Here is a 72089-nt window from a genome sequence, read left to right as displayed (position 1 = left end):
CTTTTAATCCAGTCCAGAGTTTCTCAACCTTGGCGACTTGAAGAGGTATGAACTTCAAGTCCCAGAAGTCCAGCCATGCTGGTCTGGTGAGTTCTGGGAATTGAAGTCCACACCGCTTCAAGTTACCAAGGTTGAGAAATACTGCAGTAAACAAATATTTTATCAAGCTTCATGCTTTGAAAACTTAAATTTCTGCTGATTAGTAATATTAGTAATAAGGAATGTGTGAATAAGGTTTGAGGCAAGTAGTCTTCCTGTGTAGAAAGAAGGAATAAAAATAAGGGATCAGACTGGCATTTTGTTAGTAGGTAGATGTATATTGCAACTTCTACAAGTGGGCTTGCAATGTGTTCAATAACTACAGAAGTACAGTCTGGTATCACCTGGTGGGAGGGATGAAGTAATTTGTGCTGAATTTGTGTATTTTACCAAGACTTTAGAAAAGCTTTGATAGCAGTTTATTTCAACTGGAATTATTCTGCTTTACTTATCATGTCTCTGGCAATTTGGTTTTCATTTATTTTTTCCTTTAAAAATTGCACTTGAATATGTGGGGATATGGTTTGTGTTTATATTAATCTTTTTCATTTATTTTTCACATTTTTCAACCACCCATTTCCCTCAGAGAGAATCTTTTATTATACTCTATTATTCCTTGGCTGTTTGGGATGGTGGGTTGTGTGTACTGTATATTATATCTTATCTGGCTTAGAACACTGTTCCAGGCAAGACTTACCATTTTATTATTTTACTGTCCTGTTTTAATCAGTTTCTTGTGCTTCTCCAAGCAAAATTGCTCAGCATTAATCTCTTATTTGTAACATACCTTTGTATCAGAGACAAAAATTTAAATTCACACAATTATAAAAGTTTTCCATAAGATTTTATAACAAAAAAAGGATAAAGATACAGGCTTAAAGAAGAAAAACATTGAGCACTGTCTTTTATTTCATTCCTGTTATGTCATACACACACACACACACACACACACACACACGTATGTATGTATGTGTGTATGTATGTATGTATGTTGTAAAAAGGTTGTTTAGAGGATATGTGCCATGGAATACTCATTACTGATGAGCATTAGCATTGACTAGCAGTGATAAGGTTGCCTAGTTTGGGTAATAAAACCTCTGCAAAAAAATAACCAAGCTCAGAGAGCATCAACGACCTCTCAATACTCCTTACTAGGAAATATTTGATTTTATCACTTTGGAGAATAACTGGTTAGTCAGTATAAATGGTGGCTCCCCAAAGATGGAGAAAGAAATTTAAAACCGTGCAAAATTCTTATTCTTATATGGCTGTTCCTTTTTAAAAAATGCAATAGTTTACAAAGTAGTAAGAACAGAATGTAGAAGAAAAAGAATAAAAAGCAAGATTATAAATCTCCACATTTATGGCTAGCAATTGTCTTGTTACAAAGTTCCTTATTTTAAGACAGTTGTGAGAATGCAGCTGATGATGTTTTGGCTCTGTAGTAGTTACTATACAATTTACCTCCCACATTTGATGGAACTTTCAGTAGTAAAGTAAGTAGGATCATTACAGGAGGGGAAGCCTGCAATCTGTAGCACCTGTGACATGTACCAGGCCCCTGAGCTCACTCCCAGCCTCTGGAGAGCATACCCTTGGAGGCCCTGGGGTACAACTGTTGCTGGTGAATATGAGTTCAATAACAAAACTCCCCTATTCCAAGACCTTATCAACGAGAATTGAGTTGCCCTGGCCTGCATCACTGAGTTCTGGATGACTTTGAAAGGGGGAGGTTCCCTTCTCAGAAATGTGCCCAGCCAGGTTTAGGGTTGAGGGAAGAGAGGTAGGGCTTCAGTGAGCATATGAGATTCTCTTCTGGCTTTCAGGGGCTTTGCTCCACTAGTGTCTGGTCGTGAGACCCTGTTTCTGAAGCTAGGCTCATGGTGGAACTGTACCAGACTCCCTGCTGCATGGCAACCATCTTGCTTGAACTCCTGGAGGCCCTCTCAGCATTGCAGTGGAGTTCCCCAGGCAGGCTTATGGTCCTGGGGGACTTCAATCTTCCATACCTGGATGGAAGAGGCCCTGAAGTTCAGGGTCACCATGGCAGCCCTGGGCTTATCCCACGTTATCAGGGCTGCAGTGCTAGAATTGAGGCCCGACTCAAGACAGTGGTAACATGCTGAATATGATCTTCTTGTCACAGCAAATGTCAGCATGATCTGTTCAGGAATCGGTTCAGGGGTGGGCTTCAAAAATTTTAGCAAAGGATTCTCTGCCCAGTTGCTTGGTGGGTGTGGCCTAGTCGGCCTCTTGTACCATGGGGGAGCGTTTTTGCCCTCCTCAGGCTCCGAAGGTTTTCCTCGAGCCTCCGGGAGGATGAAAATGGCCTCCCTGGGCTCTGGACCCTCTCTGGAAGTCAGAAACGGGGCTATTTCTGGCCTTCCCAAATTTCCAGGAGGTCTGTTTTCACCCTTCCTGAGCCTCTGCACTTACCTGCAACCAAAATGGGGTCCGTGGGGACTTCTAGGAGGGGTGGGGTAGGGTGGGGCAGGACCAGCCAGGAATGGGATTTGGGGGTTCTCCAAACTGCACAGAATCTTAACTAGAGGTTCTCCCGAACCCCTGCGAACCCCCAGCAGCCCATCCCTGGATCTGTTGTTATTCCCCACTGTCACTGTCAGGGTCAGATCACGCCCCAGTGTCCTTGAGATTCTATTACTGTATGCCTACCTTCTCTGCAGAGAGTCCAAACCACTTGATGGACCTGAATGAGTTGCAGTGGGAATTGGAAGATATCCCAAGCGTTTTGCTGCATAGTCCTACCAAAACTATAATTACATTCCAGGATCAAAGGGAAGCTGGGGCTCTGGACAAGGTTTCACCTGTGCTGCCTCTCTTGACCCTTTGCTCCTGATACATATCTTGGTTCACAGAGGAGCTGTAGGTTCTGAATAGGGGTTAGAGATGCCTAGAGTGCAATGGGAGGAAAATGAGGGACGAAATCTGACCAGAGATGACTTACTGCTATTAAGGTCTGTCTCTTCATTTCCAGATTTTGCTGGAATCTCTGGACTGGGCTTCAGAAATGAATAAATCCCATGGTAATCTTAGGAAACAGAAGGTAGGTTAGAAATAAAACAAAATGGAGATTAGCAGGCAAAGGAAGCAGAAAAAGACTGATCTTATTGTTAGTATAAGCAGAGCACAACCCTAAATTCTATCATTTCATCAGATTGGTGCCTTGACATTGTCATAGGGCAAGTTCTGAAACCTACCATTTAGTAGGTTGGATTATATGAGAAGCAGCACAAATGGAAATAAAGGTTGTAGTTTTACTACAGCTCCCAGTTTACTACAGCTCCCTGTTTATCCCTGTAGTTTTCAATTCTCTGGTATCTCCAGAACGTGGAGAGACAGACTCCTATCAGAAATTCTGGAGACTCTCTATGAGTCATTTAATATATAGTCAGAAAGTCCAGTGGTGGTGATTCATCCCCTTCTTGGTTAGAGATAGGAATTCACCAAACTAGGAAGTGCAAAAAAATATTCAGGAAAATTGTTAATTGTAAATCTTCCCCACACCTTTGCTTCATTGCAGACTGCCAGAAAACAACTTCATATTTTAACATTTTCTCTATACTTTATGTTTCTAAGCAACTGTGGAGAACCATCCACTTTGCCTACTAAGGGTCTGGTTGAATATGATTAATGAAACACAGTAAATATTACATACAAGAACAGAAATTCATTTTTCGGTTAAAGACACTTATGATGAACTCATGCAACGTTGCAACTAAAGTCAAAATAGCTTTAAATGCCTTCTATTTTGGGGCGTCATAGTATTTATAGCACTGTAGCCCAATAATCACACAAATGTTTAAAGCTTCAAAAGAAGGGAAGGAAGGAAAATAAGGATTTCCTGTGATGAAACAGAGCAGCGACTGGTGCTCTATTTGGCCCAACCGGTGGGCCACGGCCTGCAAGAAAATTCTTGTTGGCCACAGAGAAATCTCACCCTCAGAGTACCCCCCCAAAGCAATTAATCCTGGCTGCCCAGAAATACAAGGCTGCACCACCCACATGGCCCATGGGAACCCTCCCTGCTTACTCACTTCTTACCTGGCAAACTTGCCTGCTAAATTGCTATTTTTCCGACTATCAGCTTTTCTGCTGTGCCGGGATTTCGATTAGCTAGGAAGCAGGAAATGGTAGGATTTCTTGCTTTCTAGCTAGTCTTTCGATCTTCGGCTCTGCTTTTAGGCACAGCCAAACTTCCCTTAGGACTGAAGGTTCTATTATTCAGTGCAGACTCACAGCAAGCAAATTTTATGTGACAGACTGAGCTAGCCAATGGCAGATAGATAGATCACTGAATGATTCTGTGAGCAACTCAATCTGCCTGCCTGCTTTGCCTGATTTTGGGAAAAAGTTGCTCTTTTTTAATAAAAAAATATATATCAATATTTACATACATGGTGTGTTGTGAGTTAATTTTGTGAGTTTGCTTGCTAGCAAATTTTATGTGACAGACTGAGCTAGCCGATGGCAGATAGATAGATCTCTGAGTGAATTTGTGATTCTGTGAGCAACTCAATTTGCCTGCCTGCTTTGCCTGATTTTGGGTAAAAATTGCTCTTTTTTATAAAAAATTCAAAATTATATATTTATATTTATATATATTTATATTTATATAAATATTTATAATATTTACATACAAGCCATGCCCAGCCAGTCACATGCCCACCAAGCCACACCCACAAATTAGGCCATGCCCACAGAACCGGTTAGTGGTCCCTGGGTTTTAAAATTATGAGTTTGGTGGTCCCTGAGGTCCAAAAGGTTGGCAATCCCTGAAATAGAGTCAAGTTCCAAATGATACTTTCTTTTCCATATAAATCTGGTAATTATTTTCAAACTAGAATCAATGAATGCATATGTTTTTTTTTTAACCAAGGGAACAAAAATAATAATCACTTTGCTAAAGTGGTAGGAGGCAAAATTTAAGCAGGAAGCCAACTGTTTTGTATTTTTTTCAGGCCATTTGATATAAATAATAGTCCCTTTAGACTTCTAGAAGAAGTGATTTTGGAATTTAGTCTAAAATTCTTAATTATTTCACAGACCTGAATTGCTGAAGCACAGTCCTCATGTTACAAAATGGCCTAAGCAGCAATACCTCAGATAGTTGCCACTGCATTACTGTGTGAAGCAAAACTAAATCCATAAGCTGTAATTTGCTCAAATAAGTTGAAACTGCGAGACATAAATGTAAACTTTGTATGAATTTCCACTTAATAAAGAGTGCAAGAATCCCTTGCAGCAAAAAAGTCTTGTGACATCTTAACATCTGACAAATTTATTATCACATAGACTTTCATGGATCACAGACCGTTTTATCACAAATCTTTCCATTTCCAGAGTGCTCAAAAACTTGGGACGAGGGATGGCATGATAGCAGTGTTCCAATATCTAAGGGGCTGCCACAAAAAAATAGGGGTCAACCTATTCTTCAAAGCATCTGAAAGCAGAATAAGAAGCAATGGATGGAAATTAATCAAGGAGAGAACCAACTTAGAAATAAGGAGAAGTTTCCCGATAGTTAGAACAATTAATCAGAGAAACAACTTGCCTCTAGAAGTTGTAGGTGCTCCAACACTGGGTATTTTTAATAAGACAGTGGACAACCATTTGTCCGAAATGATATAGGGTTTCCTACTCAAGTAGTAAGTTGGACTAGAAGATCTCCAAGAGCCTTTCCAATTCTGTTGTTCTATTATACTTTCTCAACTGAGGTGAATTGCTGGAAGTAGTGTTCCTTCCCCAAACTGGTGCCTGCCTTCTTTGTGATCTCACTTGTGGAGATGGGAATTGTAGAAGTTGGGGCTATCCTTGAAGACCTCCAAGAAGCTTCAACTGTTTCAGAAGGCAATGGCCTCAGTATGTGTCTGCTTTGCAAGCTAAACTGGTAGCTGGTTTGCCTCCAGATGTCATTCAAAGTGCTCTAAAGCTCTACATGTCATAGGGGTTGGTTTCTTGAGAGACCATCTATCTTCCATAACATCTACCAAACTAATTCGATTCTGAAGGGTAGATACACCCCAAGTTCCTTAAACATTGACAATTCTCAGGCAGGGGTGGGATTCAATTTTTTTAACAACCGATTCTGTGGGCGTGGCTTAGTTGGTGGGCATGGCTTGGTAGTCATCTGACTGGGTGGACATGGCTTGGTGGTCATGTGACAGGCTGGGTGTGGCCAACTCAATATCACTCACTTCGAGGCACGCATCTCCTCACCTTTCATGACTGTGGGGATGCTGCAACAGTCGTAAGTGTGAAAAATGGTCATGTCACTTTTTTCAGTGCCATTGTAACTTTGGTCACTCCACACAAGCAAAGTACCAGCAAAGGAGGGAAAAAAACTCCAGAAATGTTCCTGAGAGAGGAAGCCTAGTCCTGCCAAGAATGTAATAAGGGTTAACAGAGAGGCAGTTTCTGTAAGCAACACCAGCATGTTTCCTTCCTGCCTTCCTTACAGGATTAGGCCAGTAATTTCTTCTAACAATCGGTTCTCTGAACTGCTTAGAATGTTAACAACCGGTTCTAGCGAATAGGTGCGAACTGGTAGAATCCCACCCCTGCTCTCAGGTTCCTGAAAGTGCATTTTCTCTCAGCAGCATTTGCCCTTTGGAATGAGGTTACTCCTATGATCCAGATTGTCTCCACTCTGCTGTTGTTTAGAAGAGCTTCAAAGACCTGACTTTTCACCTAGGTTTTTGGTGAGGGAATGTGAGACTCACCACTTCATTGAGCTTGCCAGTTTTTACCTTTGTCTTTTATTATTGTAATTTGTTTGGTTGTCATTAGCTAGCTAGAATCATTAAGAGTCAGATGGTATACAAGTTCAAGAATTATGGTCTCACAGCAGTCAGATGTTTAGGCTGGATTTTGCACTTTTATCCATTTATCAAGTCCTTCCCAATGACCTGGGATAGATAGATGTTGCTGTTGGATGTTGTTAAAGGTATCAATGCAGAAGGTAAGTTGCCTTTCATAATTGTCTGGTAGTGGTTTTGTGAATGTCTTTAGTATTCAAGTGATGCTCCAATGTTTTGGGATTGCACCCAAGGAGCCAATTAACTATTGGTACTACCTGTGCTTTCTTTTTCCACAGTTGTTCTACTTCCACAATATTTGCAGGTCTTTTATTTTGCAATTTTCTCCAGTTCTTTCTCATATATCCTGCTATTTTTAGGTACTGCAACATTTACAATTTAGACATTTTTATCTTTCTTATCACCAATAGTTATGTGTGGGGTGTTGTGTGCCAGATGCTTATCTGTTTGAATTCCCAGAGCATTTTAACTTCTTCATTTTCTACTGATTTGTTTATTTTGTGGTCCCACCAGTTTTTGTTTGTAGGCAAGTGCAAGCAAAAATTCTTACAGATATTCCAATGCATCCTTGTTGCTACTTTGTCATGCTGTTGTGTTGGTCAGTCTGTGCGATCATTCAGCAGGTAACCAGGTGGTCCACTATTTCTTCATTTTCTTTGCAAAGAAGGCATTTGCTGTTTGTTGTTGTCTTCTCAATTCTGGCTTTATATGGATTTGTTCTCAAGGTTTGGTCTTGTGCAGCCCTTGGTATCTTTCTTCAATTTTCCCATTCTTAGCTTTTGCCAGGTCTTGTTATTACTAGAAAGAATCTGAATTTTAAAAGAAAGCAATCTACTCACTCGTTGCAAGGATGGCTTACTTGAGTTCTTCAGTTTTAATATCCAAACTGGCTTCCACTAACTTTTCCCCCTTTCCCAAGGTATTTCAATGTGTTGATTTTGACTTGTAAAGCAACTTGAAGCCCAGATACCTTATAATTTGAGACAAAGATTAATTTGAAGTTCTTTTTTCCTCCTACAGTTGCAAGCAATGTGATTAGAAGCACCTTTATGCACAACAGCTGTTACACAGCAGGACATAAAAAACATTTTGTTCAATGGAAAAAGGCCACAGTATTTCAGAGTTTTGAAAGGGATGTGATAAATATACTCCTTTCTTCAATCTTGACATCTGCTCTAACCATATGAAATTTGAAGGTGGTCGCAGTGATTCCAAAACTAGAGGAAACATTGTACCTGATATTTTAAAAAGATCAAAGAAACTAATCTATATCTAAGGGTGTCACATCACCTTCAAACTCTTAAAAATGGTTGCTTGTGATAGAAGATAATCTTTCCCATTTGTCTACAGGTAGTCCACAGCTTAGCCTGGAGATTCCAATGCATCCTTGTTGCTACTTGTTGTAAGTCATAATTGTCATAAAGCTACCATGCTCCCGGATCTGTTTTGATAACCATTTTTTGTGGTGGCTGTTAAGCAAATGCCATAGCTCAGTGTTTCTCAGCCTTGGCCACTTTAAGCTGTGTGGACTTCAGCTCCCAGAATTCTCCAGCCACTTTGTCTATAGGTAGGGGAATTCTGGGAGTTAAAGTCCACACAGCTTAAAGCAGTCATGGTTGAGAAAACACTACCATAACTGTTAAGCGAGCCCAGTGTTCACTGTGGGCCAGTTTTTGCCAGAAACTGGAAGTAAATGCCAGTTTCTATGGTAGCAAAAACATCATGACTTATGGTCATTTGACAGTGCGGCTATTACAAATGACTGAAAAATGTGATCTGGCTGCCAAAATGCAATCATATGAACACGGGGACATCAGTACTTCAAAACTGGGTTCTCTTTTGATGCAGATCCATCATAACTTGAACAGCAACCTGTACATTTGTCTGATAAGTTGCAGTCACGCTGTACACTGCAATAGTCAAGAGAATTAATCCAAAGCAAAATCAAAAGACCTTAGATTATAAAAGTTGAATTCTGCTGCAGTAGTCTCTATCTCCCTTGGATTCCTGAGAAATCTGGATTTTATTTTAATGTTTGATTTGCAAATCATTATAATTCTTGTCCCTTGAAAATGGAAAGGGAGTGAAGGAGAATGCGTAGCATGATGGAGAAGGCAATAATTGGAAAGTCTTTTTTGTCTCAGACTGGACTCCCATAAGGTTACTTGGATATGTTGAGAAGTAGTTTGTCATTGGCTCCTTGTGGGTTTATTTATTTATTTAGCATATGGCAAATACATGGACTTATAGTGGTTCAGATGTTAATGTCCAGGTTGGGTGAATTCAGAATGTGATGGAGCCAACTGCTGAGAGCGTTTTCTTGATGGTAATTGAGTGCCCTTTCACCCTTGGGGCTTTAGAAGGCCCATTTTGTTCATTTTTAAAATTTATTTATTTGTCAAGTATGTATTAAATAACAGGTACAAGTATAAACATGATTATTAATACATGAAATGGATACGAATAAAAGGGAATATTAGGACAGGGATGGCAGGCACATTGGTGCGCTTATGCACACACCTTAAAGACCTCTTAGGAATGGGGTGCGGTCAACAGTAGATAATCTAAGGTTGAAGTTTTGGGGGTTTAGTGAAGAAACCACAGAGTCAGGTAGTGCATTCTAGGCATTGACCACTCTGTTGCTGAAGTCATATTTCCTGCAATCGAATTTGGTGCAGTTTTCCTTGAGTTTGTATCTATTATGTGCTCATGTGTTGTTGTGGTTGAAGCTGAAGTAGACATTGATGGGTAGGACACTGCAATAGATAATTTTATGTACTACGCTTAGGTCGGACTGAAGGCAGCATAGTTCTAAGTTGTCTAAGCCTAAAATTTCAATTCTGGTAGCATAAGATATTCTGTTACAAGTAGAGGAGTGGAGGATTTTTCTCGTTATCCATTGCCATGTGTTTAGAGAGCCTGGAGTTCTACAAAGATGTCTGACTGCCAACTGTCGTTAACTGCCAATTCTTCAATGTAGCCTGGCTGCAGATTGTTTCTAGTCATTTGGTTTACACTACCATGCTATCCAAGGTGCACTATGTGGATGCGAACTAGCATCACACCCCGCTCCTTATGGAACATTCCAAATACAGGTATTAAGAGAGGCGCAGTGGTTAGGATGCAGTATTGCAGGCTAATTCTGCTGAATGCCAGCAATTTGATTCTCACAGGCTCAAGGCTGAATCAGCCTTCCATTCTTCTGAAGTCAGTAAAATGTGGACCCAGATTGCTGGGGGCAATATGCTGACTCTGTAAAATGCTTAGAGAAGGCTGTAAAGCACTGTGAAGTGGTATATAAGTCTAAATTCTATTGCTGTTAAATAGGTCCAATTCTGCTTAGGAATTTTGAGACCAGTCGAGGTCAGATAGGTTCAACCGTCTAAAAGAAGGTCTCATTGTTGTTGTTGTTTTCCCTAATCATTTTTCCCATAAAGCTCCATTTCTGCATTTCAGCTGAGCATGTTCTACCTGTATGGAAGACAGAGCTAAGGGCAAGTCTGGAATCCTGAGGGAAAGACAATGTGTATTTTGGATCAAGGGAGGCTGCGTCGAAAGGGACAGGGCAGCATAGGAATACAGTAATTTGGGATTAGGCCTGACCTTTTTGGTGGGGGCTTTTTTTGTGTGCTTCAGGGAAGTTTGTAAATACTAAAATAAAATCAGTTCTCAGAAGCAAGGTAGTGGAGATACGTTCATTCACAATTCTGTTTTTTTTTAAATGAAAATATATGTTAGCAAATTTCTGTGTTAAGCTTTGCGAAGGATAAAGAGGCATTGCAGCTGTTTCAGCCGAAGGTGTTTGCTTCTTGGAACAAGGCTTAAGAGAATAAAGAAAACACCAGCTAGTGACACAATCCTCACAGGACATACTGGCTGAGGATTACAATATGTGAGTCAGGAAGCCTGATGATCCTGCAAAGGTCATCAAGAAAGCATCAGGTTAGTATAGTCCAGAGGTGGTGTTCAGCAGGTTCTGACCAGTTCTGGATAACCAGTAGCGGAAATTTTGAGTATTTTGGAGAACTGGCAAATACCACCTCTGACTGGAGGTTTTACAGTATCCTTCCCCTGCCACGCCCACCAAGCCACGCCCACAGAACCGGTAGTAAAAAAAAAATTGAATCCCACCACTGATGTAGTCCTTTCAATAATATTTGAAGACTCCAATTTCTTATTTGCTATTTGAATGAAGATTCATTTTATCCTAATTTATGGCCCTGTTTTGACAGTGGTCTTGATATAACCAATCTCTAATTCAGTCAGAGTCCTTTACTAATAATTCTAGAAGGCAGAAATCAGATCAGAAGCTACTATTTTGTGAATCAGAGTCACTGTAATGGAAGAGCTTGATTTTTCATCAATCTTTTCTGTACAGATTTTTTTTTTCTGAATTATATAGGTTAAAAGTCAATAACAGAACAGAATAAAACAGAACAGAACAACAGAGCTGGAAGGGACCTTGGAGATCTTCTAGTCCAACCCCCTGCCCAGGCAGGAAACCCTACACCACTTCAGACAAATGGTTATCCAACATCTTTTAAAAAACTTCCAGTGTTGGAGCATTTCCAACTCCTGGAGGCAAATTGTTCCACTGATTAATTGTTCTAACTGTCAGGAAATTTCTCCTTAGTTCTAAAGTTGTTTCTCTCCTTGATTATTTCCACCCATTGCTTCTTGTCATGCCCTCAGGTGCTTTGAAGAATAGCTTGACTCTCCAAAGCACACAAGAGTAATACAATATAAACAACTGGTATAGGTGTTTTCAGGATACAACCAAATTGGTAAGATTAGCTTAACCCCATGATTAGGTCTGTTTAGGGTTAATTTTAACCACTTAATCACAGCCTAACTAAGTCAAGTAAGGTGGGGTTTGTTTGTTTTTTGTATTTCCACAAGGCACAATTACTCTATTAATCCTTTACAAATGTTGTAGAATAGATTCTATCTATATAAACTAGTCATATCAGATTGGCTTTCTATTTCTACTGCAATAATGCAATTATCCTAAACCAAACTGAGCCGCTGTGGACTTACAATTAAATAAATACAAGCAGGACAGGATGAGCATTGCTACTTTTGAACTTTAGTGTTGGAGATGAGTCCAGAGAATACTGCGGATAGCAAACAAAATAAAGAAATGGATCATTGAGCAAATCAACCCAGAGCGCTCAATAGAAACACAAATGACCAGGCTCTAATTATCCTTTCTTTCGGCAAATTATGTAAAGACATAGTTCACTGGAGAAAGCTCAGATGCTGGGAAAGGTAGAAGGGAAGAGAAGAGAAATAAAACCAGTAGAACTGGATGGATTCAATTTACAGTGGTGATGAGTCTATCATTAGAAAACCTGAAAGACCAGGCTAGGAATAGATACCCATGGAGAAAATCTATCTGTGTAGTCACTGAAAGTAAACACTGACTTAGTGGTGCATAATCATATTCTAACCAGAATGAACTGTGGCTTGTATTTTGTCTGGTGTAACTCTCGTGCATGCTCCAACCCGTAGAAAGTCTTCTATGCTTCTGCTTTCCACCAGCTTCATTTCAGCACTATAATTTTCAGCAAGAGGGGAATAATGTTATTGCTAAACAATGAAAGGTATGGAAACATTGCAAATCTATGGGAATGTCCCCATATGTCTATCAGTAAAAATGCTGGGAAAGGTAGAAGGAAAGAGAAGAGGAAGAAAAGAAGATTGTTTCTCTGATACAAAGGGTTTGTTGCTATGGCAAAATGGTAGTTATGGGGCATCCAAATAATACAGTTCCACTGTGTCCTGGTGTCATATTTGGATTTTGGTTTTAACGATTTGACCTATACACAGTAAACCTCTCTAGAATGTCAGTAGATAAAGATGGACAGAATGTTGGAAAAGCAAAGAAAAAATTAATCCTAAGGTGGAAGACAATGACAAATTTGGACAGGATTGTGAAGGATAAGGATATTTCAATGACAGCAGAGATCAGACTAGCTAAAGCAATGGTCTTTCCAGAGGTAATGTATAGCCTTGAAAGTTGGGCACTTAAAAAAAAAGTGAGAGAAAGAAGATAGATGCCTTTGAATTATGGATTTAGAGATGTTTACTAAGAGTACCATGACTCCAAGAAGAGCCTATCAATCACTTTTGGAGCAAATAAAGACTGACTGCTCCCTTGAGGTGATACCAGCAAATAGAAACTCACATATTCTGGATGTGTAATGCAGGTGGACAAAGGAGTGGAAAAAACAATTATGCTTAATAAGCTTGAGGGAAATAGAAAAAGAAGACAGGTAATTAGACAAAGCATCATTGAGCTGTCCTTAACTTTACTCTAAGTTTTATTTTAATTTTATTCTACAAAGTATTGATTGTTGAATTTATACCTGCCTGCTACTGGCCTGCCAGCCCAAAGCAATGTATAATATTAAAGAACACTAAACATCAACAATTAATCAGTTAATTGCAGCACCGTAAAGAAAACACAACAATAGTAAAATCACAAAAATAAAAAAACCAATCATACACAACATAAAACCAGCAAAACAAAAAGATGCACAGGAAATGTTTCATCATAAAAATAGAGATTCATGTTTCTTTTCCAATCAGACAGTGAATAAAATGTGGAATAGAGAATATTTATTAGAAATCTGGCTTCTATGTTCCAAAGGCATTACAATAATTTATTTAGGAGGTATAACTAAAGCAGGGATCACAAAATCCAAAACAGCCCTCTTTGAGGGCAAAAAGTTGGTTAAACAGGTGAAAGAAGGGCCCTTATCATCTTGCTCACCTGAGTACTCAAGACAGTGGAATCAAAAGCACCCCAGCCTGAAAAATCTTGCCTTTCAAGGGAATGCAACCCCATCAAGATCTGTTCCCTCCAATCAGAATTATTTCTGACTACCAAACCAGTGGTACGATTCAAATTTTTTTACTACCGGTTCTGTGGGCGTGCCTTGGTGGGTGTGTCTTGGTGGGCGTGGCAGGGAAAGGATACTGTAAAATCTCCATTCCCTCCCCACCCCACTAACCTGCTTTCCAACTCCGTTCTCCTGTGCAAGGCAACAAAAGAAGACCCAGCCGATCAGCAGAGAATAGATGAGGCAGAGAATAGATGGGGGTGGGGCCAGTCAGAGGTGGTATTTGTCAGTTTTCCGAACTACTCAAAGTTTCTGCTACCAGTTCTCCAGAACTGGTCAGAACCTGCTGAATGCCACCTCTGTACCAAACCATTATATTTGTTTGTACTAGGCTTTGGTTAGTTATGCCTTACCTATATCCCAGTCCAGTCCAGTCAGGAGAAGACAGAAGAAGGCAGAAAGGAGAATTCTATTTGGGTGTCATCCTTGTAAATGTGGCACCCAGCTCCACCTTCTCTGAAAAATAGCTTTTATCCATGGGCTGTCAGACTTCTAAATACAACATAAATACCACAATTAGGTTTAATATGATAGACTTGCAGGGCCAGCACCAAGGAGGCTCATTTCAATTTCATTGTACACATGTTGGGCATTGACAATAAATGTTTGATTTGATTGATGATTCTCCTGAGGCTTCAAATAAGATACAGGTAGTCCTTGACTTAAAACAGTTTATTTAGTGACCTTTTGAAGTAACAACGGCACTAGAGAAAAGTGGCTTATGACCATTTTTCACACTTATGACCATTGCATCATCCCTACGGTCACGCGATTTACATTCGGATGCTTGACAACTGACTCACTTTTATGACGGTGGCAGTGTCCCAGAATCATGTGGTCCCCTTTCGCGATCTTCTAACAAGCAAAGTTGATGGGCAAACCAGATTCAACTAACAACTGTGTTACTAATTTAAGAACTGCAGGGATTCATTTAACAAACATGACGGTTGAAAAGTCGTAAAATGGGGCAAGACTCATTTAACATATTTTTCACTTAGCAACACAAATTTTGGGCTTGATTGGGATTGTAAGTTGAGGACTATCTGTGTTGAACAAACCTGGCAACTTTAAGACTTGTGGACTTCAATTCCTAGAATTCTTGGACTTGAAGTCCACAAGTCTTAAAGTTGCCAAGTTTGGAGAGCTCTGGTATTGAAGAACGCAGGAAAACATTCTAGGGGTAGGAATAGAAGAAATATCTCAGTACTAACATTTGGAATCTGTCCTCAAGATATGATTGGGACCAAGCTGTGACTTTTAACCCACAACTCCATCAAGTGTTTATGATTGATGGTATCAAAAGGGATTGAGAAATCCATGAGCATGAAGAGGTGCACGTTCTATGGTCGTGCCTCCTTAAGAGATCATTCATCTGAGTGACCAAAACTATCTCAATGACATACTCCAGCCAGAAGCTGGACTAAACTGGATCTCGGTAATCAGTATCATACAGGAATTCCAAGAATGGCTCAGCCACCACCTGATCAACTTCCTTGGTGAAGAATAGTAACATAGAAACTGTTCTTGTAGCTGTTGAAAACAGGAGAATCTAAGTAAGTTATTTTAATTGGGAAAACACTCTTATCTGTTTCAAGGAAAATGGCAACAACCCCAGAAGAGAAAGGCGCTAGTAATAGAATTGCACCCTAAGTAGATTCATCCCAGTAAGAACCAACCAAGATAAGAAGAAAGCAGAAAGGCAGGAAGAGACCTGAGCTTCGTAAGCACCCTGCCCATATCTTCAAGGGAAACTGGTGAGAATTGAAGTCAGACAAGCTAATGTGTTGCTCTCCTCCCTGCTGTCTTCATTAATAGTATATTCAGTCTGCTTCCAGACAGAAGTAACTTCAAGTACAATCTTGCAAAGCCATCATAGTTGATCTTTGTAGGTGTAAGAAAGTCTCCCACCACTATACGTCAGCCTCTGCCCAGGAAAACAGTTTTCTGGAGTGATTTTCAGCAGATGTCATGATGGACGAGAAAAACAGACTTATTACTAAAGACAGGTGAAAATGCCAAGCATTCATCTATAGAGTCATCTGGAGCTTGACTTTTTAACATCTTTTTTTTTTAAGTTTCCCCTTTAAACTATTTCAGTACTCTCTGATATTAGACTGCCATCTACAGGAAATTCCAATAATTTCATCTAAACAACATAGCCCCAGTAGTTTATTTTAGAAGCATAAAGTCAATTTTCCATTGTGAAAATTTGCTTGCCAAAATTCTAAGTTAAATTATCTTCAGGGTATGGTTTAGTTTGTTTTTTTGATGGCCTTACTCCTAAGAAGTTTGAAAATTTTAACACATTTGATAAACTAACATAAATATCTTCTCTGATATGAGGGGAACAACTCTTCAAGTTGCGAACTGCATTCCTTCCTCCTCCCCTTCACCCCTTTAACAAAACCTGATGGAAGCCGCACCAATTAGCTTTCTCCCTACAAACCTAAGCATCTGGGGAGGCATAGAGAAAATGGAAGGAGCATCCTTTCAATTCTTCCTCAGACATTCAGAATAGAAGTAGCATGAATTGAAACCTTAGAGAAAAGCAATGGTAGCATGCATACCTTTCATGGCTTAAGACCAGATTATCTGAGGGACCGTCTCTTGCTGGTCACATCCTCCCAAACCACCAGAGCAGGGAGGCAAGGAATGTAGCAGGTCCTGTCCCATTAGGAGGTACATCTGGCGGGACTTCTCCATGGTGACTCCCTCCCTTTGGAACATCATCCCTGCAGAAATTAGGCTGCCCCCTATTTTAACATTCTTTTGTGAGGCCCTGAAGACTCTATTTTGTCAGCGGGCCTGGGGAACCTCAAGTATGATGGGTTATTGGACTGTGTGTTGTTACTGGGGATGGGTAGTTGGTTCTTTTTTTAATTATAAAAATTTTATTTGGGTTTTCACACACACACACAAAAGACACAATACAAGTAAAACATCTTTTTTGAAAATAGCATGGTCCCTGGTTGTACTTCTTCATACACACAAACTCAATTTCATGCTCATTTTTGTGTTCTATTCCATATCTTATTACTATTTTACATTTTCTAGATAGCTTTTCCCCCTCTTTTAATTTTCTCGACTTTATTTTGATCATCTCATCTCAATTCAAATCATTATATTTATACTTTTGTCTGTCCTGCTTCAATTTCATATTATCTTTTCTCATTAAACAAATTTTCTCCTGTAGTTACTAATTGGAGTATGACACCTTTATATCTTTTAATTTTATCCATTCAACTCTTATTTAAACTTCAATGTATACCTTAAGGTTATAACATTCAATATAGTACATAACTTCCAATTGAATTCTGCTTGGTACATTCTTAAAATAGACACTATATTCTTTTAAAAAGGATTATAAATATATGTAATTAAAACACTCATTCCATTCCAATTCAATTGTATCATTGATATTCATTAAAGTCTTAACATCTTTAACATTTCTTTTCAATTAAATATCATACTTCCTTGGGGACACGTTTTATCTTTCCATAATTTAATTTCCCCCTATTTCTCTTCACTTATCTTTTATAAATCATTAAATATTCATTTTATTACATTTATTTATTAACAAACATTCCATTAAATTATGATAACTATTTTATCCATCATTTTAATCATACACTGTTTCATATTTTCTGAAATTATTTCTATTTCTAGTATAACAATACTATCTTATGTACCTTTGCAGAATCCCTTTTTCAATTTGATTTTCACCCATTATCTCTAAATGGGCCCTGTTTCTCTATATCTTGTTTCTGTCCCTTATAACTTCTTTTCCTTTCCTTCTTCCCTTTCTCCTTCTCCCTCCCCTTTTTAATTCTCTCTTCTGTATTTCCCTCTTCTGTTGCTTTCTAATTTTATACTTATTTTTCAAACTATTCTTTTTGGGGTTGTTTTTCCAAATCTTAAACTTTTCATTCTCTTTCCCCTCTTTCCTTTTTTTCCCCACATAAAATCACTTGTTCATTAAAGATGGCTTCTTTGTCCCAATCTTCTTGTTCTCCATTTCTAAGAATTGAAATACGAAGCGAAAAGAACCCCTCCCTTCTTGCGCATCTTCTTTGTACTTTTTAAGTTCCATTTTCAGTTCTTCTAAAAGTGGTGTCATTTTAAACACTTTTAAACAACCACCCAATTTTAGTCATTCAAATGCAGTAACCAAAAATCCAGAAATCATCAAGAATCCAAATACTCCTGAACTGTTTCTTCTTACTTCTTTTTTCACTTTCTCTTCCTGGGGTTTTGCTATTTTGTTGCCATGTTTCAGTTAAAATGTATCTTTTAGAAGTCTTGTTGAGAATTTACTGTAAGTTCTTTTTAATTCCAGGCAGTCTCCTCCCTTCCAGATCCTGCCTTTTTATTCTTTTTCTCTCCTTTCCTGTTTTCAAACGCTTTTAAGTATCCAGAAATCTTTATTATCCCTTTGACATTTTATTTTCAGCTTAAATGCCTATTGATGTCAAAGTGGACTTTTTTTCCAATTTCTTGCTTAAGTCTGTCAGTATAGGGAAAGGAAGAGAACAAAAAAACCAAATCCTTTCCCTTTTCTCTCTCCAGGGTACCTTAGTTGTTGTTTTTGCTGTTTGACGCGGTCAACCAAAACTTTCTCTTCTTATCTTCCTCCTGCACATTCTTTTCTGGTCAAGTTCTTCTTTGAGGTGGCCATTTCTGACCACTGCTACAACCGCCTTCGGGAAAGGGAGTAATGGCCAGCTGAGGAAGAGAGATGCGGCTCTCCTCAACCCTGTTGGCAGTCTCCCCCCTCTTCACCACCTCTACGGGGTGGCTTAGCCCCGAAACCAGCTGGCTCAGGGCGCTCCAGTGGAGCGCACGGATCAAAACCACACAGAATCACGGTTTCTGTCTATTGCTGAAGAAGCTCAAACCAGAAGTCTGGGTTTTTTTGTATTGTTTTGTATTGTTTTTATTTTTTTTTATTTATTGTTTTTTAATTATTTAAATTTTACTTTTTTTCTGTATTGTTTTTTGTTATGACTCCCCTTCGAAATTCAAACGAACAAAACAGAAAGCAGCCGTTTCACAATTAAATCAAATGGAAAGAAGTCTTACAAGATAACGGCTGGCAGAAACCACAGCATAAATCTTTACTCTGTCCGGCAAACCAGTCCTGGCAATAAATCTTCAGCCTCAGAGCTCTTTGCTGTAACGTCTTCACTCAAATAGTTATTTTGTTCCTGGCGAAATGTACCAGCCCAGCTGTGTCCTTTTATACTCATTAAGGCAACGTGCTAATTTACTGACTTGCCCTTCTCATTCGCTCCAGCTGATTTTGCCTTTTCAACCGTCTTCTATTTTTTACATTTAACCACAAATTTTCCAAGTTCTCATCTCCACTAGAAGACTCTCTCAAAACTTCCCTGTCAGCCATTCCCGGTTGTTGATCAGATAAGGAACCAGAGGAGGTCAAAGGTCCTGACAATTCTAATACATCAGGTCTGTCGTCCTTTGTCACGTCCATCTCCTCATCCTGGTTATCAGTCCAATCAGTAAGCCAGGCCGGTTCATATTGTTCTGCCATAACCTCTTCACTTGAACTCATATCAATCACAGGAGCTGAATCCAAGCCCAGAGCCACAACAGTTTTTTATTGGGTATAAGCCAACTATAGTCATAGTCAGTGAATAGGTGTCTATATACATTTTCTAAATAAATTAATACTTGTGGGACATTTTGGATTGCCATAAATTTCTTTGGATTACAATTGCCAAGGAAAATTCCAATTTGGAGGACCCTAGCCTCAATAAAAGCAAATTCTTTGCTCTCTTTGCCATCTGTGGAGGCATAGTTCGGTTAGTCTACATGCTAAAAACTCTATATTCAATCCCTGGCATCTCTATCTTAAAAGGTCCATAGACCACATGATAGGTAAAATGTCTACAGGCAGAATGAGAAACTATTCATATTATTAACCAAAGGATGATGATTCTTGGCTATGAAAAAAATTAGTCACTGCAAGGATAGGTAATTGGTCTTACTTTGCTTCCTTATGAAGTAAGATTTTGGTCCAGAGATTGTTATTACTTTCTAGCCACTTATAGGCTATTGCAGTTGAGTGCCTACTTATTTCAATTTCTCCCACCATGGTGTAGCTATCACCTGTTGCCTGATTGCTCCTTGTTTCCTTTCATAAAGAACTTGAGTTTGCATTCTACATTAGCACCTGATGATCCTGAAAGGAAGAATCCTAGAAACTGGATAATGAGAGTAAAGACAAGACCCCTTCACTACCATTGATAGAATTGTTTGATTCAGTTGCCTTCCAGCAAATAAGCAAATTAAGGCATTACATGAATAAATGACAGCGTCTGCCATACTACTGTCATCAAGTCATTCAGCCAAACACTTCCTACAACAGCATCTCTAAAACTCATCTGAACAATATAGGAAGCACTCCATATCATTATAGCTATTATAGTGATGATTATGATTATGGCAGGCCAAGGATACTAATGCAAGAAGCAACTTTGCAGAACATGAATAGTGCATTTAAGAGGCTGTTTAAGGTGCACATTGTTGATGATTTATTGAGAGTTTGGGCTAATGTGAGTGCTTATAGGAAGAAAAATTTCATCCAAATCTGCTTGAAAGCAAACAGAATGGAAGAATTCACCTGGAAGCAAGCTAGTGTAACAATATTGATAATTCAGAGGAGGAAAAGCATTCAATATTATGTGGGAGGATCATTACTCCTTTTGGAAATGGGAAACTATACTTAAGCTGAGCAGCCACTGTTTCAGAGAAAGTTCAGCTCCCAGGCAGTATCCATACTGTGTTGTACAGCAGGGTTTCCTCAATTAACTTTGTAAGCTACACCACGCTAGGCTAAAATGTGATAAGTTTAGTGAGAATTCAGCCATAATAAAACCCAAATTATAAAATAAAGTTGCCTGCTGGGAGCATAAGTGGCCAGAACATAGGTTGGAATATGATTAGCTGTAGAAATACTGTTATTCTTCTGCTGAAAATATTGATACGTTTGATAGATTCTGGAGTCTAGCCATTACAAAGCTGTAATGCAAGTTTAAGACTTGTGGACTTCAACTCCCAGAATTCCTGAACTAACATGACTGGAGGAGGAATTCTGGAAGCAGAAGTCCACAAATCTTAAAGCTGTCAAGTTTGAAGACCCCTGATGTAATGTAACAGAACTGAAAAGGATTCATTTCAGACTCACAGGTGGGAAATTGATAATTTGGAAGCTATTCAGTTGTGTGCTCTTAAGCCCTAATTTCATTTGACAGTGACAACTTCCAAAAGTAACCACAAATCCTGATTTAGTCTCTAGGTTTGGTTTGGTTTACTTGCACTTAATTCGCACTTTATTACAAAGTGGTCAAGGATAGTATATGCGTATCCTATCTTTTCTTCTACAAGACTTTTTCTAGTCTGTGGCTCTTCCCTTGCAATTAAATCCAAGTTTCATATAGCTTTTCTAGCAAAATACAAAACAAAGGAAATATGGTGAGCCATTCTAACCATTACCATATTGCTTGGATTATTAAGATGGGAGAAATCGATCTCCAAATCCATGGAGTAAACTTTCCAGCCTTTGTGTTGTGTTATGTTTCCATTGAATGTGTTGGGACGAGAACTCTCAGAATTCCCAGATGACAGGAAGTTGTTTTGAAAGATAGACTTGGATTTTTTTCAATCAATTGTTGAGAGGTACACCAAATGGTCTCTTCCTGAAGATCTTCCAGTAGAAGCTAGCTACTCTTCTGGTAGAGATTCTTTAATTTTAGGGCTCCTGATGTGAAAGCTGATATCTGTGATTGATATGATTCATTTGGAGACCCAGAAAGAATGAGGGTTAGTTGGCATCAACTGTATTTTTTAAAAAGCATGCCTTTCCAAATTCAGGATTCTGTTTTGCTATTGTGATAATAGTGATCATCACTTGCGCTAGCACTTTTTTTTTTAATCCTTCAAAATGTAAATTGGGCAGTCATATGTCAAGATGTGATTGTGTTTACATCTAAGGCAGAAATTTAATTGGGCATTTGTGCCAGCATTCAACAGAATTACAGAAGAAGAGTGTTGGAAGGGAGGTCTTGTATTCCAACCCACTGCTTAAGCAGAGACTCTACCATTTCAGACAAATGCTTATCCAATCTCTTCTTAAAAACCTCCAGTGATGGAGAACTCAAGTTTCTGAAGGCAAGTTGTTCCAATGATTGTCCTCACTATCAAGACATTTCTCCTTATTTCTAGGTTGGTTTTCTCCTTGATTAGTTTTCACCTATTGCTTTTTGTTCCGTCTTCAAGATTATGAGCACCTCAACTTTTTGGGTTAAAAACAAACAAAAATGTTTTCTATCAAATATTACCAGCCATCAAAATAGAAACCTCTCAGAAGGAGAGTGCCCCTAAATTTGGGGTTTGTGTCACCATTGCTCCTGCAACTAACAAGTCAAGCTTATTTTATAAGCAGCTATTATTACCACATGGAACTTCCAACATTAAGTGGGCTTTTAAAATAGAAATTATCACAGTGCCATGTTTGTTTTGAGTCAATGACAAAACCAAAACCAAAGGGTAGACACATTCTATGTTTTGGCACTCAAGTAAGGGAATATATAATACACCTTACAATTTCCTATAAAGTGCACCATCTGGTTTTACTAATCTGGATCTTGGAGCTGATGAGGATGGAAACCTAATACATGGAGGGCAACAGGTGGCTTTCTAATAGAATATAATATGCATCTAATGTATATGATCTATAACTAAAGTCAATGCCAAAAAAGCAATGGAGTGTAGATTGGTCTATAGGTTGGCTGGCAAATAGTTACTGAATTAGAGTTCCCCATTTATAAAAGTATTCAGAGTTTGAATGATGGCAAACATGAAAAAAATATTATGCCATTGCAACACTTGTTTTATCATTTTAATGGAACTGAACAGTTCTTTGGAAGTAGATGAAAAGACCGGACAAGGAGCTGGGTCGAATTAAAATAAATAAATAAGTATGAAATAAATTGGCAAAAGGAAACTGTCAGGGAATTGCTAAGAGTACTTGAGAAGATGCTTGACAATGTTCTGACTGAAAGGTTATAAGAGGTGAGAAAGTGCATAACTGGGGAAGCAGAGTGTGAGTTTTATGTTAGGCTTCCTGCGTGCAGACTCAAGAATGCAATCCATCTGATTGCTCCAATACTTCTTGGAGGAAAGTTACAGCATTCTCGAATGGGCTTTACTACAGCAGTTCTAGTCCCGACTATTCTGAGAAGCAGCATCATGGTCAGATATTTCATAATGTATATTAAATTAGGTGATGCAATCTTGATGGCATTGTCACTATCTTTAGGAGTATCAAGTTGAATGAATCATTTCCATTTTTAAAATGTCCTCAATCTTTAAAGGTGGCTGAAGCTCGGTTTGGAATCAGTTACCCAAGTTCAAAATCTAGTCCTGCCACTGTGGCCAATATTTTATTGCGTGTCTGAGATAGTAAGGTGGCATAACTTCCAAAGATTGGGGCAAAACTGTGCCTAAGCACTGTGAAGCCCTTAGCTATTACATGCTAGGCAAGCAATATTTCTCACACAAAACATGCCAATTTCCTCTCCCTAAATTCTGAGAGTGAACTTACTCTATATACAGAAACTGATATTCTAACAAATCAGATGCCAAGCTGCTATATTTTAAATTAACATATTTTACTATCTCAATCACAGCAATCTCATACAATAAGTTACACATAAAAATATCTTTAGCATAGTATCACATTTTTCTGAACTACAGGTATTTCATGATAAGTATATACATAGGACTGTTTTATTAAAAGCAAAATAGTTAATCCCTGCTAGGTTCACTGTATAAAGTACGTGGCATCACAGTTTTTAGTTAGTGTTATGTGAATAACAACGTGGTATCCAAACAAGAGAAAATTAAAAACTATATAGTATAGCAGCCAGCTAATAACAGCCATGATGCTTTAAAAGGTTGAAGAGAAACTCAATACAACAAAATAAACTATACAAGCAGATTCTTTAGAAAGACTAGAATTCTTTTAAATTTGACATTATATACACATTGTATCTACAGGTATATTATTATACACTGATAAAAGCCCATCTATAATTCTGAAAACTTTAATAACTCACATAAACAGTGATTCTATTAAGTTTCTTGTTGGTGGGAAATAAAATACTGAATGTAGAAAGCCATTTTGATCTTTTTTTTTCAGATTTTCTTGAATGCGTATTCTTGTTTTGATACTATTTTGCTGTTGGCAACTTTATATAACGTTTGAAGATGTCATTAATGACAAAAAATGTCAGCAAACGTACAGATATTTATTGAATCCCCTTTGAATTCATACCCGCCCTTGCTAATCTTCTTCCCACCAACCCCTCCCTGCACTGATAATCACTGGCCATTCGTATAAGTTTCATCACATGAAAGGTAAAAGGATTATATTCTTACAAATCCTAAAATCAACAACCATGCTCTTAAAATGTACAGTTTTAGGTCAAGGATAATGTTCCACAGAATTCAATGCAATGGCATAAAAAGGCTACATAAATGTTAGGAGTGACACCTTGATACACTGGAACTAGATCAAATTATGCATTTAAATCTACCTCCAGGATAGAGAAATTTTAATGGCTGGCAACAGCATGAACTCCTCTCCTCATTTTTGTTTTAATACAACCAAATTGCAGTGGAGTACAGCTATGTGGAGTCTATGTAAACTTACTCCCAAATGTGTGAATGAGAGACAGCATAAGTAAATGTGTGTGTGCTTAACTCTTTCTAATATTGAGTTTAAAGAAAGTTATGTATCCAACTGTTTCTGATTCAGGAAGCAAAATTTCATCTGGTTGAAAGGAATAAAGAATTGATTTCTAGGAACAAGTCTGTATAACAATGGTAATATGCTGCAGGTCAAATAAAGTACAAAGTAAAATGTTATCTGAAAAAATAACCCAGAGAGTTCAATTACTAGTACATGATCTTACCCATTTTCAAAAGACCACATATTGAATATATTTATTAAAATAAATTACTTCCAAATTAACTCATTATAGTAAAATAAGAATCCGATACATGTGCAACAGAAGAATTATCACTGATTTTTAGAAAACAGAGCACTCCAGGCATAATGTAACATGTACAAAGTGATATCTTTAGAATACTAGAACAGTCAAACAAGAGGATATTTTGGCAATGTGGACAGTAAACACTCGGTTTAAAATTTAATGTTATATTTTTGAGAGAGAAAATCTTGGAAAGTTCGCAAAATGATGCCATCCATGATTTCTCTACTGGAACCTAGGAAATGTAAGTAAAACTTCATTTTTGTTTTTTAAAAAATGGGTGTGGAAGGGATGAACTAAGAGCAAACATATATGTGCATGTTTTGTATAAACTTCAAACAATTTTACAACAATCTAAACATATGTTGTTCTTGGCTCTTAAGTTGCCCTTTTAGTTACTATTCTGGTGCTATGTTACATAAATGAAGCAAACACAGCAATGAGAAAGAGCTATGATTTTTTTTTAGTAAAAGAAAGTAAACTGATTGCCTGGTTCTGAAAAACAAAAACAAAAAGAAGTGCCTCTCTTCCTCATCTAAATGGAAAAGCAACTAAAGGTTGCCTAAAAAGAATAGCAGCATCAACTTGACCATAAACATTTATAAAAACCACATCATTGGGATTGGCACCTATGCTGTATACACTATTAATAGGGCATGTCTATTTCTCTTCTCTTAAAAGTTTGCTAAAATATTTATCGGCATATTTGTGTTTTTAGCCCTTTTGCCCCAAAATAAAGGATTCTGAAAAAATATTTTCTTTAAAAAAAAATTATCTATAAACCAGGTGCGAGAGCTGGTTTGATTTGTAGTTTAACTGATTGTTTGGCAAGAATCTGTGAACCTCACTTTTTCGACAGCAGGGATCATAATAGTAAGCATTGAGGCAAGTATCACAGGAAACTTTAGAACAATAAGTGCATGTGTTGGCAGCTCCTGAACGGTTGCAAAAGCCACAGCGAGAACCCAACGCTTTGGATTTCGAACTGTGAGATGCTCGCTCTTGAGTCTGTAGCATATATTGTGGCTTCTCCCTTCCAGAAGATCCAGGTGTACTTTCACCTGAAAGTGATTTGAGTGAATAGTTGCTTTGTTTTATTGCTGGATATTCTTGTCTGCAGATAAGTACATTGTCACATTTTTGGCAAATGGAGGTGCCGCAAGACAATCCGCAATTTTGGCACTTAAGGGAAGAGGTCTCTTTGGCTAGATGGGTACGTTTATGGTAACTTGGATTGGCGTCATTTTTGAGCAGCCACACATCATGCTTAGAGGATTCTTGTCTTTTAAACACGCTTCTAGAATCAGGGTCAGTATATAAATCTAAATCATCTTGAGGGGAATAATAAGTACTAAGTGGCATACCTGTTCTTAATATGCCATTGGTGTGGGATGAAATTGGTAAATATTCCTCAGTACATCCATGTGGAGAACTGGACATGGCTAGGAGGGATGGCGAAGGTCGGATGATTTCATCTTTAATGTCATCTTCAGTATCAACCAAAATGGGCTCTTTCCGGAAACTCAATGATGCCATCACAGGTGGCTTCTTACTATCCAAGTAATTATCATACGTGTCCACTGATTTAGAAGGTTTGCTAACTTTGGGTTTGAAATAATCTTTAGAGCCTCTTTCACTGGCAGATTTCTGAAGTACCATTCGTGACATGGAAGTGTTTAGATTCTCTTTGCATTCAGCACGGCGTTTCAAAGCATCTGAACAGCCACGAACATCATCGTTGCTATTTTTTCTCTCCTTTACAATGTCAAGTTCAGAATAACCTTTTTCCTTCACCTGCAAGTGAATTTCGATCAACTGTTCACATTCTGTTTTGGCCAGAAACAGTTCAAATGATACCATCTTGACTTGAAATGTATCAACCAGGTCTTTGAGTTTATACATAGTTCCAAGTTCTTGAACGTATCCCATCAAATTTAATATCTGTTTTATATCCTCATCAGATAATGTAGACTTTACGTAATAAACAAAAGGGCCTGTATAAGTCTAAAAATAGGGGAGAGAAAATAATTATACATATATTAATAAAGTCAAACGTAATTTTAAGCTTCTTATATATAAAAAAAAATTCAAGAAATGTCTTAGAATATAAAGACTTCTTGGGCACTATCCAAACGAATTCTATTGATAAACCATCTAACTTAAACTTAATATCAAATTAATATTAAGCCATATTAATTTCTATCACAGTACATCAATATCAAGAATATGATAATCAATTTCAGTATTTGGCAAATTGGATAGTGGATTCTAACTGAAGACAAACTCTAGTTTATTCTAGTTATGAATTATCAGTTAATTTTTCGCTCGTATTATTTTTTGTCAGAACCAGAGGTTGCTTGAAGCTTTTCAGTAACTGAAACTCCAAAGAATATTTGACAAGAGGAGGAAAAGAGGAGTTGAAACTTTATAGGTAGTCCTCATTTAGCAACCATATTTGGTACTTGGCAACTCGGTCATTAAGCAAAATGAAATTTCGCAAAATGAAATTTCAATGGTGCTTATGATCATATTTCACTTTTCTATTGCTTTATAGGCCTGCAAAGGTCATAAATGCGAGGATTGGTCATAAAGTTACTTTTTAAATCACTGAAACTGAGAACAATTGCTCAATAAATAATTTGCTAAAGAATATTAATAATCTATATTAGTAGAAGTAGAAATATAGCTTCAGCATAGTTTTTGGAGACTTAGGCCCAAGATAGGATTGGTTTATTAACTTCAGTGTTATAGCAATAGCACCTAGACTTATATACCGCTTCACAATGCTTTACAGACCTCTCTAAACGGTTTTACAGAGTCAGCATATTGCCCCCAACGATTTGGCTCCTCGTTTTACCCACCTCGGAAGGATGGAAGGCTGAGTCAGCCTTGAGCCTGGTGGGATTTGAACAGCTGATAGTCAGCAGAAGTGGCCTGCAGTACAGCACTCTAACCACTGCGCCACAGAGGCTCTTGGTTATAAAAGCCATTTAGGATTCTTTTCTTACAGAAGGGACAGAAAACTTGTGGTACTCCTTCATCACTAACAAGAGTGGTTTGGGATTGCTAGACATTGAAGCCCATCAGAAACTAGAACAGTCAGTGGCCCCCAACCTTTGGGCTCCTCGGTTCTGTGGAGAGGTTCTTTTGCAGACTGGAGGGGGCGTGGTTTCACATGCTGCCTGCATCCTATGGATGGGGCTTCACTTGTTTGTGCAGCCTGGTTTCTGGCATGCCGCGGCCCAGGGCTGGTCCATGGACTAGGGGTTGGGAACCCCTGATCTAGAGGGCCATAGGAATTTTTAAATCTCTCCTTTACATGGAAGCATTCATTCAATTTTACTTCCATGTAAATGTCAGCATTATCAGGAAAATCTAGGATACAAACATGTTTGCTTCCCTTGAGAAAGTATTGTAGTCCACTTTTAAAAATCCTTTATGAAATGGTTTTGCCAAATAAATAACAGAATACCACCAAATGTTCATGTTTAAAATTATATTTCTCATTTGCATCTTATTTTTAAAGCATTTTCATTTCCTTTTTAGAACAAAGAAAATAAGAAGCCTGCAAAAAGGGATAGATAACATAATGGCTTGTAGCACTGTGGAAGATTCTTCATAAAATTTCCAAGAAATTCAAGCATACTGTACTTAGATCCCAAAATATATTTGTACAGGCTTACCTTTATATTTTTGAATTCCTTCTTCCAAGGGTAAAGAAAAAGATTAATTCCAACTGATTCTAGCACTTCGAATGCATTCTGGAGGGACTGCAGACTTGAAGCTCTCAAGGACCGAAGTGAATTTTCAGCCATTTCATAAAACTTAATTAACCGGAATCTATAAAAGGGATCAATCTTGGGAAAACAGAGTAAAGCTGAAGCTGCCATTTGTAGATTGGTAATTGGGCACTGCTTTCTGTCAGAGGTATCCAATTTAGATTCATGGAACTGTACATATTTCCTAAATACTTCGTCTTTGTATTTTGCATCCATCTGGAGTTGGATTTAAGCACGCTCGTGGGCGGCTATCTCATCGCATGCATGGCTCCCTTGGAGCCCACTGATCAACAGGCAATGTAAGACAGCAGCAGAGTAGATTCTAAAAAGGAGGGGGGAAAAAAGACAAATTGTATCATAGTGTCATTTACATTTTATCAAAAAGTATTTTCAACTATTATTTTCTGTCCTACAGAACTAAAGCTCCCCCCCCCACCCCAAGTTTCATTCTTTGTTTCTATTTATAGACACATTACTTCACATTGCTGTTTTTAAAATGCATGTTCTCGTCACCTCTTTTCTGCTTTTAAATTAATGGTTTTTTTTTTTCAATACAAAAAAAAATCCCCCCAAAAGAAACAAAAAAAACCCCAACAACCCCCAAACCCCAGCAGCCGTAAAATATGTTTTTTTATACCACTCCAAGCCATAAAATTCTTTAGAACACTTGTTATTTACATATGAATGCAAGAAAAAAACTTAAGTTCGGATCCAAAATACACCAGAAGAGCAAACAGAGTTGAACTAAAGCTTTTCTGAGGATGCCTTTCATTTCAGAAAAAGAATACAGTATTTCACATGAATCAACACAAAGAAACAAAGCTGAATATTATCTGGGCCGAAGTCTTGACTGCATGAATTCTCCAGTACTATTGCTGTTTGCACTAAGATACCTGATTTTTATTTCATTTTATACAGGAAAAATAGAATGAGAAGATACTGCAGAAAGGCAACAAGGTCTACTAATTATATAGCATAGAGTGGTTTCAAAATGTTTGTCCTTAACATGTTCATTCTGAACTGTATTTTACTAATCATCACAACTCGGAGAAAAATGCCTTTAATTCTTTAATTCTCAATAGAGGTGAATGTTCATACTTCTAAAATATAGAAGAACTGAAGGTTGCAAAATTGAAAAAAAAATGAGCAAGGCATGTTTCATATCCCTAATCTTTAAACAATCCAATAAACCTTTCTTGTTCTCTTTTGTTAGACAGAGAGTTGCAGCTAAACTAATCTGGGTTACAAAATTATAGCTGTTATCCAGATTCTCTCCACCTTCATCTACCCATTCAGAAATTTCCCATGTACATTGTTTTTAAGATATATCGTTTGGGATCCTGATTTTTAAGAACTCTTTAACATAGAACAATGTTGTTTGGTACAATACAGAACTGCTAATATTTAAAATACCAATGCAATGTAAATATATGCTTAAATGATAGTAGATACTAGCTAATAGCTTTATATATATATCAATCATTAAGTCTTTTGCAAACATAGTTTCTCTGACCGCACCTATAAAAATGATTACATCTGAAAGCCATTTAGAAAGAAAAAATCCAATCCCAATAAAAATTGTAATCATTTCCCATACTTTTATTGGAAGCAAATCCCATTGCCTTCAGTGTGATCACTGCTAAGTGAAAATGCATCAGGTAAGACCACAGTTGTGATACAACTCACAAATGCCATAAGATTATAATTACATTGCAGGTGTTACTTAAAGATTATCACATTTATATCCTGCTGCAATTATATACAGACTCCCAATGACTGATAATGTGAGAACAATAGCAAATAAAATAAAATAAAAATAAGGTAAAACATGAATTAGCATACAATCCAGTCTGCATGAAGGATAAGCCTTAAAACATCCCCTGGAAAAGGTGTTTTCATGAAGATTCTGGAAGGTGATTAGATTTGGGGCCAAATGCATTTCTCATGACAGAACCATTCCAGAAGGCCAGTCCAATGACAGAAAAACAGTGCCCTTGGGCCTCAGCATCCCTGACCACATGAAAAGGAAGGGGAAGGGCAACTACATTATGAAATAACAACAGTGAGAACTACAGTAGTGCAGTATAATGTTTTAAAGGATCAAGATAGGCTTTCTAACATTCAAAAAGTCTGTAGTTCAAATCTTATTTGATCTGTTCTATTTTTGACTATTACTAGATCTTGACTGGTTTTTATCATAGGTAGGTTAATTTTATCATACCCACACAGAAGTCCCACAAAGTTCAACAGCAATTAGTCCAAGATAACGGCCTTTAAAAACTAAAACCTTACACCTGATTAAAAATCCTGAATAAACACTTTATTTAAATTGCTTGTATAATTTTTTTTGAATCTCACTTCTCATCTACAATTTCTAGACTTATCATTCAGATATAGCACCTCTAATGTCTCTAACACTGGGCAGAAATGTGAAACTGATCATAATATGATTACTCAATAAGTTTAAAAGATAGACATTAAAAAGTTCTCCCCTCCCAGAACATAAACACACCCACAAAAGAGAATTTTTGATGCTGTCTCCAATACTGTGCAACCACTTCAAATATTCAATTCTCATTAAGAAATGTTGTTTGCCAAACAAGTACTTTTCTCTAACCTCAAGTTTCACCCAATTAGAAGGGTAGTATTTAAATGCCTTTCAAATTCTTCATTTAATTAAAGCTTAATACATATCTGTGGAAAACTGGCAAACTCGTACTTTCCACAGTAAGAATATTTTGAATTCCTTATATAACTTTTTCTATTTTTTTAAATGTAGTTCTTTGTCCACAAATATGGAAATGAGAGGGAGTATGATAGATAAACACATGAAGAATGTGCTGCCTAGGTTTATTAATATGATTCTAAAAGTTTTATTTCTCAGCAACATCCATTCTTTCATCCAGACAAACAGCAGACTGCAAAACACAATTTCAAATCTGGTAAATACAATTGTCCCCTTTCCCCTACATATTATAACACTTTGTATTTAACTTGCCACAAACATACATACACAGAGAGAGAGAGAGAGAGGCTTGAATGTACAAGAGCACCTTCATTTTCAAATGAGTATTGTCTGAAACAGAAACATCATTCAAGGCAAAACATTCATTTTTATCACAAAAATTCTTCCTAATAGTGACAATTTTAATTTCTCCCATCTTAACATCTTTTTAATTTCACTCTTAGTGTAATTGTTCTGAAATAATACACAATTCATATTTATCATAATACCAAATTATTAGGTTATGGTGGAAATCTGAAAAAAACCAAAATCACAAAATAGTAAACTATTTCTTTATTGTTGCCATCAAAATTACAGGGCCATGACCATTGTCACCAGAAGTTAAACATAACTCAAGGAGGAATTTACTATTAGCTAGAATACTGATGGATCAGATCAGTTAATATAGTATTTTATGATCCAATACTAAGCTGCATTTCAGACGTTCAGAAACACACACCGAGAAGGGTGATAAATCCATTCCACCATTGCTCTGCTACAACTACAATTTTCTTACAATACTTTTAGAATTTGTTTCTGATTGTCCAAACTATATTCTAAAAAACAAACCAATTAACACCTTGTCTAACACTTATCATAGCACAACAGATGGCTAAGCTATCTTGGCTGATTGCAAAAAAACTAGTAACCAGAGCTGATTATTATTTGAAAAGTATTGTATTGTATTGACTCCTGGTAACTGCCTGGACAAGTCCCTAAAGTTTTTGTGGGAAGTCGACTGGGCATTCAAAGAGTAGACTGAATGAATGCAATGTAAAGCTGAAACATTGGACAAGGCAGTTAAGATGTTCCCCATTCAAGAAGAAACATACCTTTTCCCAATATAACGCTGCACAAAATAACAGAGAACCCTCTTTAATGAAGTGTTTATTAGCTGCAGATTTTATATATATATGCCTCCAAGCACGGAATCAAACCGAACAATGAAAATTGTGATTAGGAATCAACTCTCTATAGGCTCCCTTATATTTCAGGAATATTTAAGGGCCTTAATTTACATCACACAGCTATATTGCATATTGCAATGCTTCTCACCCGCCATCCCTAGTGTCTCCCTTTTTAATTGTCTCCCTTTTTAATTACGATCTCTGTAAAACCCAAAAGAGCGACTAGAAACTCGGAAGGGGAGACAATACTGTATTTATTCACCGGCCCTCCAAACATCCCCTCTTCTGGACTTCTCACCGCTGGACAGCTGAGTAAGAGTCACTCTTTTCCTTGGGGATGTGCGGAGAGTCAAACCAACCCGCAGCCACATCCAATGACGCTCAAGGCGAACCTACCCGACGTCTACGAGTACAGCCCAGGACCGGTGCCAGGACCCGATCTCCTGCTTAGCTGAGCCTCTGTCCTCCCTCTTCGCTTCGCGCCCACCGACTCTTCGCTTCTCCCACCATGCGAACTGCGGGAATCAGGCAGCAGCAGCCCACCTAAAACCACCGACCAGCAGCCATCTTCAATACTAGCCAGACCGGAAGGCACCTCAGCACCCGGAAGAACAATCCTCTCTCTCTCTCTCTCTCTCTCTCTCTCGCCCCCACTCTCCCGTTTTCTACAAAAAACCCGGAAATGGTATTCGTCTTCGTGTCTTGCCCCTGACGACTTTTTGCTGAGAGCGCAGGCGCAATTTCCCAGGGCTCGCGGAGGTACTGACACAGACGACACACGCGTAAAGCGCATGCGCATGATTTTCCAATCGGTGCCCGCTCTGCTGCATTTGCTTTCCAAACTGAACGGATGGAAACCGTTGACTATCCAAGACAAATAAGGATGCATTGTCGCCTACGTTCCTGAGAGTTTCCTAAATCGTCCTATAAGAGGAGCAGATAAGAGCTTCAGTTTTCAGCAACTCTACCTAAGAATGGCCAGTTAAAAAGGAATTCCGGGACACCAACTCACTTTCTGTGGACTTCTCCAACTTGGTGCTCCAACTGTCCTGAGAATTGCAGTCCAATATCTAATAATACTAAGATGGAAAAAAGAGTGGGTGAAGGTCTGCAAGGCTCTTGCTATTTTTTCTGAGAAAAAATAATATGCTCTTTTCAGAAAAAAATATTTCTGTGGTAACAGCTTACACTATCTTCTGGAGTCAACCCCTTAGCTTTTTGCAAAATAATTGTAATGAGGAAAACATATCACACCAGGAATCACTGAGTTATACTAATGACAATATGCATTGTGATATTATAATGCAAGGTGTTTAATTTATGTATTTCGATCTGATGTTGGGATGCAATCATGAAAATACAGGTTTGTGTCAATGCATATTTTGTTGGGTTTTTTAAAATATCATAGTTTGCACTTAGAATAAGGAATAGTGTTGAATGAGAAACAAGTCAACCATATTAACTGTGTGAACTCAGTCTGTTAATGTTTAGAGGGTTGTACAAATTAAGAGAAAAATACACAATGTAATTATATACTGTAGTTGTATGCATATGGTATTTTTAACATACTGTAACCTTATATTTTTGTGAAGGGGACAAGTCCTCAAATGCAATTCTGCTGCTGGGGAATGTCCTGGGATGCATTCTGATAGTACACTCTGCAGTACTTATTAGAATGCAGTTCTTTCTGTCTCCAGTCCTGTTCTGGAAACATGGTGAATAGAATGCTTTTTACATTCCTCTCTGCCTTTGGTAATTGTCTTAATCAGTCTTCTCATGCAATTGTTTTCTGTCAAAAGGATTATTTCACAAACCACTAGAGAAATGTACACAAATGCATGTGGACAATGTACAGGTGTGTGAAAGGAGGACTCTGATTATTGGAGCATTAGAAATATTGAGTTGAGAGGCCAGTTTGATAGAGTAAGACTGATGTTCCTTACCCCTGGCCATTTACTAGCTTGGATTGAGCAATGATTGTCTGACAGTATCTTTCTTGAGTTTCATACAGACAACACTAGTTTAGTTTAGTTTACTTTATTGTCATTGCACCTCGTACAATGAAATCAAACACCATCTTCAGTGCACATCATGACCATGACCATGAAAATAAACACAAACACATCCTTCATCCTTCACACATTGAACCAGAAACCCCTGACACCACACCAACACTGCACTATACAGAATTCAAAAGAGCTACTGCCCTGGGATAGAAGCTGTTTTTCAGCCTATTTGTCCTTGTTTTTATTATTCTGTACTGTCTGCCAAATGGTAATAGTTCAAAAAAAGGGTTCCCAGGATGAGATGGATCTTTGAGAACGTTTTGAACTTTCTTAAGGCAGCGGGAACTATAAAGCTCTTCCAAAGAGGGGAGAGGGCAACCAATGATCTTCTGGGCAATGACATTAATCCTCTGGAGTGCTTTCCTATCTGCCACTGTGCAATTGGCAAACCATACAGAGATGCAGTATGTTAAAATGCTCTCTATGGTACAGCGGTAGAAGATCACCAGCAGTTTTTCATTCAGTTGTTTTCTGAGAAGTCTCAGGTAGTATAAACTCTGCTGGGCCCTTTTGACCAGACTGCAATGAGGGCACCCCAGGTCAGGTCCTCTTTTAGGGTAACACCCAGAAACTTAAAACTGGCCACTTGCTCCACTTGGTCTCCACTGATAAGCAAGGACTGGTTGTCTGATCTGTTCCTTCTATAGTCCACTATAAGCTCCTTGGTCTTATTGGTGTTGAGGACCAAGTTATTGTCTCCACATCACAAAAGCAACCGCTCCACCTCATCTCGGAGGCAGACTCATCCCACACCCCCTGAGATAAGTCCCACCACTGTTGTATCATCTGCAAATTTAGCAATAGTATTACTAGCGTGAGTGGGAATGCAGTCATGCCCATAAAGAGTACAGAGTAAGGGATTCAACATGCAACCATGCGGTGTACCAGTGTTAAAAATACAGGCTGAAGAGGTATGATTACCTAATCTGACCCTCTGTGAGCGGCCAGACAGGAAATCCATAATCCAAAGGCAGATTGAATTAGAAAGCCCAAGGTCCAGAAGTTTAGACACTAGTCTATGTGGAAGAATTGTGTTAAACGCAGAACTAAAGTCCACTAAAAGCATCCTCATATACCCCCCCACCCCCGCTGTTCTAGATGATTCAGAGCAGTATGAAGAGTAATGGCTATAGCATTCTTTGTAGATCTATTTTTTCTGTATGCAAACTGGTGTTTATCAAATGTATGTGGAAGAAATGATGTGCCAGCAGACCAATTTCTCAAAGCACTTCATGATGATAGGAGTGAGTGCCACTGATGAGGTTATTGATAGGGAACTTCTTTGGCAGTGGAACAATGGTGGAAGCCTTCAAACAAGATGGAATAGTGGACTGGAATACAGACCAATTGAAGATCCTGGTAAAGACTCCAGCCAGCTGATCAGCACGGTGTTTAAGCACTTGGCCAGAGATACCGTCAGGACCGGCAGCCTTTCTAGGGTCCATAGCCCTCAGAATGCTTCTCACCTCCTGTTCCTCCACAATGAGGTGAGGGCTACAATTGGCTGGTAGTTGTACTTTAGCTGTCTCTGATGTCTCCACTTCAAAGCGAGCAAATAAATGATTCAGTTCCTCTGCCAATGAAGCATCCCCCTCAGCAGGGATGACATTGGTCGGTTGATAGTTTGTAATTTGTTGAATCCCGCGCCACACCTGCCTCATGTTATTGCTATAAAAATAGGCAGAAATTATTGGAGCTCTGCAAATGGTAAGGACAATATGAAGGAATTTAATGTTGTTTTCACAACCTAAATTTCAACTTCTGTAGTTTATCCATAGTTCAGAAGTAAAAGCCGAATTTTGGGAGAAAAGATATATTTGTTTCAATACAATCAACATTCTGTTACATAAATGAAAAATGTGAGAAAGCAATGCCATCATTGTTTATATTATCTTCTTGCATCAGAAGGTACAGAAGACTTAGTCCTTAGAACAGATCAATTGACAGATTGATATTATCATTCTGCACAAAATACTTAAAACCACACGAGTAACATCATAAGTAATTAACACATTATCCATATCTTTTTAAGTTGATAACAAGAAAACATCCAACATCCCTTTTGGATATTTTAAATGCTGTTTTCCCTGAGGCCAAAGACAAATGTTGAATATTTAAATAATCTCTAAGAATGTCCAAATTTTAATACTGTGAAAAATTGTTCTGCTTTTAAGGGGCTTTTTACTCTTCTAGACATGCTGAACTTCCACCAATCCCAACCAGCAAGCCCATGCTAGATGTGGAAGATGAAGTCCAGCACATTGGGAGAATACATGGCTGGGGTTAGGGTTAGGGTTAGGGTTGGAGTAAAGTTTTTCCACCCAAGGATTACAGATTACAAATTTACAAGGATTACAGATTCTACCCACTCTGTTGAGCTCTGACCCAATCTCAATACCTGTGATTAGTGGCCTGAGGATGTATATGCCATTCTGATCCACTTGGTTGCTTTGAATCATCCACATTGTAACTCTTGAATGTCTCCTCTGCTTGATTTACGACCTGTAGCCCCTAGGTCCCTGGGGTTCTACCACTACCCACCTCTCTCACATAGAGAGACAGAGTCGTGAAAGTTGTTGGTCTTGTTTTGTATTGATTAAGCCTGTTGCTTAATCAAGGATCCTACCATTAAGTGGTTGAATTTTGTTTTCATCGCATCCCGCAAAACTTTATCATGATTTGTTGAAATGAAATACGGAAGATTTAGATTTAGAACTTTGTCACTTTGAAACGTACACTAATCGGCATACATTAAAAGGAAATGTCTTTGCATACAGCTCTCAAAGGGTCTCCACATCCAATATACACTACATAGACATGACAAAATAAATACAAAATTATGCATATACCCATATATATTATATGACATGGAGAAGCTCACTGAATCGAGTTTAGATCCTTTCCGTTCCGTCTTATCTCTATATCACGTGATCCACTTCGATATCTTTCTCTGCCCCCCCCACCAGCTTTTAGCCTATCTTGATTTCTAACCAGCCGCGCGTCGCTCTTCCAAACCTCCGCCTTGACCTCAAACGCTACGCGTGCGCCTGCGCACTTTTCAGCTGTCGCGCGTGATGGGCGTGGCCAAACTAGTTCTGGCCCTTTTAGGTTGCCGTCGTCGTCTGTAGTTTCGTGATAGTTCTTCTGTGAGGCTGCCAGAGTGGCTTCGCGGAAGTCATTCTGGAAGATGGCGTTGGCGGAGGCCGGTGCTCGGTTGCCGGAGGGTGCGACCGGGGAACGCGTGGATCCGCTTTCTCGCTTCACTTGCCCGGTGTGCCTGGAGGTGTTTGAGAGCCCCGTGCGGGCGCCTTGCGGTCATATGTAAGTAAGAAGAGGAGGCGGAAGCCAGGCCACCTCAAGAGAGGTCGTGTGAGATAACTGGGTAACCATGGCAACGGAGAGTGGCTGGTCGGAATTGAGGTTGAGTCGGGGAGCTCGTTTGTATGAGGCACAAAACGAGTGGAAAAACTTTACCCCCAGCCTGGTATTCTCCCAATACATGGACCTCGGTCCCCATCTTAGCATCTTGGGCTTGCTGGTTGGGGTTGGTGGAAGTTCAGCGGGTCTAGGAAGAGCTAGGCCGGGGGAGGGGGGGGGAGGAAAGTGTTATAAAAAGCCCCTTAAAACCGGAGCAATTTTAAATTGATCATCTACGGTTTTCTAACCGGGTGGTTTTGGTTTTGCTTCTTCTATGTTTAACTTTGGGTAATAAAATAATAAGCTGTAAATGTTTAACTCCTTGCAGCCCCGTTTATCTCTCTTTAGATATTAAAGTACCCGAACTTTAAAAAATTGCAGCCTGTTGGTTGCGGGGGCGAAGGTGTTGCTATTTTCATGAAACGAAAGTGAAATGAACGTGTGGGCAGAATCCAAGGCGAGCCCGGCTCCTTAGTGGCTACATGGGAAGGATTTTTGCTCATGTAATCTTAAACACCACCAGTAATGTTTTGTTTTTACCAGAATTTCTGTGCAAAAGTTTTAAAAGCGAAGAGGCGTTCAATCCCTGAGTCACTCCACTGAAATTCTGTAATTGAGATTAAAAAATAGTTAGAGGTCAAAACGACTGAATAAACTTGAGAGGGAGATGGTTTTCCGTGCTAATTTTTATTTTATCTCGCCATAAATGGGAGGGGTTTGGTTTATCTGTTCATTATGCCTTTGAAACATTCAAAATACTTATTTTCTGTTTACATCTTGCTGAGGCTTCCATTGTTAGCCATTAGGAACAGGAAAGATTCAGCAGATAAGTTTGCAGGAAGCAAAATACAATTCATCTCTTGGGAGACAACATCCCAAAGAAATGACATTTAAAATGAAAGGAAAAGTAAGAGCTCTCATATCTCCCCTTGATTTAGGTGTGACCAAATGCAATTTAGATAAAGCATAAAAAGATATATTGGTTGAATAGAGTCTATTTAAAGATTCTTCAGAGATTATAAAAAACAAGAACAGGTGATGAATTTGCTCTATAATTCTTATTTGTGGTGGAGCCTTGGAATTAGAATGGCCTAATACAGTAGCAGTTTGAAAGAAGTAAAATAAAATGAATAATACTAGTTTTGGATTTATCATATTTTATCTAAGCAAGGGCTTTTTGCATATTACGGTCATTAAGGCAGAACTGATACACAGAGCCTAGACTAGATTGTTAAGCATTTAGGAACTGACAAGACAGATAACAGATAGTCCTTGACTTACGACCATAATTGAGCCCAAAATTTCTGTTATTCAGTGAAACATTTGTTAAATGAGTTGTGCCCTATTTTACGACTTCTTGCCACAGTTGTTAATTGAATCACTGGTTGAGTTAGTAACCTGTCTGGTAAGTGAAGGTGGCTTCCCCATTGACTTTGCTTGTCAAAAGATCGCAAAAGGTGATCCCATGACCCTGACACACATTAAACGTCATAAATATGAATCGGTTGCCAAGCATCTGAATTTTGGTCACATGATCATGGGCATGCAAAGGTCGTAATTGAAAAATGGCCATAAGTCATATTTTTCAGTGCCATAACTTTGAACGGTCATTAAATGGACTGGTGTAAGTCAAGGGCTACCTGTAAATTCATCCTTGTATATTCCTGAGAGGATGACATGTGAATTTTTCAAAGAGGTGGCATCTATTTTTACAGCTTTGGTAATGAGCAGCTGCCAGTTGAGGTAGGATGTTGTTTTTCTTCCACCTGAATGCAGCTTTTTTTGTTAATGTATGTACAGTATGGTCATGGTCATAAATATTTTGGATGTGATAGGTTAGAAACTACATCTTGTTCTAGGCCTTCACAGCTCTTTTTTGAACGCTGTATATTATCAAATATTATCAACCAGACATTAATATTGTGCTCAGAACTTTGCCTAATTCTGCAGCAGAATTATTTTCTAAGATCACTTCCATCTTTATTGGTAATTTGTAAATTGCATACAAATGATATAACCTCAGGTACTTCAAGACTTTAATATTCTCTTCTCTCTGCTATAATTTGTTATTAGGTGTTTTAGGTATACTGGGATTGTGGTGTGCATCTATTTTATCTTTCCTTACCTGGTTTATTATATTCATTTGCAATGTTTTAACATTTATGACTTTGTAATTGTCTCTGAACCTGGTGACTGGGTCGATTAGAAGACAATCTCTATTGCAGTATCAGCATCGAAGTTTCTACTTCAAACCCTGTTAGATATATGCATTCTTAATGAAGTTTATGCTGAGCTATTTTATTTAAAAATGCTGCTAAAAAACAGGATTCAGTTCTTGCTATTGTATAATACTATTGTTTGAATTTATATATAAAAATATAAACATTTATATATAAAAAAATTTATAATTTTTTATTTATAATACTATTGTTTGAACATATTTCTATCTTACAGTGCACACTGAGCAGTTAAGTATACCACTCTTGTTAATGAAGCTGTAAGCAATTTTTCTGGATACTTAAAATAGTAATTTGGTTTAAGATGCTTTTTTTTCCATTTAAGATTACATTGTAGTGCATTGAGGTATGCTTTTCAATTATTTTAGTTTATTGGGGGAGTGGAAGGGAATTAATAGATGCCTGTATTTTTAATCAATGAAAGTTCTTTTTTTTCTGTGTTAGTTTTTGCATGCCGTGTATTCAAGAATGTCTTAAGCCTAAAAAGCCTGTTTGTGGAGTTTGCCGCAGTACCCTGTCTCATGGCAGCAGAGCTCTGGATTTGGAAAAGCAAATTGAAATGACAGAGACTACTTGCAATGGCTGCAATCAAAAAGTATGAAAAACTGAGCTATATTTATGACTATATAGAATGAATACAGATGCAATAAGTATACTGATACTCTGTCCTGATAAGCAGTTGTTAGAGAATTCAAAAAAGATTGTGGGATGGGGAAGAGCCAATTCAAATCTGAAAGAAATTCCAAAAGGGGACTTTATTTGTTCGATTGCCTCTACTAGTGCATTCGAAATAGCAATTTGCAGAGCTTATTATAAGACCAATCAGTTATGTAAAAATATAGAATCAGCAAACCTTGCCACAACAGACAGTTGAAGGTTGTGTTTACCAACACCACTGTGAAAATGATGAAAACTTTATGCAAATCCTTGTGTCACTGTTCACTTTTTCTTTAAAAAAGAAAATGTTCATAGAAAGTATTGACTTAATGTGCCCTTAGCTTTTTTTTAAAAAAAAAAAAACAATGTAAAATGTACATATGTGGGTGTGACATTTTTAAGGAATCATAGAATCATAGAAATGACCTTAGAAGACCTTTCATCCAAACCCTGACTTAGTGCAGGATCCATTACAGCATCTTTGACAGAAGACTATATATGAAAACCTTCCTTGAAAACTAATAGACTTAATATGGCAGCTTTTTCCATTAATAGTTTACGCAGTCAGAAATTTCTCCTCCTATGTAGCATGAACAAACTTCCTTGGATTTTTTTAATCTAATAATTCTGGTTCTGCCCCCTTGACACCAGAGACTGTCCATTACTTTTCTAGATGTCAGCTAATTTTCAGATACTTGAAGATTGCTGTTGTATATAACCTCAGCGGGCTCTTCCCAATTTCTTTAATTGCACCTTGTAGAATTTGATTTTCAGATTCTTTACCATCTTTGAGCTTCCTTCAGTTTGTTACAGTCCTTTTCAATTTGTGATGCCCAGAAACATGCTGTGTTCCCCCACCCCTCCAAAGCAGCTAACAGAGGTTGACACTTTTGTGGCTGTTTTGGACTAATGTTCTTCCATGAGTAGGAATTGCCTTATTCCCTGAAGCAACCATTGTAAAAAGAGTTTTACAATTAAAAGTTCAGTTAATAAATTTCAGTTCAGGAAATAACAGGGGCAGGCTTAATATGCTGTACCCTGTGGTGGTCTCTCATATCATGGTTCCCACAATACCCTAATCTATGAACTTTGTTGGAATTCATAGCTATCTCGCTATAATATCAGCAATATTGATTCAGTGTCTAATGCAAATTTTAGAGATATGCCTGTATTTCTAAACTTATAAATATAAGTCTGCCTGGCACTGAATATTTGTAAATTTATTGGGATACTGTGAATGTCTTAGTTTTTACTTATAAATATTAATATTCTTTGAAATAATTTGGTAGGTCAAAAATTTGCTTAAATATTTCTAAAGCAAATTATATGTGGAAAATTCAGTGAGGATTATGTGATTTGGGAGTTAATTATTTCCTGCTTTCTGAGTACAGAATTATTTTTAAAAATGTTAAAAGCAAGCAGACATAGTAAAAGTTGAAGAACATTAAAACATGTACCGTAATTTTTTGGACATTTGCTTATAACTGTGCAGCATGATTATTGAGATCCTGTTAATGGTGCAAAATTTAGATAAGTTGATGTTTTGGCTAGTTGACTGCCCTTTGCTTTGTAGAAGATAAATAATGTAATTTGCCTTATAAGAGTATTAATAGAGAAAATGTTCTCTTTTCCAGATAATATAGCCAGATAAGGTATGAGAAAGATAAGCTATGAGATAAGCTATGAGAAAGTTAAGAATGAACTCTGTTCAGGTGAACAAGGTGACAGCTATCTAAGCCTTGCTAGCATGTTACAGATTAATTTAGCCTGTTGTTCTCTTCTACAATTATACATTGTAATTTGCATTGTGTCTTACCTTGGTGATTTCAAATTCTCCCATACATTCCCCTGTATATACTTTGGGTTTAAGTTAAGGAACATGATGAAAAGTGAATATTTTGTTATATTTTCTGTACAGATGTATCTCTCAAAGCTGCGAAGTCATGTAGCAACTTGCTCAAAGTACCAGAATTACATAATGGAAGGTGTTAAAGCTGTGACTAAAGAACCATTACAGAATACCAGGTAATCTTGGTGAATTACACTATGCCTGTTTAGAAAGTTTAAATTGTCTGCTAGTATTTATCTTGAACAAATGACTCTAGAGAAATCTCCTGAAAGTATGGGATATGTCTTTCTTCTTTTTTCCCATCTGAACCCTTACTGCCAACCACTCTTCATTTTAATAGCAACAAAAGATGGGAAGTGGTTTGATGATTGTGCATTTCCGATATAAGACCAGAATTTCCTCCCAAACTTGCTACCTTGAATTCATGGCCTACTTGCTGTTTTTCCCTTTGAAAGTTTATACAAGATAATTAGGTTTAATACTGAAAATGTTCCTTCAAAAGAACCTCTAATTTTTAACACCTGTAGTCTAGAATGCTGTGTAAAATACAAGTTAATTGCTTTTGTGAGCAACCTGAGAAATTTTATATAGCCATTGCTCACTTTAAGGCTTTTTCTGTATCAGGCTCACATGGGCAGTGAGAATGAGAGAAGTATAAATCTATTTGTGAAAGACTTCTGACCATAATTTCCATCAGTCCTCTTTCTCAGACAAGTTAACTTTTGCTCTGATCAAACTAAGAAACAGTAATCTTATGGAAAAAGCTTTTGATATATTCACCAATTGTTCTTCAGTGTTTTTACTTTATGTACTTTTTTCTAAAATGTAACGGCCTTTTCTCTGTGTTCCTGCAGGAGTGTCCCCAATAGATTTACATTTCCTTGCCCTTATTGTAGTGAAAAAAACCTGGACCAAGAAGGACTGGTAGAACACTGCAAAAGCTATCATAGCAACGATCCAAAGCGAGTGGTAATGCTTTTTTCATGGCATAGTCTGATTCAGAGATGAGCAATCCACAGGTTGCACTTGATCCCCCAGCATCATATTTGTGGTCCCTAAAGTTTGTTAGGGCTAAAAAGTTTAACCTTTTTTTGCTTTGGGGAACTCTAAGAAGTGAAACAGATGCCTTAAACTTTGCAAAGATTTAAGGTAGCCATATTACCCCATAGAATCTTCTAATCTATTTCAAATCAAGCCAAGGTTTTAAGATTTGGTGGGGTTAAGTGGCAAAATTGCTGCAAGCAGCTTCTGTAAATTTTTTAGGCACCCGTTTTCACCCTTAAAAACCCATACATCCAAGAACAGATTTTTAAAAATGGCCCATTTCTCTGGAAATGTCATAACATTACCAGTCATGTCATTTACAGGCCAAAAATCAGACTGTGGCTTCCTAGGAAAAATTGTGCATTAGGGGAAATTAGGTTATTGTCTCAAAGGTTTTCTTGAATTATGTTTTAGTCTTTTTAATGATAAGGCTGTTTTTTTTAAACCATATAGAAAACATTTGAAGCCTTTCAAGCAGGGGGTTAATAATCTCAGAGCAAATTTTTTATTTTTGAATAATGAATTCAGATCCCTAAATATGTTAACAAAGGAACAACATGATTTGCTAAATACGTTGATCTTTATTTCAAGAAACATTTAGGAAATTGGCCACCCAGATAGTTATTTGGGAGATTCAATGAGATGAGAGAAGAGAGTGCACAATATCTTTGTGTCTGATGAAAATGAGCGAGAAATGTGTAAAACTTACAATTCAGGGATGGAACTTTCTGAGGACTCTAGAAAGCTCTTTTTCTTTTGGACTACATATTTTTCTCCATTTTAGGAGTAGTTGCTGGTTTTCTAGAAATATCATTTGTCCCTCCCCTGGAGTGGCCAGCTCATATACCGGTTGTCTGGAGAAGAAATGGAGCATTCTGGAAATTTTGAACTTCTATAATGCAACATCCTGAGGAACTATGGAGTTAATATTGGGAGAATTTAGCATTACTTTCAAGGACATAACTTCTTTTAATCTAAGGGACTTCTGTAGCCTCCTTGCTGATGGACAGGATATAGAATGCATGGCAATAAGATACTAAAACTGAAGTGTAATTTTTTTTGCCAACTTTTCCAGGTTTGCCCAATCTGTGCATCGATGCCCTGGGGAGATCCACATTATAGAAGCGCTAACTTCATGGAACATCTTCAGCGACGCCATCAGTTTTCATACGATACATTTGTGGTAAGTTATAACTGGGTTTTTAATTTATTGTACAAAAACTTAGAGCAGCAAAATATTTTTTTAAAATTTCTGATTAGACTTGTTCTACCAATTTGAAAATAGACTGCTTTTTTAAAATATGGCTTGTCATAATTCATTCAATATAAAAAGCAGCTAGTGAACCTTTCTAAACTTTTATTTACTGTAGATAATAAGTTGATGACAGAAGCTCAAGTAAAGCACCTGTTCTTTTGTTTGTCTTTCATGCTACGCCAGGCAAACCTCCTTTGAGCAGCTGTGATCAGTTTCTGGATTAGTCAAACTTGGTCCACTGATGCATATTTATGTCTTCTATATCTAGGATTATGATGCTGATGAAGATGATATGATGGCCCAAGTCCTATTGCGCTCCTTGAGGGATCAATGAAAAAAGCAAGAAGTATTCTTAATACTTGGCTTCCATTGGTGAGAAAAGACCACAGACATGACTTCTTCCAAGATGCTTTGGCACACATAAACTTAAACTGAAGGCTCTCCCATGGTTCTTATTCCTGTCTTCATATTTCTAATTTTGGTTTTTTCTAATGGACTTTCTGTTGAAGTTCATCTTCTCCAAGGTCCATTTTTTTTTACTCATTTCTGGATATTTTTTTCTTATATCTGTTTCAGATCTGAATGCTTGTAGTCAGGAGACTACAAATATTTCTAATGTATTAGCACCTTTATTTTAATTAGTGTTATTATATTGTTTGACATAGATCATCAGTTAGAAGCCCAGGTTTCCTAAATACTTAACTCTGGTTATTAGATTCAGACATCAGTCCAAATACAGGATTTCGTTTCTAATAAATTAGGAATCTGATACCTACTTTTGCAAAGCTGGATTTGGTATCAGCCTTCAGCAATATATAAAGCCCTGGTTGGAAATTCCTATATAGTAAGCCATTGGTTTTTTTTCCTGACTGTACAATAGTTAAGGGTGATGTTTATCTTAATACATATTTTGACTCTGAATATTTATGCAGAGTTGAGATAGAGACTATGAAGAGATCATTGTATGGTTCCTGAATGATGAATAATTCAAGGTTCATATTTCATTTCCAGCTTCCTAAAGCTGATTACATCTTTATATATTTCTACCTCTATGCCTAGAATTCAGAACAATCTGATAGCAACAATAGTGCAGACTTAACATCTGGTTGTTTAGACATAACAAATATTAAAGCCTCTTACGCTTCGTGAAAACTCTGCTGTCTAATGCAGAAATTTGTTTGTTCATAAGTGAGGCTTCCATGCAGACCATGGATATTTCATTTACTTAACAAATCATGCCATACAAATTGCAACATCCTGAATTCAGAGGCTGCTATGAACCCTTGTCATGCAGGTTAATTCCAGTTCTGATACTCACACATGGTCTTGAATTTTGAAGATAATAGATTTTATTTTGCTTATGTGTTGAGGTCAAATATGGCAAACAGGGATAATACCAACTAGCCCTGATATGTATTTGTAAAGATCTGTGTCTTTGCAATGGAGCTACAGACTGACTATATGTACTTGGGAGCCCCGATCTTAAGACAAAATGTGTGTACATATTGCTTCACTGTCTCCAGAGGAGAACTTGCAGGTGGATTTCTACTCCATCACGTTTACTGAGAGTACTAATAAATGGAATAAGATTGCTATGGTGAAGTGACTTACAAGATTTTGCTGGGATATGGTGATTGCTTTTGAATGTATTACAGTGTTTGGAGATTAGTCCCAAGTAATTTAAATTTTTAATTTTAGGGCGGCACAAGCAAGACATGTTCTGAATGAAAAACTACAATGCCCATAAGTGGCAAGTATGTATAAGACCTGAGCTAGATGATGGATGCTTTGTTACATAATTAAATGCATTCAATGGCAGCTTTTTGCACTAAGTAGATGTGATGCTGACCTTGAGTGTACACTGACCAGAAAAAGATTGATTCATATACATTTGGCTCAGGATTCATGTGGTATTGATCTGAAGCTTAAATGTGTATGTGAGAAAGACCTCCTGGAAGAGCATTCCTTTAAATTTAGTTGATGGACAAGAGCCAGTAATGACATAGCATATCTGGCATGGGTATCTTGATTTAACTGCCAATTGCTCATGCTGCCTTCTAGACAGAACTGTTTAATTTATGCTTCAGCACTGACTAATAAGTCTTCGGTGGCTAGGATTTTGGGAGTTTCCACTGGATCATTTAGTGATTGTTCTGGTGAGGTTGATCAAGAAATAAAGAGTGCCTGGGTTATCGTGGGCCTTCTTCAAGTTACCTCTTCCAACAGCTGACCTTTGTGTGCTCCTCCCAATCTTGAAATGACCCCTGATGGAGCCAGAAGGGAAAGCTGACCATATACAGACACCCCAAAGTGCCTTCTGCATGCATGTGAGCTCCTTGGGTCCAGGCCAGTGTCGTTCAGTATTTGAACAAGTAGAAACATTTCTGCCAGTCACTTGCGGAATTCACAGGAGCAAGGTTTCCTGATCCTTGAAAGTACTTTCCCCCCCTTGTATTCTAAGTGCACTTCTAGTGTTTTAACAAAATTTTAGGAGTTCAAATTTGTCTTTTAAATAAAGTAAATTAATTTAGTTGATAAAATGTACAGAATTTTTTCCTTGTTATAGAAGTTCCAAAGCTGTTGTTTGAACTAGATTAATAAACTGAATAGTAAATTGCATTCTCCCAGCTTTTGCCCTATCTCTTCTGTTTACTGTGAAGTGATGCTGGCATATAATGGGGTTGAATTCAGCAATCATTTTAGTATTGCCCCACTTATATATTCTACTGTGCAGCTGCAAAGTGGATCAGCGTAAATTAAACTGTTGGTTTGGATGAAACCTATACTTCAGCAGAACAATTCACTGAATTCATATCTGAACTACCCAAGGATGCATTAATGATATGGAGTGACGTATCATTTTCTGCAGACACAACGCACTCACACAACAGCCTCTCATTTGGGAAAATTCCACAAGATTGAGAGGGATGCAATTTTGTGAGTCATGGTTCCAGCTGATTGGTTTTAACTGGGCTTCCTAGGCAATTGTCTTCAAAAATGGATAGCAGGGCTTTTGTAGAGTTCCGTTATTTTTCCTAGTGGTTTTTTTGTGTGTGTGTCTTGGGAATTACAGGTGTTCTCTCCAAGAACCCACAGAATGAATTGTTAGGAGGAATCTGCCAAATCTGAAAGAATGTGGGACTGGGAAATGCTGGCTGTTAAAATTATTCTACCTTTGCCATTCTTTGTATCTCCAAGTCACCCACTCTGGCCCTATTGCACTTCCTGTTGTCCTTTTCAATTCTGTAGAAAGTAAAGATTTTGAAATTATTTTGCATTAACTAACTTTTGTCTTCCTATTTAGAAATGGGCAATTAAAAAAAGGAAAATGTAGCTCAGAGCTGAAATGGGGAGTCATTGGTGCTCTCTGAGTTTGGTTGTTTTTTTGGCAGACACCTTATGCAAACTAGGTAACAACATCAAGTTCTGCAAAAATCCCTATGCATAAATGTTGAGTGGAGGATTCCTTTCTAGTGGAAGAAGTTTTCAAACTTTCTCAAGGTCATCAAAACTTTCTCAAGGTCATCAAACTTTCTCAAGGTATTATCCCTCAGTAATAATAGCATTACTACCAACCCATCTATTCATCGCCAAGATTGAAGTTTCCTCATGTTCTTTTCCTTTTTATTTGGAAATTGAGGATTCATGAAGGCTGTAGTCCTAAGGAGATATTGTTGTAGGATGATAGACCTTCACAGGCATTCCTAGATAGTCTTTTAACTTCACTGAAGTTATTTGGGAGAAGTACATTCATCAACTTTAATGAGAACTTGTACTGCCTAATTGCACATTCTATAACTGCTGGAAAGAACTCGCCAGGCTTCTCATTTAGTTCATATTGGAACTGGCTGTATTGGTCATATTTCAATGTGTGTCCGATTTTATAGCCACAATCTTTCAAATTCCTAGGACATTTATGATACTGAGATTAGATTCCCATCTTCCAGTAAGTGAATAGCAAAAGGAAATGCCCAGACTGAAATTTGGTGAGCGCTGATGTGTCAATTCCATTGCTATATGCGACTCCTCCACCCTTTGTGTTCTGAATCTGGGGGATTCTAGAGCACCAGTGCAAAGGATTTGTGGGAGAGGAGACAGTGCAATAATAATTGAAGTCAGTCTCTGGATTTATTCCATGAGCTTAAGGCCTATTTGTGTAATTTATATAAAAATGGCATTGCAATAAATACTGTTCCACCAAACCACATGCCATAACAATAAAAATATTAAGATACCCCAAGATTTTTTTCTTCTGTTTGGTACAGTTGCCATTTTTTGAACATGTCTCTTATTTCATTGTCATATTAAAAAAATACTAACATCTGGACAGAAGAGAGCGCTCTTGCAATTCTTTAGAACTGTAGTTGTCAGGTGTGTGGTATGTGTATCATGGTTATTGTCGTCTTAGCATTGTTTGTTCAACAATATTTGTTTAATAAAACAGATGTCCCAAAAAAGACAGCTTACCACAGCTTACCACAGTTAATCCTATATTATGGATCATGCTGATAAATGTTTTAATGATCCTTTCTTGATTTTCTTCCTTTTCTTCTGTTTCCGTACCAAATGTTTGTATTCAACCGAGGTTGGTATAAGTTCAGAAGTCAAAAATGACCTTCAGTAATCTAGTATGATATGGTACTTAAGATTCAAGTTCAAGTCCACCTGTTGGGATTACTTTGGACCTGTTGCTATTCTTTTGCCTTTGTCATGAGCTATTACAGAGAAAGACTGGAGGAGGGAATGCTGTTTTACTGCTGAAGGGGATATATATCTAATAAATGCATGGAAATAGTGGGTTAGGAGGTAGATTTTATACTTGGGAACTACTGAGCTGCAAGCAATAATCCTGCTGTGTGAGGAACTCCTACTTTAGAAGACCAAACATATGTCACTCTACTACTGTTCTCATATGATTGGGCTGGACCCAGGCAGGCAATCTTTACACTTTAAAGCCATCTTTAAAAAAATTATTTGGCAATGCCAATGTCTCAAGATGACAAGACAGTGTGGCATCACTGGAAATGAGGCTGGAATTTCTAGCTTTTCACTACTTAATGGATTGAGCAGCTGTTTAAAAAAGGGTTCTTAGCTTATCAGAGTCTTGGCACTCTTATCCCCTTCGATATTTAAACATCAGTGAGGAAAATACATTGCCATAAATATGACAGTTACTCACCCAAGCTTGACGTCACAGTTTGTGAGTGACTTAAGAAATGGGTTCAGGTCCAAATGTTTTCCCACTCCTGCCCTAGGGAGAAAAGGCTTTCTTATGGCTTTCAGCATTTGGCAAGGCTGCTAAATTTAAAACTTTGTCTGAAAATGGGCAGACTTTCCAGGTTTTAGCTAAGGTTTGTTGCACAAATGGACTGCTCTTGCTGCCTCCTGTCAGACATCTGTTCTTTTTATTGAGTTTTGTCCACTGTAAATACCAAAAGGAAAGAATATCACTTTCCTGCCAGAGAGAAAGGGAGAATTCAAATAAACTTGAACTAGTTCAGGCTACTGCTGCTCTTGGCCTCCTAACACTGTAAGTACTTGGAAAAATAACAGCTAATGGCTATCCTGTCCTCTGTGTCAGACACAAGTAGGTGGGCCAGAACGTTGAAGAAGCAGCTGTGGAAAATGTTTGAGTCATCCAGTAGGTGGGCTAGTTGGCTTGTGTTCTATCCATCCCATTGAAGTATCTCAGAACTTTGATAGATAGCCAGGAGAGAGCGCTTGCTTCCTTAAAGGCTTGGGGGATTGAAGGAAAGTCTGAAAATGCAAGAATATACAGTATATGTACAGTTAAATAAATGTCTACGGAGATTGCAGTCAATCTCCAAAAGGTGCTTTTTCAAAAGGCAGCTGAACTTTGTTTTTCAAACCAAAGTCCAGTTGCCTTTTGAAAAAGCACCTTTGGGACAGTTAATTGATATCAATACTTAACTAGTATATAGTTAAGCAGAGCATTTCTGACACTGTCGCATAGTTACAATAGGCATGGAATGCAAGTGGGAAGATTCCTATCCCAAAGATGCTTATAATCTCCAGGTAAACAGAAAAGGAGGGAAGAACACCAAATACAAATGAGGAGGAAGCAATCTTGTAGACGACCCTCACTTTGTCAAGGACCTAGGAGTACTTATTTCAAACCATCTAAGCCCCAGAGCTCACTGTAACAGCATTGCCAAAAAGGCCTTAAGAGTTGTTAACCTTATTTTACAAAGCTTTTCTGGCAACATTGAATTGTTAACTAGGGCATACAAAACTTTTGCCAGACCAAATCTTGAAAACAGCTCGTCTTCCTGGAACCCACAATGTATATCGGACATTAACACAATTGAGCGGGTTCAGAGGTATTTCTCGAGAAAAGTACTCCACTCCTCCACTCACAAGAGAATTCCCTATGCCTCCAGGCTCGAAATTTTGGGCCTGGACAATCGAACTGCGCCACCTGCGGTCCGATCTAAGCCTAGTTCACAAAATTGTCTGCTATAACATCTTGCCTGTCAACGACTTCTTCAGCTTCAACCACAATAATACATGGGCAAACAATTGATACAAACACAAGGTAAACCACTTCAAACTCGATTGCAGAAAATATGACTTCCGCAACAGAATGGTCAATGCCTGGAGCGCCCTACCCGACTCTTGTTGTTACAGCCTCAAACCCTCACAGCTTCAATCTCAAACTGTCTATCGTGGACCGCACCCCATTCTTAAGAGGTCCTTAAAGGGGGTGTGCATAAGTGCACTAGCGTGCCTACTTTCCCTATCTTACTGTCCCCATTTATCTGTATTTACTTCTTTTGTTTATGTTTATGTTCATACCCATACTTGTTATCTTGTACATGTTTGACAAATTGAAAAATAAAGATGCAATCAGAAGTGGATACTCCTTTGGCAATGGTGACACATGGGCAAATTACATTGTGCCCATAAACTACATTGGCAGCCGCAAGCTGTTTCAGCTAAACCTTCTCAATGATATTCAAGGTCATAAACACATATAGCAATTTATGAGATGGCATGACTATCCACAGAGCTTCCTGAGGCAAAAATGGCTACAATTTGCACACATAACATCATTATGCAAAGGCTCTCCTATTCCAGCAGGAAGGCTAGGTCCAGAATCTCCACATCATGAGCCAAGTACCTTTAGGGGAACAACTTGTTCAGAGCTAAAAATGGAAAGGCCCCAGATTTAATAAGCCTTTGAATCCATAGCCTATGATTTGGAGGTTAAGTGCCAAAATTTGGCAGTGTCATCTTTGGAAGTAGAGCTTCAAAAAAAAAAAAATGGCTCAGAAGTTCCACTGAACATCAGTAACTGTCTTATGCAGAATCAGTCTTCTGTAATTTGGTTCTTTTCAGTTATAGTGGATTGCTGCTCATCATGTTTTAAAGAAAATGGCCAGCAACAGAAATAGAGCAAAACCATCTAGATCAGGGATGTCCAATATTGTCAGCGTTTAATACTTGTCAACTTCAACACAGCAGCCTGGGAGTCAAAGTCCACAAGTTGCCAAGATTGGATACCCCTGATCTAGACATTACCAGGTTGAGAAAGACTGCAGTACCAAGGTTTCAAATAAGACAACTCAACCCTCTTGAGCTGCCAGATAAGAGTGCTAGAACTCCTTGCACTGAAAATAAATCCACCTTGAATTTGATAGGAGTATCCTGAAGGGTTAAAAGAGAATTAAAAGAAGGTCTCAGAGAATAATCTCACAATTTTGTCATTTGTTTACAGTATATGTAAAAGTACCTCAATCCAAAAAGAACCTTAGGCGGTACACAGGAAGAAAAACTTAATGTAACATGACCTCATAATTATAACATTCAGCACTACTGCGTTACTACAGCTAGATGGCCTTCTACACTTTTAAAATACCCTTTATTTCTGTAATGGTGAGATTACAGAACTAAAATGGATTTATGGGTCTTCCAGAATGTATGGAAGGGCTTGAAACTTAAACGTGCCTCTGAAGACAGCATTTTCCACAATGTGAGAACCACTACTGAGATGTATCTTCTAACTCATGTTCTTTTACCTCAATGGGAGGGATAAATCTTGCTTGGCAAATCTTGCTGGTTAGTAATTATATTTTGTTATTTGCCTTCATTCCCAACTATCTTGGCCATTTGCAAGGAACTGTGAGAATTATAGTCCTAAACATCTGGATTGCACTGGGTGGCCTACCCTTAAGGAACAAAGGTCGTTCCACAGCAAGAGGGGAAATAAAGTTCCCAGGAGCTTAAAGCATATATTATGAAACATCTGACTCCTCTCCAATACTGGAAGAGAAAAAAAAATCAGCAGCTTTTTGGAACTGAAAGTAATTCAGTTTTGGAACTGAAAGTAATTCAAGAACTTTCAGCAGGTGCCACTTTGGGCTGCCAAGATCTTCAGCAAAGGAAGGCCATGATGTACTTTAGGCAGCAGGACAAGAAAAGAGGTTGATGAATGGAAAAGCCAGAAAGATCTTTTGAGAAAGTTCCCCTTCAAAGACTGAGGCAACAGAGCAGAATAAATCTTGGTGAAAAGATGGGTAATCTGCACTCACTTTTTCTCTAAAAGAAAAGTCATTTCTGCCATCCAATTTGTAACTCCTAATACTTAGACAGCAGGTAAAACTGCAGCCAAACTACCTGAGATGAATTTTGTTCAATCACAGAGTTTAAAAATGCTATTTGCCTTGCAATAGATAGAAAAGTGTTATTGGAGGAAATACCCAGGGAACTGGAGATATGTAGTGTCATGGTGGAAGCTGGAGGAAAAGAAATGCAACTGGTAAATACACAACACTAGCACACAAGAAGTACAGTTTCTGAAAAGTTAAAGTCTGAAATGAGGATCATATTTTTGCAAGCAATAAAGCTGGAGGTAAGAATTGGCCATGGTAGGTTCAAGGACACGTGTTAATGGGCATAGTTAGGTCTATTAGTCATTAAGAAGCAGCTGTGTTAGGCAGGTGAGTTTGGAGACTGGAAAGAGCAGCAATGTGTTCCTTTTAATAAATTTGCAGTTTGCTTGCTCAAAGTGTAGAGGGGACCTGGTGACTCCCCCCCCATGGGCCAAAACCAATAGCTTTTTTTTTTTTTTGCAAACTCAGTTTGACGGTATCTTGGTCAACACTACTTTGCCTCTGTCATAAAAAAACATTTTGGAATAGCCCTGAGCTGGGGGGAAAAAAGCAGGAATTGGAATGTATGTTTTTCCCATCCTTATGAAAGGATGTGAAGAGTAAACTTAGCCATAGGCAATCCTATCAACAAAAGATGATGCTTAGATAAATGTACCACTTTAAACTGCATATGCTGGACAGAATTGTATCCTTTCGTGAATTCCTGTGTCATCTTTTGCTCATTTTCCTCTCTCTCCCTTGCCTACAAGTAAGAAATTAGAGTCAAAGCTGACTATCCCCTTGGAATATTTTTCTACCGTATGCAGTTTCTACAAGGGCAAGAAACAGGGGCATCAGGGAGAATTTTTAAAAAATTCAGATTTATGGTTGTGATTGTGTAACTGAAGACCCATAGTTTACATGTGTTGCATGCAAAAAAGCGGGGAGGGGGTTGTGATGGATTGAATGGTTGCAGCAGCCAAATCTATGGTTTGCCTTTGATTGAATGGTTACAGGCATCACTGGCAAACAGTCTACCTAGAACAGTGTTTCTCAAACTTAGCAGCTTGAAGATATGTGGACTTCAATTCCCAGATTCCCCAACCAGCATGAGTTTAAATGACCTAGAGTTTAAAGTGAAGACTAAACAAGCAAGATATTGGTTGCCTTTATACATCACACTAAGCTACGTTTTTGTTAACAATAGTTTAAGCCACAGTAAGATACTCACACCATGCTTAATTAAAAAGAGCCAACCCTAATTCTTCCAGTACTTTGTTGAAGCTAAAGATGGCCTCAAATTCAGCTCATCTGCTAATGACTTTATCATATCCATATAATTTCAACAAAGATAGAAGTGAAGTGATTGCTACTGTCTTCTTTTGGATTGTTTTTTCAAACTTGAAAAAAAAATAGCTTACAGCTCTGGGATTTTCTGGTAGTTTCCCATTCAAAAACTGACCTGATATGATCCTGTATAGTTTAGGAAAAAACCTGTCCACATTGGCAAAGCCCTGTTACCTGCATTAATTTGTATAGCTGTAGGCTAACAAAAAAAGGAGACAACTGAAAATGATGTAGCCTTAAGCTGAAATAAGAGAGGTTATGTATATTTAATTAGATTACTTAATTAGATCAGCTTGTGCTTGACATGAAATAGATTTCAACTTGCACTGAGGCAAAGAATACCACATGTCTCTTCTTTCCTGCTTACCTGTTTGAAAAAACAATATTAAATGAACAAAACTGTAACATGGTAAGTGGCTAACTACAATTTCAGAAAGGTTACCACCAAAACATGTATTATTTTAAAAACAATGAGTAATCTATAATGGAATGGTACATATATTCAGACCACAGTAAATTATAATAAACCTTGCAATTTTGAAGATGCTGCAATTTGTTCTTTTATAGTAACCCACGTTGTACTTCATGTTGTATTTTGCTAAATACAGAGTCAGCAGATGGTTTTAAATCTATGGTTTGCCTTTGTTTTCACAAATCAGATTTGAATTTGAAAACTAGTAAAGTCCACAGAGATTAATATGGAAGAGCCATTATGTATGCAAAAAGCATTTGTGGTCTCATTTTAAAAGCCTCAAGTTAACAGGGACTTTGTTCCATTGACAAAAAAAAATTACAAATAAAACCATCAGCGCTCCCTTTTTAAAGCATTTTTGCAGTGATTTCTAATAGATTACCTTCATGTATATAAATATTGAGGGGGCATCATTACTGAGTATGATTCAAATATTGCATTTTTTCTTTAAATATATTTTCACATATACATTGATGCATTATTTACCCAGTATCTCATTGAAAGAAATCAACCTGATCATTCATCTTAATGAGTGGCTTTCTGCAAGCAGCATGTTTCTAGCTTTTGCTATATATATATATATTGATTTTAACGTTACATAAGAGGGGAGATACATATTCACCGCTCTCTTTATAATTCAGAATTTTCTGATGAAGACAGATTTATTTCATAATACAGGTGCTCCTAAGATCAGCATCTGTACTACCTATCATAAGACAAAGAACTGCAAGAATTGATGGGTTAATTTCTTTAATCTTGGATCCATATAAAGTTAAGCAGACAACTGTAGAGGAAGAGTGCACTTGCTATTAGCTAGCAATTTTTTTGAAGAGATGCCGTACTCTTCTACCTTCAGTTGTGTAATTGCTCCAACAACTTTTTAAAACATAAACATTCTAAAGATTCTTCACCAAATCCTTTCCAGGGAGAGAAGGCGGAGCCTCCTCGCTGATGGACCGTAGATCTCTGTGGCTATGGTCTGTGCTCTTTTGTTGGAGAGCCCCGATCATTACGATTAGGGGCTGAAGCTGCCTTGGAGAGGCAGCGGAGTAAGGGGAAGCTGCAAGCCAGGTTGAGGGGAGCTGCATCTCTCCCCCGCCCCCCGGTCTTGGTCTTTTTCTCCCTGAAGACGACTGCAGCGGTGGTTTAAAATGGCCACCCCCGAAGAGGAGGACTCAGCTGGATTAATATTTGTGCAGGAGGGAAGAAAGAGGTGGATAACATCTGAACCGGTACAACTGGGCAATAAAACTAAACAAAAGTACCCCGGGCTTAAGGTAACATGGAATTTTTAAGAAAAGAAAAGTGAGTGGCAAAATTACAAAGGGACAGGAAATATATATATATATATATATTTGACAGCTAAGTGGGGCTTCAAACCGGGAAAGGAAGAAGCCAGAACTTAAGATTTAACTAAATTGGACTAAAATATTTTGGCAATAAACAGGCATAAAATAAAGCTGGACTTAAGATTGTCAAATAATAATAATAATAATAATAAAGTTTACAAATTGGAGACGACTGTGCTGGAATATTGAGGTTCAAAAAACCCTAAATAAAAAAATAGGGGAAAAAGGTGAAGACTGTATAATGGAGAATGTCACCTTTTGCCAAAAACTTGAGCTCAAACAAAAAGGAAAACATCCTGTTTCTGAATGAACTTGTGTGGATATAACATTAAAGAAATATTGAAACAAAGTAAGAATCTTAGAAAGTGAAAGCAGAACCAGAATAAAGAAAAAAGCAAGGAAAGACTGAGATTGATTGATGTTTTTGGTATAGACCCTGGGCTGGAATAATTGAGAACTTTAGAAAATTGAAAGAAGAAAGAAGGAAAGTAAAAGTGTTGGGTTTTTTTGTGGACTTTAACAATCATAAAATATGAGAGTGTGTAATGATGATATCTCTTCGGGAATTAAAAATGGAACTTAAAAATATGAGAGAATTACTACAGGAAAGAGGCGAATCACTTTGCTCTGTGTTAGAAAAAATGGAAATGGCGATTGAAGAACAAGAAGAAAGAGCTTCAGAGGAGGAGGAGTCGATTCAAGGAGAAGACATTTTAAATAGACAATTAACACAAAGAACACTACAAAGAAGTGGGGAAAGAAGGAAGGTTAAAAAGTTGATATTTAAAAAGGGGGGATACCTGTGAAGTCGGGAAAGGCAGAAAGACCCAGCAGAAAAGGGGAAAGGAAGATATTAAGAAAGAGAGGGATATAAACTGGAATGAGATTTATAAAAAGAATGTGTAATGGAAAGGGAATATGACAGACTAAAGAACCAACTAAATAAGTTAATATAGACTATTAAAAGCAAGGAAAGACATTGGTAACATTATTATTATTGTTGTTGTTGTTAGGCAAACACATATTGTTTATCTTTATTTTTAAAATAAATATTAAAGGATTATATTTGAAATAATTGAAATGAAACAAAAAGATGTTTCAATTGAGATTAATGAAAGAGGCTAGAATTAATGTGTTTGTTTCTCTTACTGAAAATTTGGAATGGAAAAGGTAATAATAGAATTAAGTATGCATATATGAATGTATAATTGCTGTCATATTTGTATGTAAAGGTGATGACCAGGAAATATGTTGTCCACTAAAGAGATTTTGGTTTTTAATGTGAAAAACTGAATAAAATTTGTTTAAAAAAAACACGAAATCCTTTCCAGTAATTTGAACCTATGCCTTAATAACTACTGCATTAGGCTTGATATCAACAGGTCTTTAAATTAGCTCTGTTGAAATATAAGGTATCTTTACAAAGTTCACAGTACCTACAGGTAAAAAGTTAAATAATAGTTGACTGCTGATTAGTTCAGGAAACATGCCAATGAGGTCTGGAGGTTCTGGGCAAAGGGCTTGGGTGAGGAAGTTGTTTTCTATCCTGTTTCTCCAACAATACGGCCTCCCCCAATAGGAAGTCCCAGCATGTTTTATACGCATAAAATGAAATTAAGCCCCTCCCCTCAAATTAAGGCCTATATTAAAACATGTGAAATGGGGGGGAATGGTGGGGGGGCTTGCCGTTAGGAAGTTCTTTTGTTGCACACCCGGATATGGTGCTGCCTGCGTTGACCCCGATACGAAGTGCCCCACCAACACCGAGGTCAACATCCAAGCCGTCGCTGCCTGCCCGCCCGAAGATGCAAGGGCGGGGAATTAAGTCACCCCTGAAAAGACGGCCTACCCATTTTTTCGGGGCTCAAAAAAAAATAAGACCCGGCCTTATATGAGAAACACGGTAGCTCCTCTGATTCTGTTGCTTCCTCCCTTCCCTTCCAAATGAATTTACGGAAAATGCATTAGGAATTTGACAAGGCATCTTACGGCAATTATCAGTGAGCAAAGTCAAATGAGATAGGAGTCTGCTGAGTCTTCTATCTCATTTGACTTTGATGTTACTTACCCATTGACCTTTTGAAGATCTTTAATCTGTAGATTTATCTTATTTCTAAAACATCACTAATTGTTTTAAAATGAATTATGCTACTGTTTAATTCTGGGAGGCGACTAAGAGACCCATGAATTCCACCGTAGATGTATTCAGAGACATACTGGAAGGGGTTCAGAGCAATACTGATTAGGGGACTAAATCCAATCCCTCTAAAGAGAGATTTTAAAAGTTTGAGAAGCGGAAGGTGGGTATGATATCACTCTTTCTAGACCTGAACTGATTTCAGTGAAAATGCAGGATATGGGACGATAGATATAAGTGAGATTTTTTTTTAAACAATCAATCTGATTTTAAGAGCTATTCAACAGTGGAAATTATTATAGTGAATGTTTTTAAGTGGAATGGCTATGTAGGAATTCTGAAGTAGTAATACTAAAATGTGTGCCAAGCTGAAGATTACTTTAGAATAGGGATGTGCAACTCTGGCAACTTTAAAATTTGTTGCTTTCAGCCATGCTGTGGAATTCTGAGAATTGAAATCCACAGGTTGTCAAGATTGGACATCCTTGCTTTAGAAAAGTTCTCAAAGCCTGTTTTAGGCCTGAAATCTACATAAATTAGCTAAATTACCTAGCTATGTGAAATCTGGCTTCAGTAGAATTACTTTTGAGTAAACATTTCCACAAAGTTTGCCTGAGAGGGAGGATTCTCTCAAACATTCCTTTAACATTCCCATAATCAAAGTGTCACAGCTGAGCCCAAATAATCCTATAGGCCATGATTAAAAGCCATTGTGACACCCTGCCAACAAAAACCTCCTTCAGCCGCCACTGCATGCACGTAGGTAGGCACATTCCTCATGAGTAAATATTTTTGGCTAGTATATTTGTAAATGTAAAAATCATGCTTTATGTATACATTCAGTGACACTCATGGATCTGGTCAGCCAAGCCATGGATAGTATATGATTGTGAGTTTTGGTAGCATGCTAGCACTTAGGGTTTTTTTTTCAATTGTTGTGTTTTGAAAGTGTTTTGGAAACATTTAGTACAGTAACAGCAGTGGGCAATTATGCTGCCTGATTTCCTTTATGATTAAAATGTGCCCTTTCTGCATTTCCTCTTTGTCTTGCAGCAGTTTCAACATACATTTCATATAGCTCAAAATGGCAGTGCATAATATTAACTTCTCCAGCTTTTCTCCCTAAGAACCTTGTGAGGAAGTCAGCTAAGAGACAATGATTGATTCCAATTCAGAAGGAGTTCACAGTAACCTTTTTAACGTTTTATTAAAAGAGATAAGGCTTTACAAAACCACAGAGGAACATTTGATTGACCTAAAGTTACTTTGTGAATTTGCAATGGAAATGTAGTCTACCCTTGAGTGTTTCATGTCTCGGCCCTCCCTCCTAGCTACTACATCCCAGTGAGTTTCACTGTAATTTACATAGCTTCCCAGCTGAAGTAGGATTTGAACCTGCATCTCTCAAGTTCAAACATTGAATGTACAAATCCCCAACTCTGTAAAAAGAAACACTGATGCACTGGCATGTTATGCTGATCCATACTCAGCTGGGAATTATAAGACTCTTATTCCTGAATGCTCCCCATGGAAAAATGTCCAGAAAGTGTTTGCAAATGACCGATATCGTTGGGCAGTATCCCAACCATCTTTGCTAATCAATGAAATGAATTGCTTTTGGGGAAGTAAAATCTAAAGAGACAAAACTATGAGACCAACTGAAGTTTGAAGCCATGCACATGGAGGGAGAAGGTTGAGACTCTTCTGACTGCAATGCTTGTTTTATCCCCTCTGACCACCTCTAAGAAAGAGGATGGAATGGTGCTGAGAATGGTGGAACAGCCCCATTTTGTAGCTTTTCCTGCTAACCATTTTTACCTTCAAAGGAAAATTAACTTTGATTTTATTTTTTTCCTACCTTTTCATCACCCCAAACATTCTCTAATCATAGTTAAACCCCCTTCTTATTCAGAGGACACATGGAAGCCATAGTTTAGGTAAGGTCTCATCTCTACCTTCAAGACGGGAAGCATATACATTTAATAAATAACCTAACGTACAAGTCATGAGTACAAATGGGGTCTTCTAAGACATTTAACCATGATCCATAAATTAAACCCCTGGTTTGAAATAATGGGAATCAGTTACAGGGAATCTGATGCCAAACTTTCTGACGTCATTTTTCCCGTCACTTTCATTCAGATTTTTATTATAGTGTTGAGAATACTCTTTCAAAATATGCATCCAATCTAAGCCACTAAAACAAAATGGAAAAATATAGTTTTGCAAGTTTAACACCATTGTGATGAAATTCTATTTTTTCTTTCTTGATGACTTTGATTGGATTACAGGTGGGTAATGCAATTCAGGGCACATAATCAGGTTGTGGCTGCAGCCTATCTTCCAGCAGGTCCCTTTACAATGAAGTTATCACTACCCGATCAGAATTTTCTTGAATCACCAGACCAAGGTGAGCAGATCACCTGAGTTGCTTATTTGCTCATGACTATGTCTCTCTTTCACACACACACACACACACACACACTGAAGCTACGCAATTGCCTTTAATGAAACCAAGGGTGCTCCTTTTTCACTTCTCCCCCAAATTAGTCTTGTATGGAGAACTTATTCAACTGACATTAACAACATGTGGAAAGTGGAAGCTTGGACAACTTTTCTTCCTTGACAACTTAAATTAGAACTCATTCTCCAAATCCTCCCCCTCTCCCATAAATTTCCTTGTACTTGAGTTTAATCAGTCTAAGTGAATCAACACAGCCTAAGTCTTTCAGTCAATAGCTATCTCACTTTATGACCAGCAACCATTGTCTGACTAATGTAAACCCACCTTTAACTACACCTAATTGTATTCATTTTGGAACACTTCAGCACAATAGGGAGTTACCACTATGGTGACATTGCCTTGCCCTCTCTTGTTTGAAAAGAGTCCCTTGCTTCTGTCAATGGACACAAGGGACAGAGGTTTTGCCTTTGAAAGGTTGAATGGGTGTTTACTTTGGTGGGAGTTAACTTAGCACATTGTTGCAAACATAGCCTTGGGACTATAGAATTTATCAAGGAGCAGTTTTGTCCACATTCTTTCATAACCCTAAATGTGAGGTCAGTCCTACCATTTGGCCACTGGTCTAAAGATGCTTTGCTTTCATTTTATTGTTCCTTGCTTTTTCTTTTTGAGCAGGATGGTGTCAATAATAAGGTTTAATTGACATTTGAATCATCCCTAGTATTTCTTTGATTAATGTGAAAACCCCAAAGTTATTTTAGTAGCATATTAATTCTGTGCACGTACCATTGGGAAAAAAAATACTTCTTTTCCTAGGGTAGACGTTTTGTTTAGGAAGCATTTTTTTCTTTCTTGCCTGAGAGTAAACCCTGTTGACAAACTTTTGCTTAACCATGACTTAATAAGTCACAACCAGGTACTGCATGCAGCAGGTTAAGTAAGTCACATTATGGCTTAGTGTGTGACATGTGAACCAAGTTATTGTAAGATGCAGGTTTATATTTTTCAGTTTTGGATGCAATACTTCATTTTAGTCTCTTTTGCTTTGTACTGATTCTGATTAATATCTTTGATGAAGTCAAAACCCTTTCTAGTTTCATGTAGAATAGTTTAATAAAGGTCTTGTATCATTATTAGTTTCCTTTTTTGCTTTAGTGAATAATGCTGGAAGGTAGGTCCATTAAACTAAACTGCTTCTCACTTTAATCATTTTAATGTCTCAACATGCATCACCCATATTGAAAGTATGATATATCCAAATATGCTTAGAGATTATTAAACCAAAGACTGTGATAGGTGTTTTTATGCAATCTTATCCATGTCTATTCAATAGGATTTATTATCTTATAAACATGTATAGGACTAAGTCCAAAACATTTCTTCCAAAGAATTATGAACTATATAGTGTATAACTATACCTTAGAGGAACTAATTATGAATGTCTTGAAAGATTCTTTTTCCTTTGTTCAGATATAATTTTATCTACATTTCCCCTTCTAAGGTAAGTAATGCTATTGCAACTTCTCAGGTGGACATCATCCATTTACAAGTTTGTTACTTGATTACATTTAAAATAATCTAATTAACCTATGTTCTGTTAACAATAGCAGTCCCTTAATTTGCACAAGCCATTTACACCTTTCTAAGTGATCTTAATCTCAAATAATTTGTCTAATCCTTTTTCCCCTTCTGAGATTTTATAGCATAAGATCTCAGAAGAGGGAAGCTGCAACTACTAAAACTGTATTTCACTTGTCTCAGCAGGTTATCTCATGTGCTTATCAATAGCATAATTTGAGATCTTTGCATTTCATTGCATATCTTGGCTTGTTTGAAATCTCAGTTTACAAACTGAATTTGGTTTGCAACTTGGGCTATTTAACATAACCTTAGTTCTACCTGTTAAACTGACCAACAGTTTCCACCCCCCATTGTCATTTTAATAACTATCTTCACTGATACCAGGGGACAAAAGGAGATGCAGAAACAATTTTAGTACCTGGATGATCATGGTATTTTAAAGGTGGAAAGACCATTTGGTCATCAAGAATCCAAATCAGTGTATCAGCTTGAACACTCTGAACAGGAAATACACCATTAGCAGAGTTTTTAATCCTGTAATCTTCTGCATACTGCATTTAGGAAAGGAATGGTGGCAGGGCAAAATTAGCCAACATGAAGAATGTTACAGTTGATGTCACTAGAAGTTCCAAAGCAAACTGGTAAGACTGTGGTCCTGCCTTAGGTTCTGGTACCTGGTGGGCTTAATATAAGTGTTTTAATTCTGCTGAATGTTTCACTTCTGACAGTGATTTGGGAGTTTTGCTGAAGGGATCCCAGAGGGCGCTCAAGGCCTTGTGGAGAGCCAAAGGAAGACATTCTAACAACAAGGCTTCCTTTACTCAGTGCTCCTGGGTGCCTATTATAATAAGCCATTAAATCGTTTCTATATGTGTACTTTAATTTCTGTATACCAACAGTAGACACTAATAAACCCCCCCCAAAATCACCAATCATTATAGATGCACTTTTTCTAGAGAAAGGCAAGCATTTTGTTCAGGGGTTTTTCCCACAGATGTGTCAGACTTTCCAATATTTTGTGCCTCACTGATGAGGAATCATGTGTCAGACTTCCCAATATACATCAAGCCAGAACCTAGCTGGAACAAGGGAGCCGGGTTAGTTACTGCGGCTGGATTTAGACCCTAACTTAACTTACAACTGTCTGCAACACCTGTTGAATAATCAGCCTTGAGATTCCTTATTGTACTTAAAGCAAGAATCGACCCAAAGCATCTGCGGGATTGAGGAGAACAATCTCGCGGGGATTCGTTCGTCCTGCAGCCCAGGAAATGGAAGCCCACCCCGCGTGTCCGCAATTCCCAAGGGATGGCACGGAAGACCGTTATGGCCCCGGGATGTGTGGGGGGGGGGGGAGAAGGAAGGCATGGAGAGGATAAACGGTTTGCGGATTTCCCTGCAGGAAGACAGACGGTCGGCGGGCGGTTCCCGCTTCGGGCAACCACGGCACATGCTTGCGGGATCGCCTTTCGAAAGAGATCGCGGGTGGCGCGCCGTCACTTCTCCTCTCTAGGGAATCGAGGCGGCGATTTCGCTCCGCGGTGCTCCTCCTCTGGAAGTAAATGCTGACCCAGCATTTCAAACACCTCTCTTCTTAACTTGGAGGAGAGCAGGACCCACTCCTTCCATTCCCCCCGAAAACACGTCGGGAAAGGTAGCAATTTCGGTCCCATGATTGCCACGCATATTTCGGCACACACACACACCCCGCTCCCTCCGGAGGCTCCCGAAATAAGGTTGGCGATCGCGGGACGGTGCCTCCCAGGAGACTTGAGCGGATGAAGGCTTGTGGGGTGGGAAGGGGTCGATTCCTTGTACTTTTAGTTTTCATAACACTTGCAAGCGTTTGGGTGTCGGGGCGGGAAAGGCAGTGCAGCCCAAGGCAGGGCGGGGATAAGGGGAGTTAGTAGTCCAACACAGTCGGAAAGCGCCGGGTTGAGTAGTTACAAGCGCTCCACGTGTTTAGATCGGGGAACCTCCTTGAACCGAGCGGGCTGCGTTCCAAAAGAAAGCGCGAACCGCGGAATTGACACGTGAACTCAAGTCGCTCAAACAGGGATGGTTTTTAAGACACGTAATGCTAGACCTCGCGGAGGGGTTGGGAGGATGCAACGCTTAACACTGATTCTAACACCACCACCACCCCAACCTCTTTGGGGTGAGGTGGACGAGTTTCCGTCCCGCTGAGGAGAGAGCTGCCTTTCAAAGCCAGGAAAGTGCCCTCACTTTCCGTGAGGCAACCCGACCCACAGACGGGGTCTTCTTATCCCCGCTCCGAAGGAAGGTTATACGTGGCCAGGCCTTCAGGCGTGGCTCACCCCCCCACCCCGGCAAGCTTTTGTGGAGAGGTCTGGCCCCTCAGACGAGCCTTCAGCCTCGCCGATAGGTTTTGTTTGCGGAGCACCTGCTGGAAGAGGCTCGCAGCTGGACCCCTCCCCGCCTTTGTCGATTGGCTGCCAAGTGACACGGGGGGGAGGGGAGGCGGATCGGCCTCGCCCACCTGCCGTCCGGCCCCTATTAAGCTCGTGGCTGAGCCGCTCCAATTGCTTGCATCGCGGCGGCCTGAAGAGCGGCGCAGGGAGGATCCGGGTTTATTTGGGAAAGGAGAAGCAGCAGCGGCGAGCGGCACAACTGCAGTGGGGTCTTTTCCGCAGTAGCCTTTGCATCGGAGCCGCGCCGCCCGGAAAGATGCCTCGCTCCTTCCTCGTCAAGAAACACTTTTCGGCCAGCAAGAAGCCCAATTACAGCGAATTGGAAAGCCAAACGGGTAGGCGCTGCCGCTTGGGAAGAGAGAAGGGAGGGTGGCGGGGGCTGTGGCAGTGCTTGGGGGCGGCGGAGGGGGAAGAGGACTTTGGCCGACTCAAAACGGCCCGTCAGGGACTGTCGTGGGTGGGTGCCGGATTCAACGCAGCGGCTCGGGCTGAAAGTTTCCCGCTAATAACTTGGCTGGAGGAACATGTGGGATCGTCGCCTTGCGGAAGACGCGGAGCGGCGGATAGTAAACTAGCAATTAGGGAAGAAGTAAATCCTGGTTTTAGGTGAGTTAGGTGCCATCCAGTCGGGCTCGCCCGGAGACCGCGGAGCAAGCTCGCACAAGTAGTAAATTGGGACTAAATCCCTTTGAACTGGGCGGCCCTCCCTTCCGAAGAGCTCTGCAACGGAATGCTTTCTAAGCCAGCGGTTTGGAAATGCAGAACTCCCAAGCCCCATCAGCCTTTGCCACGGACTCCTTTAAAAACCTGCCCTGAAGCCGGTGAAGCTCTCGGTCCTTCCAAGAAGTGTAGGGTTTTGCTATTTTGACCTCCCTCTGTGGCTAATTCCAACCCAAAGGATGCTTAAGATTTTGTTCCATCAGATTTCGGGCCCTTTGCATATGCCCAGAGAACCTGAGCATGCCAGAAGCCACAGATCTCAATAAGAAGGTAGGGTTGTGTCCAGTTCTGCAGGATTTTTTTTCTAACAGATTGCCTTTGGTCTCCCCCCCCCTTTTTTTTTTTACAGTGATTGTCTCTCCGTTTTTGTATGACAAGCGTCCCTTGTCTGTCATTCCTCAACCAGACCTCTTGAGCACTGGCTCTTACTATCCTCCTTTAGTCTGGGAGACTGGGCTGTTCTCTAACTTCTTCAACCCGGAACCGGAGTATAAGAAAAGCCCAGATTCTCCACCCAGCCCTGATTCCAAACCCCTGGACCTGACCTCCTTGTCCAGCGAAGAGGAGGATGGCAAGACCAGCTCTGACCCACCCAGCCCAGCCTCCTCTGCCACGGAAGCCGAGAAGTTCCACTGCAGCCAATGCAGCAAGTCCTACTCAACTTTTGCTGGCCTTTCCAAACACAGACAGTTGCACTGCGATTCCCAGACCAGGAAATCTTTCAGCTGTAAATATTGCGAAAAGGAATATGTGAGCTTGGGGGCTCTCAAGATGCACATCCGAAGCCATACCTTGCCCTGTGTGTGCAAGATCTGCGGAAAAGCATTCTCAAGGCCATGGCTCCTGCAAGGCCACATCAGAACGCACACTGGTAAAGCTTTAATTCTTCTGTTGTGTCTCCGGTCCTTGTTATCTTCCTCTTATCTTTTTTCTAGCCCCAGTCCTCTCTACCTTGCTCGTAACCTAATTCACGTCAACACTTGCCCGTAGCTTATCAGAGGAGATAAGGGTCTCCATAGAGTGTTTCTCTGGGGGTGGGTGGGTTTGAAATTGCTGTCTTAATTAAGACCTTTTAGGAGCTTAATACTTGCTGAACCTCTGGACTTAATTGATTTTGGACTCCCTTTTTGTATTGACTGGTTGTGTTTCCAGGAACACACTGAGAACCCCAAACCTGGCCAACCCTATTGTAGCACAGTGTGTAACAAAATTCAATTAATTTAGAGTTTAATATGTGGCTTAAGTCTACATAACCGTGGATAAAGGGGATCCTGCAAACCTAGGATCTCTTTGTAAGCAAATCTAGATTTATGTTTATAAGCTGGTGGCATTTTTTTCAGTATCTTTATTACTTGGTTTTTATCCCATCTTTCTAACCAGAGGCCAACACATTGAGCCAAAAATTAGCCATCATTCCAGCATGTGTGAATGCAGGCCATGTGATTAGATGATAGTCCTAGATGTTCTGTAAGAACATTAGAAAATTGAGCCATCCTAAAGCAGCTACCTGGTTATTGTTCCCATCCTTTTTCCATTGTTTTGTTAGTTTACATAAATTCTGGAGTGTTCCCGGGGAAGTGATTCCACAGCCATATCATCATGCCTATTTAGTTTGGACAGAGACGCCCTGAAGCCAGCTCAGCAGGCACTCTATGTGAATCAGCCTTGAGTCATTCCAAGAACACACAAAAGTGTGTGTGTGTGTGGGGGGGGTGTGATATTGTATTGAAAGGGCTTGTGAGCATTGCAGTCTTAATGCAGGGCAGCCAGTGCCCAAGCCCTTCTCTCTAATTTCCTTGCCTTTATTTGCATTTTAACACACTGCAAGGTATTTCCTATTTTCTCCCCCCCACCCTTCTTTCTTATCTAAGTATATAAAAGGTGCTAAGCAGGGGCCATACATTTGCAGGGGTGGGTGGGAGAATAGCCTACTTCCTCATTTTTGCTATATGGAAGCCCCCTGAAAGCTCCCTCAAATATCTTGAGGCCTTCCCTGGTGCAAGCAGTTATAAGTTGGCTTCTGAGCACACACAAAAAAAGGGGTGGTGGGAGATGCTTCCTTCCAGCATTGTTTGCCTAATGGGACCGTGGAAATGGCGGGGAAGGGTTCTTGGGACGCCAGAGAGCAGCCTTGGCAGGTGCTCTTATGGAGCCGGGTTTGCTTTTCCCTTCCTGCACCTGTTACTGTAACGCCCCAGGCTGAACACCAGATTCCACAGCTGCGGCTTTTTGAGTGTTTAATCCAAGGAGTATCACATTTACAATGCATTTCCCCCCAAGCAGCTTTTGTGTTGGGTGGGTGGAGGGGGGGGGGAGGATCCTTTAATTGTTACTTAGTGCTGATTTCACACCCTTTTAAAAGTCCTAAAAATGACTGCCTGAAGGAAGCCAGAAAGACTTAATTGTGCTTTCCAAATCCAGCAGCCTGTTAAGTGAGCTCCAGAAGAATTTTCCCTGGTCAGGAATTCAACCCTGCTTTAGTTGGTTGAGGCTTGAAGAGGGGGGAGGGAGGGAGGGAGGGAGGGGAGGAAAGAAAGGAGACAAGGAGGAAAACCTGGGAAGGATATAGTTTTGGAATGGGGATACAATTAATGTTTCAACTTTTGCTGCACTAAATTGGCAGAAGAGGGCATTTTGTACCATGCAATGAGCTCTTTGTTAAAATAGACCAATGCAGTACATGTATTCTTAAAACAAGCACTTCTGGTATCCAAGAATGTTATTCTCCAGATAAATAAGATCTTGGAGTTTCTTACATGCTCATTTGATCCAAGTTCCATTAGAATAAAATAAAATCTCCCTGATGCCAGGTGGATTTTGTTGATAACTTGGACATATTATTTTGCCAAGAATTTGGGAAGGGGGAGGGACTTAACCCACAACCTAGTATAGGAATTACTTGGTGGTCTCCCGCCCAAGAACTGACTACTTTTCATAGCTTTTCAAGGATGCCCTTGACAAGCACAATCCAGACTCAAAATTCAGGCCTTGTTCTTTGTCCTTTGAAAAAGGGAGCCTAAGGAGATTTGGTTTTTAACCCTTTAATTTGGAATCCAGCATCTGCCTAATTTAAATCTGGGCAAATACAAAACCATTTATATATTTGGTGATTCCAGCAGAATTTATTTCCAAACTATGAATTGTGTTCTAGAGATTTTCTTAAACCTGGGTTAAATCTTGGTTTTCCATAAACATGTCTCTTACTGGTAGTGAAAGATTGGGAATGTGATATGAAGCAGGTCTCTGCAACTGTGGCAACTTTAAGCCTGGTGAACTTCAACTCCCAGAATTCTCCAGCTGGCTGGGGAATTCTGGGAGTTGAAGTCCTCCAGGCCTAAAGTTGCTAAGGTTGGAGACCCCTGATACAAAGCATCAGGGGGGTGATTTTTGACTTCTATCACATGTTTTGTCAAGATTCCATCTGATGATCCTTTTTCTCCTTTTATCTTTCTAGGGGAAAAGCCATTTTCCTGCACACACTGTAGCCGGGCCTTTGCTGACCGCTCCAATCTCCGTGCTCATCTGCAGACCCATTCAGATGTGAAGAAGTACCAGTGTAAAACTTGCTCTCGGACTTTCTCTCGCATGTCCTTGCTCCACAAACACGAAGAAACGGGCTGCATTGGAACCCGTTGAATACCATGGACTCCTCCGTGCAAAGCCATGTATTGTAACTAGTGTCCCTAGGAAAATAGTTCTGCTGAGCTGCCACAAAACAAGCTTATATTGAAACCTGGTTGTTTCCAGCTGCTTCAGGCCTTAAAGCATCATACACAATGCTTCTTTCATTCTTTGTCTTCAAGAAAATTTTTCAAACTTAATTTGCCTTTGTATTCCATTCCCTGGCCCTCGCGGTGGCAGAATGCTTCTTGATTCAAGCCCATGCGTAATCATTGCTTCATCAGAAATACGCTGGGTTGCCAAACTAACATGGGATGGTAATTTAAAATGAGCTTCTAAAACCTGGTACTCTCCCATGGGTTGGATAAATGTCCCCACAATTTTTAGAAATGTGGAATTTTTTTTTTTTTTTTTTGCCAGGGAATGAATTCAGTATGTTAGAGCCCACGCTCTGCAGGGTACCAATATGGGAACAGGTTCTCCCAAAATTGACATGTAGCTAAAAACATTTTGTTGAGCTGCTCCTCAGCTGGGATCAGATACATCCTTCTGGAACTTGTAGGCAGATTATAGGGATAATGATTACCTCTTTCTGCCCCCCCCATTTGGTTTTCAAGGTTTACTGCCACTAATCATGCCAGCTTTCTTTTCTAACAGCCCCTGAGTCCTCCCCACCTCAGATTTTTCTCCAGCTTCTTCAAAGCCATCTGAGTTAATAGCATTCACAAATGGGAAGAATATTCCGAGTCTCGTGCCTACCTTGCCTGAACATTCAGTTTTTTGTTTTTACCCTTAAAAAGATGACTAGAATAATAGATTCACAGTAACCCATGACCCTGAATTGATATGCCTCTAAACAAAGGGCAGAAAGCTAAGTGTTAACACCTCCCCACCATCTGAAACTCTCAGTTGCTCCTCCTCATATCTCGTCTGCACCCTCCTTAGTGCAGCTATGCAGGGATACAGTATTTCATTAGTTCTGGGTCAGCAGAGGGATAATTCGTAATGCTTCAAAGACTTATGTCTGCAGAAAGCACTGGGTAGCCATTCAAAGCAAGGCTCCTATTTACAAGAGCAGCTATGCACTCAAGCACCTGTTAATACGACTTCTTTTAACAACTGCTTTTTTCAAAAGAACTGTGACTAATAGCAGGCACTTGTCAGGCGATTCAATAGCCGCCTGGGCAGGGAAGGCTGCCCCATTGACAGGTGTGTGCCAAAAGAGCTACTTAAGGTTATTGACAGGTGCCTCCTGAATGCATTTCTTTTGTACATTGTTTCCACATCCTCAACAACAAAAGATGAAAAAAGGGTATGTTTACATTTCAAAGGTACACTGGTATTTATATATTTTTGTGCCACAATTTTATACTGAATTAAGAAAATACTTTTTATATATAATTATATACAATTTATTGATATTCAATAAAAAGGGTAATTTATAATTTGGTTTTGTGCACTTTCTTGGCTGTATGTTCATTTAGTCATTTGCCATGTTGTTGGTATTGGCAGGTGTGAGTCACACTCTACAAAGTGATTTGCAGCTAACAGATCAAATGCTTCAATTGGGATGCTAAGTTTATTTCAAAGTATTGGTGGATCCATTGGGGCAGTGTTGGGAATTCCCGCTCATTTTTTGCCTCAGATCCCAACTACTATGCTGCTTCTCAGTGACTGCCTTTGAAGGAATGTGCTGCTTGATTAAGAAAGATTACTCAAATTTTGTGAGATACAATTGCACTTAAGATGTAATATAAATCATAGGAAGCAGATTTGTAGCCAAGCATACTGTTGACCTATGTTCCATGTTTCCTGATCAGCCAAATCCCGCTAGGGGTTTCAGACTGGAATCTTTGCCAGCCTTATTTGGAAGTGGTTAGGTATGAACTTGTAATTTCACCTATCAAGATTTATCAAGTTGAGTGGTGGTGTGGGGTGCACTTTAGACTTTTCTTTCAAAAAACCTCCCCCCCTGAATCTTTAGTCCTATGCTCTTTGTTTTTTTGTTTTTCATTTTACATTTTCCAGAACACCAGAGCCCCTGTGGGCTTGATCTAATACCCAGCTTCAAATGCGAAGACTTAGTGCAGGGTTGTGTGGTTACTACTCAAGTTTCCTGGAATCATGGATCACCTCTTTGGCCTCAGAGTCACTGCAGCGCCTAAATCTTAAGTCGGACAAATTGTTGACAAGGAATCTCTTCCATACCCAGGCAGGTCTCAATAATATATTCCAGATCGGCCTCCCCCCGCTCACATATACCAGTTAGATCATGGAGGAGAGCAG

General features: G+C 38.8%; 3 protein-coding genes and 1 long non-coding RNA gene across 4 annotated transcripts; 2 read left to right on the top strand and 2 right to left on the bottom strand.

The window, feature by feature from the left end:
* Positions 1–23452: 23452 nt before the first annotated feature.
* Positions 23453–33279, bottom strand: SPATA2 (spermatogenesis associated 2). Its single transcript, XM_026697495.2, has 3 exons — positions 32940–33279; positions 28536–28953; positions 23453–26856 (listed from the first exon to the last, which is right to left on the bottom strand). The coding sequence occupies exons 2-3, from the start codon at positions 28845–28847 to the stop codon at positions 25624–25626; spliced, it is 1545 nt and encodes a 514-aa protein (XP_026553280.1). The 5' UTR covers positions 28848–28953; positions 32940–33279; the 3' UTR covers positions 23453–25623.
* Positions 33280–34567: 1288 nt separating this feature from the next.
* LOC148126028 (uncharacterized) lies at positions 34568–37623 on the bottom strand. The gene is made up of 2 exons (XR_015742697.1): positions 37008–37623; positions 34568–36307 (listed from the first exon to the last, which is right to left on the bottom strand). It is a non-coding gene; the product is annotated as an uncharacterized LOC148126028 (long non-coding RNA).
* Positions 37624–37675: 52 nt separating this feature from the next.
* RNF114 (ring finger protein 114) lies at positions 37676–48345 on the top strand. The gene is made up of 6 exons (XM_026697494.2): positions 37676–37930; positions 40708–40858; positions 42839–42945; positions 43624–43738; positions 44889–44996; positions 45337–48345. The coding sequence occupies exons 1-6, from the start codon at positions 37797–37799 to the stop codon at positions 45400–45402; spliced, it is 681 nt and encodes a 226-aa protein (XP_026553279.1). The 5' UTR covers positions 37676–37796; the 3' UTR covers positions 45403–48345.
* Positions 48346–65583: 17238 nt separating this feature from the next.
* Positions 65584–71248, top strand: SNAI1 (snail family transcriptional repressor 1). The gene is made up of 3 exons (XM_026697493.2): positions 65584–65797; positions 66532–67053; positions 69637–71248. The coding sequence occupies exons 1-3, from the start codon at positions 65719–65721 to the stop codon at positions 69816–69818; spliced, it is 783 nt and encodes a 260-aa protein (XP_026553278.1). The 5' UTR covers positions 65584–65718; the 3' UTR covers positions 69819–71248.
* The last annotated feature ends 841 nt before the right edge of the window (positions 71249–72089 follow it).

This window comes from Pseudonaja textilis, chromosome 3 (genome assembly GCF_049901715.1).
Source record: "Pseudonaja textilis isolate UNSWEBS1 chromosome 3, rPseTex1.2, whole genome shotgun sequence".
Lineage (NCBI taxonomy): Eukaryota > Metazoa > Chordata > Lepidosauria > Squamata > Elapidae > Pseudonaja > Pseudonaja textilis.
Note: the sequence above shows the minus strand (reverse complement) of the source record. Positions and strands in the feature narration are given on the sequence as shown.

Coding starts and splice junctions, on each gene's coding strand:
- SPATA2 (XM_026697495.2), bottom strand. CDS start 28,847: ATGGATGCAAAATACAAAGACGAAGTATTTAGGAAATATGTACAGTTC. Junction 26,857..28,535: donor AGGAATTCAAAAATATAAAG/GTAAGCCTGTAC, acceptor CCCTATTTTTAG/ACTTATACAGGCCCTTTTGT.
- RNF114 (XM_026697494.2), top strand. CDS start 37,797: ATGGCGTTGGCGGAGGCCGGTGCTCGGTTGCCGGAGGGTGCGACCGGG. Junction 40,859..42,838: donor GCAATGGCTGCAATCAAAAA/GTATGAAAAACT, acceptor TTTTCTGTACAG/ATGTATCTCTCAAAGCTGCG. Junction 43,739..44,888: donor GCAACGATCCAAAGCGAGTG/GTAATGCTTTTT, acceptor CAACTTTTCCAG/GTTTGCCCAATCTGTGCATC.
- SNAI1 (XM_026697493.2), top strand. CDS start 65,719: ATGCCTCGCTCCTTCCTCGTCAAGAAACACTTTTCGGCCAGCAAGAAG. Junction 65,798..66,531: donor CGAATTGGAAAGCCAAACGG/GTAGGCGCTGCC, acceptor TTTTTTTTACAG/TGATTGTCTCTCCGTTTTTG. Junction 67,054..69,636: donor CCACATCAGAACGCACACTG/GTAAAGCTTTAA, acceptor TTATCTTTCTAG/GGGAAAAGCCATTTTCCTGC.